This window comes from Pinus tabuliformis, chromosome 4_2, assembly GCF_031772625.1.
Source record: "Pinus tabuliformis cultivar Carrire ecotype Pingquan chromosome 4_2, CPIR1, whole genome shotgun sequence".
NCBI classification, from domain to species: domain Eukaryota; kingdom Viridiplantae; phylum Streptophyta; class Pinopsida; order Pinales; family Pinaceae; genus Pinus; species Pinus tabuliformis.
The window spans coordinates 245,966,587-246,038,675 of record NC_142304.1 but is presented as its reverse complement, the minus strand read 5'-3'; the positions used below and the strand labels follow the sequence as shown (position 1 = coordinate 246,038,675).

Sequence of the window (72,089 nt, the reverse complement as noted above, 5' to 3'; positions counted from 1 at the left end):
TAGGAATTTTTTGAGAGAATATCTCAAACTCCATATCTATATTTGGAATTAATTACACTAAGACCAAATATATAATTATGATGTAATTGAATCAATGGTGTAGTAAAAAAATATAAGTTTATGTATTTTTAAGCACTATGTCTTCAAATTTCAATTTGTTTGTGAAACTAATATCAGTTATCTTTCCACTATATTGAAGAAATAAAAAAAAAACATATGGTCTCAATATCTAACACAAACGATGGTTGTACTTTAATAGTTCTAAATTTTGGGAATTTTGAGGATTGCAATTAATTTTGATAGATATTTGAAATAATCTATTAAAATTAGAAATTTGAGTTGTGTGATTTGTATAATCCTGATTCTTCAAAGTTAAGGTGTTGAATCTATTTATACAATTTAGAATGCATGTTAAACAACCTAAAATCTGACTCACAATTATATAACCAAATTTCCAAAATCCAAAAAATAAACCCAAACCTAAAATAATTAGACAACACCAAAAAAAATTACTTATATTACTGATAGAGGGATGAATTTCTGTAAATTTATGGGAAATCATCTCTAAACCAAATTTCCAATGTGACGGAGGTTACTTCCAACATCTATGTAGTTGGGTTGTAACTAAGTAATTTTTGGTACACTTTCCATTGCCTCCCAGTAGTCCTCAGGTGCTTGGGACTGGTGACCAAGAGGTCCCACGTAGATCAGTTTTCCTCGTTTCATCATCTCCACAAAAAAAATATAATTAACATTTTAATTTTTTGATGCCACATGAAAAAAATGCGTAGACTTTATATAAATCTTTTTAAAATTTTGAATAAAAAATTTAAAAAGTTGTGTTGTTTCCCTCATCTTGCTAGTATCATTAAAAAACCTCATCGAAGGCCTCGAATTTGTCAATGTTAGGATAATGAATGGTGCAAACAATAGTATAAACAATATTTTGAACAGTTCTCATAATGAAAGCCGTAGCCCTTGCATCCAGTCCGGATGTTGGTTTTTCCATGAAAATGGTTAAAGAATTTGCTACTAGCTCAACTGTTATTGCCAATCTCTTTCTTTGTAGAAAACCTATTTACTCTTGAGAATCTCACCAGAGCACCACTTAAACTATTCAACTCTACAAATCCCAACACTTTATTCACAAACATCTACCTATACAGAAATATCATTTATAATCAGAAAAAAACTAATAGTTCAAATAATTCACCCAAACTTATATGGAATTGATACATATTTAGCAGAAGGCTTCCCATTTCACCCTCAGGTCAATGAACCCATGTTGACTTTTTAACGAAGGTTCGGGATTTGTTATTCCTCCGAATGTGCTTCGTCTGAAAGAAATCAACGATTGCGCTTTCTCCTTTTGTGCACTACGATCTGTCAGTAAAGGAAGTGGAAGAGCAATTTTGAGACAATGGAGAATCCAGTTTCTACGGGTCATTGGAACTTGATTTGAGAGGATAATGGAAAGCAACGTGGGGAAGGTGTTTTTTAATGTACAATAACTGAGCCCCATGTATTTCTCTTCGTCAGCCACATCTCTTGTAAGGGTTTGTAAGCACGACATGACTCATAAGAATTTTCAACTCATATCTTTGAATTGTTATAGTGATGTCGTTGGACTACAAATATTATAAAATAAAACTATAGTCAAGCAAACAAAACAATAAAAAATAAATTTTATTTAAGTAAACAAATTCGCATAGTTAAGTATACCATTGATTGCGTTAATTTTTTTTATAAAAATTGAAAATGAAATGATAATTTAGCCATATACGCATATATATAAGAGTTACAGACTTCATATTGTTTGTTTCAATCTAAATACAATTTAAATATTTTTATTTTTATTTTCATTAAAATTTAATTTTTTTATTTTTATTTTCATTAAAACTTAATGGTTTGAATTTTGTTGTTACCCAAATTAAAATTAATTAAATATTTAAGAGAAAAAATATAAAATAATTATTTCAAATTTAAATTATTTAAAACATCTTAAATATAAGTCATAAAAAATTTAAAATCTGAACAATTAAAATTAATACACAACCATCTCATGAACTTTTCAATCCTAATGATGAATTTAAAATCTCAACACTTAAAATTAGTACGCTACGGTCTCATGAACTTTTTAATTCTAATGATGACTCGCTTTTAAGTCTATTTTTGAATCTTAAGCACCTTGCATTGTTGTCCATTGTTTTCAAACAATAAAATACTGAGCGCAGCAAAAGACTTTGAATGCCGTGCCGCCGGATATATTTATTATATTAAATTAACCAAAATGTTAGTTATTTGTGGTATAAAATTAGACTTAACCTTCATTCGTTTCCCTAAATAATTTTTTATAATACTATTTCATAAATATATATAAATAGTTTATATTCACTAAGATAAGATTAAATCATAACATGAAATATTTAACAATTTTCAGAAAAATCCAAATAAATTTATATATAGTTTTAATTTTATAATTTTTTAAATATTAGTTTTGTTTTAAAAATTTCCTAAAATATGATGGGTAATAATTTGTTTCTTTATTTTTAATGGAATATAGTAGATAATGTTATTCTAACATTATAATTTACTTATCAATAATATATTATTATTTTTTTTAATTTTATATGATTCTATTATATTTTTATACTATTTAATTTTATATTATTTATAGTTTATATGGAAAATTAATTATTTCATATATACCTATGTAATTTAACCATATTATAGAATATTTTAGATTTCAATTATTTAAACATAAGGGTAAATGGGAAAAGAAAAAGAGTTAATCAATGTAGGATGGTAATCAACTAAAATGAGATTGAAATTTGTTCATTCTCTTTGATGTAAATAGTTGTCTTCCTTACATAAATATAAACTAACACAACCACATTAATAAAATAATTACCAAATTTGATAGAACTTTAAAAATTAAGCATACTTAAAAATTTAAAAATTAAATAAGACATATCTATAATAACTTCATAATTAAAATAATTACATAAATTAATAAAAAAATCAAAATAACCACCTAAATTATAACTACTTAAATTAATTATAAATTAAAAAACAACTAAAATTAATAATAATAATAAAATCCATCTAAAATAATAAAAATGTTTAATAATTTAAAAATTAAAAATAACTACACCACCCAAAAAAAATTAATATTTCATAACTTGAATATATATATATATATATAGGGTTTAATATTAGAGTTCCTTGGTTTTACTTATTAGGGTTTTTAATAATAAGTATAGAATCTAAAATTTAATAATAATAATAAGAAGTTGTTAATACATTAATAAAATTACTGATATTAATAATACAATATTATTATTATTTTATTAATATAATTTTAAAGTTAGTAATATTATTTAAACTTTAGTAAATTTATAATGCTATAATAATAGCTATAGATTATTATATTGGCCAATAAATTTACACATTAATAATATATTAATTTAAATACTAACACATGATAATCATGATCAATTTGGTCAAAGAGAGTGAACATGAAGGTCATGTTGAACAATGATAATCGATATGAATTATGTTTAACATGCTTACACTTAGGCATATACCCAACTCTAGAGTCATCATGATGACATAGACAAAGATATGTAACCTTTGTAGTCAACCTTTGCAATCAATGTATAAATATTCAACCATGGTTAATGTTAATAAACTGTATCTTTACCATACTCATTGATAGTCAACATTCTTCACTCATAGACATCATTAGTCAAACATGGTCAACAATCAACATTCTTCACTCATAGACATCATTAGTCAAACATGGTCAAGCATGTTTTGTCATCATATTTTGACAAAGATTGCGTGGATATGAAAATTAACCATGGTAAAACATATTTTATAAAATCGATCATGGTCAATCATGGTTAATGATGGTCAACCATTGTCCATTGTCGCATTGTGACAAAGATTATCTCAATATGAAAAACAATCATTGTCTCAACCATGGTCAAATGTTGTATTATGAAAAAGATTATATCAATATGATAATCATGGTCAATCATGGTCAACCTTACTCAACCATGTTCAACCATGTTTTATAAAATCAAATATGGTAATCCATAGCGAATCATGGTCAATCATGGCCACACTTGCTCAACCATGTTCGACCATGTTTTATAAAACCAAACATGGTCATCCATGCTCAATCATGGTCAACCATGGTCCAACAATGCATTGTCAAAAATATTTACTTGATCTAAAAATCTACCACGGTTAAACATGGTCACGTTTGGTCAACCATGGTCCAATGTGGCATTGTAACAAGGATTTTCTCAATATGGAAATCAACCATGGTCAACATTGTTTATTTTAGTGTTTATAATATTTTCCTTAGGGTTTATATTCCTTGGATTTATAATATTAGTCCCTTGGATTTAATATTATTCCCTTTGATTCATAATCACTTAGGGTTTTAGTATTAATCCGTTGGGTTTATTATTCCTTTGGGTTTATAATATCAACCATGGCCAATCATAGCGAGCCATGGTCAAATTTACCATTGTGATAATTATTGTCTCAATATGAAAATAAACCATATTCAACCATGGGCCAACGTCGCACGGTGACAAAGATTGTCTCAATATGAAAATAAATCATGGTAAAGCATGGTCAACCATGGTGAAAAGTTGCAATGTGACCAGGATGATCTCAATATGGAAATCCACCATGGTCAAGTATGTTTATTTTAGAGTTTATAATATTTAGGTTAGTGTTTATATACCTTGGGTTTATAATTTTTATCTCTTAGGTTTATAATATCAATCCCATGGGTTTATTAATCTAAGGGTTCATATTCCCAAGATTTAATATTATTCCCTTACGTTTTGCAATCCCTTCGGTTTTTAGTATTCATACATAAGGTTTATTGTTCCATTGGGTTTATAATGTCAATCATGGTCAACCATGGTTTATAAATTGAATCATGGTCAACCATCGTCAACCATATTTAATAAAATCAATAGTGGTCAACCATGTTTAATCATGGTCAACCATAGTCGAATGTCACACTATGACAATGATTGTCTCAATATGAATGTGATACCCCTCCATTTCTATGTAAATATTTGTTGTTGTTAGATTGACTTAAGTTTAGTTGTGATGGCCATAAGGCCATGATGAACTAGACTTGAAATAAACAATAAATTATTATGATGTAATATATGAATTTTATTAATAAAAATGAAAACTAGAAATTACTTGGGAAAGAAACACTTGAGTTAAGGAGATTATTGCCAAGGTCGAGAAACCAATGTTGGTTGATGAGATCAAACTAATTTTTCCTAAATAACTCTTCAAAATACCTACTAGTTGATTAGCACGATTTAATATGATAGGAGAGAAAATCTATTGAATCACTCAGTTGCATAAAAACACTTAGAAAATGGTGAATAAAGTGTCACAGGATAAAAACACTACATTTAAATAAAAAAAGAAAAAATACCCTTTTCAAAAAAAATAATAATATATATATATAGACATTCTTATGCTATTGTGTTGGGAGACCCTGAAAAGCGGAACGTCGCTAAAGACAATTTTGTTACGGAAATACAACAAAAAAATACTTTTTCTAGAGCAACAGAGGTTTTTGATTCCGAGGGCAAGGACATATCGGCAAGGACATATCCGCTGACGGGAAAATGGAGGTCGGTTCATGGTTGGGACGGTGGTGTTTTCCCAAGTCACTTTTTAGCTGATATCTAGTTAGAAATTCTATGTTTTTATATTTAATTACAGGCTTTGTACATGGATAACCAGATTAATTGCTTGCATGAATGAATTGTCCGTTATAGAACAGACGAATTATGAGTGATATTAATTATTGATTTGACCATTGTCATTTATGAATGTTGGATATGTATATTGACTGAAATTTAGCTTAGGAATGTACGTTGGGGAGAATTAATATCTATACATATGGATTTGGATATTAATTTAAGGGGTAACTTAGAGTTTGAAAAGAAAGAAAAAAATAGCACGTTGCCTCAGCAGTCGAGTCGTGTTTTGAAAGTCATGGACTATTAAGATTGGGAAATCTTAATTGCAAAAAGATTTATCCAAAAAATCATATAAGCAATTTAAACCGAAGAGTTGAAGTGAGTGAGGTTTGGAACGAGGAACTAGTTAAATGGGTGAATATAAATGTGTTTTCCCTATACAATTTACAGTGTGAAAAGTAAAGATGAATTAAATAAAAAATAGCTTACATAAAACAACCAGAACCTATCACGTTACTAGGTTGAACCTACGGGTCGTATGGGAAAATAAGCGAGTCTAACAGAGATGAAATTTGGTAACTGCTCAGAGTATAAACCATAGACTTTTAAAGATAATGGATGGCGACATACGTGGAGTCCCTTTGTTACTGAACAGAAAATGGAAGAAAAAATCTTAGATGACCAGAAGTAATCATTCCGCAAATATGAACACATATTATAAGAAATTTATGTTATACTTGGCGACTATATTAATATCGACGATTCCAAAAGATTTATCACTAATTGGAAAATATAATCACCCACTTGAAAAAAAAGTACATGAACTGATATTAAGAGTGACCAAATTTGACCCTGTTTTTCTTTTAGTGACTATACTCTGATATCATAAATGGAGAAACACCTCAGAAAGGACCTCTTATATAGTCATAGAACACATAAAACATTCCGGAGAAAACCAACAGGAAAATTTAGGATCTTATTATTCATTTAAAAGGAAGTATTCATTCATAAAATTAAATCATCTAGTTGGATGTTATACATCAAGGAACGGCACTGGCAAGATATAAGTTGTTACACAAGCCTGTCAAGACTTATAGATAGATGAGGTTCTAATAGAAAAAGAAAGTATATCTATCACAACTAATACATAGATATAACTTACATCTCAAATGCCTTGTTGTTAGGAGCCCGGGGAGTGTATTGTCTAATTCCCTAGCATGTGCGAGAAGGGCAACGAAATAATTAAGCGAAGCTTATGAGCCATAGGCATCGAAGGCACAATCAGTGTTGAAAACAAAATTCCATAGGGACCAACCTGTTGAGTTGCGAGATTGAGTTAGAAAGTGTAAATGTTGTGGGCGGAGAGCACTAGATTAATCGAGCTTTCACATACCTGCCACCAAATCGTCGGAGACAATGAGTAAGTTGACAAAAGGGAAGTGCAATAAACAAAAATTAGGACTGAGTAGAAGCAAAGGCAGAAGGAAGATATGTTATTAGATCTCTTGTAGTTGTCTTTGTTGCTCCTCCTGCAACCAAAATTGCAGAATACTTATTAGGAGATGTATAAGGGTTTAGTTATCTATAGAAGATGCAGAGGAAGAATAGTGTGAAAACTAGTAGCTACCTCTAAGAAATTTTAAACTCAAAGTATGGAAAATAATTCTAGGTTTCTATTGAAGACAGTCGCATTGTTCCCGAATCAAGTTGAAAACCCCGATAAAAAAATAAATTTCAATTTCTAAAAAAATAATTTCCAATGGGAGGAAAGAATAAAATCCCTCGGAATACATTTCAGTCCAAGAATCTATATTTGACGAAACAAAAAAATAAGGGAAATCTTACCAAAAGGGCGAGGGCTTGAACTGAGGACTGAATAGATGCCTGGGGTGAAATGAATCCTGTAAAACGAGAGGCGTCCATTTCGGTGTCTAGGATAAAGGGCCAACGAGCGTGGCCACCTTGTTACATGTAGGGGTTTTAAATTCGTAAAGAAACCCACATCAAAACACAGCCCTTCACATTTCCCTACAACATAACCCTGCAAATAAGGAAAAAAGTGTTGGTGAATCATCTCTTGGATGGAAAAATAAAGAAATTAAAGAGAAGCGAAAACCCATTAAATATTGAGACTCACTTTGCTTGGGCCATGGTAGACGAACCTGAGATAGGAAGCCACAAAAGTTCAGAGGTCAACATCTCTAACCGCCACCACAGTGAAGGAAGAACCAGGCATGTAAACACCTAACCTAAAGCAATGTTACAGGTGCTAACAGTTGCAGGGGTTTCAACGTGGTGTTAGTGAAGCCTCGACATACCTCCAGCCGAAGGGAGGGCAATCCATAGAGTTACAAATGAAAGGAATTCGAGAATGAATACTGAAACACATCAGGGTTTACGAAACTGAGGAAGGCTTTCATGGTTGGATCAACGAAAGGAATCTACACTATTCATTACACCACTAGTACAAGCTACCAGATGATAATCATGTGATATTCATGGCGGAGAGGGCTACGTGGCCAACATTGAGTTATGGGGGCAGAGCAAGAGTTTCCACGCACGAGTATGCTACAACACAGAAAATATGGCAAGCGTATCTCCATTAAATAACTGAGTAAACATTTAAATTCGACTTGTTATGATCTGTGGGAGGGTATCAGTTGGGTAACCCAAAATATAAATATGGCTTAGGCTTATAGGAGTAATATAAGCACTAGGAATTCTGAGTAACAAAAACTTAAAGTGTTATTATCTAGAAGCCAATGGATATAACAAAAAGTGAAACCCAAACTTAAGGGAATCAAAATCAAATTAAACCCGTAATCATAGCATCTGTAGCAAGGTGTGATAATCTAGGGGCGGGAAACATTGGTTCAAGTATATAGAGAAACGTACCATCACGTAAAAAAAAAGAAAAAAAAACATGTTCTTTTAGATGCTTGGTAAGCTTAGCATTAATTGAGATTAAATCCTACAACATAAACTTTAATAATTCCATTACTCAAATAAACAAATTGTAATGCTAGTGAAATGGGTGTCTGACAATGAAAATCAATTATTGTTTCAACCATGGTCCAACGTCGCATTATGACAAAGATTATTTTAATATGATAATCATGGTATACCATGATCAATCATGATCAATCATGGTAAAGCTTGGTAAACCGTGTTGAACCATGTTTTATAATGTCAAGCATGGTAATCCATAGTCAATCATGGTCAACCATGGTCGAACATCACATTGTGACAAAGATTGTCTTGATATGAAAATCAACCACAGTTAAGCATGGTCAACCATTTAATCATGGTATACCATGATCAATCATGGTAAAACTTGGTAAACCGTGTTGAACCATGTTTTACGAAGTCAAGCATGGTAATCCATGGTCAATCATGGTCAACCATTGTCCAACAACCAATCCCCTAGGTATACTATTCCCTTGGGTTTATAATATCAACCATCATCAACCATGGTCGAATTTCACATTGCGACAATGATTGTCTCAATATGAAAATAAATCATTGTCCCAACCATGGTCCAACATTGCATTATGAAAAATATTATTTGAATATGATAATTGTGGTCAACCATGATCACCCATGGTGATTCATGGTCAACCTTGGTAAACCATGTTCAACCATGGTTTATAGAATAAAACATTGTCATCCATGGTCAATTTTGGTCCACCATGGTCGAACATCACATTGTGATCAAGATTGTCGTGACATGAAAATTAATGATGGTTAATCATGGTCAATCATGGTCCAGCATTGCATTCTGACAAGGATTGTCTCAATAAGAAAATAAACCATGGTTAACCATATTTATTTTAATGTTTATAACATTTATATTAGGGTTTATATACCTTGGGGTTTATAATATTATTGCCTTGGGTTTAATATTATTCCATTGGGTTCATAATCTCTTGGGCTTTTAGTATTAATCCCTTGGGTTTATAATATCAATCACTTGAGTTTATTATTCTCTTGTGTTTACAATATCAATCATCATCAACCATGGCCAAATTTCACATTGTGACAATGATTGTCTCAATATGAAAATCAACCATGGTCAATCATGTTCCAACGTCTTATTTTCACGAGGATTGTATCGATTTCAAAATCAATCATGGTCAACCATGGTCAACCATGGTATAACTTTACATTGTGACAAGGATTGTCTCAATATGGAAATAAAGCATGGTCAACAATGTTTATTATAGGGTATATAATATTTATCTTAGGGTCTAAATACCTCGTTTATAATTTTTACCCCTTGGGCTTATTATTCCCTTGGGTTTATAATATTAGTCCCTTTGGTTTAATATTATTCCCTTTAGTTCATAATTCCTTGCCGTTTTACGATTAATCCATTGGGTTTATTATTCCTTTGGGTTTATAATATCAATCTCTTGGGTTTAATGTTCCCTTGGGTTTATAATATCAATCATGGTCAACCATGGTCAAACATCTCCAATCATAGTCAACCATGGTCGAATGTCGCATTGTGACAATGGTTGTCTCAATATACAAATCAATCATGGTCAACCATTGTCCAACACCACATTGTGACAAAGATTGTCTCGATAGGAAAATTAATCATAGTAACGCATGGCCAACCATGGTCCAACATTGCATTATGAAAAGGATTGTCTCAATATCGAAGTCAACCATGGTCAACCATGTTTATTTTAAGGTTTATAATATTTATCTTAGGCTTTATATACCTTGAATTTACTATTCTTATCCCTTGGGCTTATAATATCAATCCCTTGGGCTATGAATCTATTGGTTTGTATTCCTAGGGATAAATATTATTCCCTTATGTTTATAATCCCTTGGGTTTTTAGTATTAATCCCTAGGTTTTATTATTCCTTTGGGTTTATAATATTGATCATGGTCAACCATGATTTATAATTTCAATCATGGTCAACCATCGTCTAACGACACATTATAACAAATATTGTTTCAATATGCGAATCAACCAAATTGTCACAAAGATTCTGTCGATTTGAAAATAAATCACGGTCTATCATGTTCGACCATGGTCCAGTGTAACATTGTGACAAGGATTGTCTCAATATGAAAATTGACCATGATCAACCATGGTCAACCATGTTTATTTTAGTGTTTATAATATTTACCTTAGGGTTTATATACCTTGGGTTTAAAATATAATTAGCCCATTGGGTTTAATATTAATCAACCATGGTGAACCATGTTTTATAAAGTCAATCGTGGTCAACTATGGTTAATCATGGTCAACCATGGTCCAACGTCGCATTGTGATAAAGATTGTCTCAATATAAAAATCAATTATTGTCTCAATCATGGTCCAATGTTAGAGTATGTCAAATATTGTCTCCATATGATAAACATCGTCAACCATGCTCAAACATGGTCAATCATTGTCAACCTCAGTTTATAAAATCAAACATGATCATCCATGATCAACTATAGTCGAAGTGATTGTGTTGATATGAAACTCAACCAAAGTTAACCATGGTCAACCATGGTTTATAATTACCCAAGATTAATAAATAATTATTATTAAATAATTATGGTTATGAATTAATAATTAATTAATAATAATAATTATATGAATTTATAATTAATAATTTAATAATTAATGATTTAATAATGTACTAATATTAAATAATTAATAATTACATATAATTATAATCATTTTAAAATTATCATTATTAATACTAAATAATTATTTTTATTAAGATTGTTATTATTTATTAATATTACTATTATTATCAAATTAATATTTTATTAATTATTGATAATTATAATGACAATACTGTAATAGCTTTTTTAATATTATTTCTATTATTATATATTTATTAATGGTGGATACAAATGAATTTTTTTTGTGTATATCAACCACACTAATATTTTTTTGTCTACTACAAATTTTTGCATTTCTTGTTCTTATCTATTTCTAACTTTTCTTCAGCAGCTAAAAAAATTCATTATCTACAAAAACAAATGTAATATATATTGTTGTTTTTTCTTGTTTCATGATTGTCTACTAGAAATTTTTGCATTTCTTGTTCTTGTCTATTTTTAAATTTTCTTTAGTAGCTAAACAATCTCATTATCTACCAAAACAAGTGTAATATATATTGTTGTTTTTTCTTGTTTCATGATCCACATCCCCATTAAGACTAAGCCAAGGAGAGTAACCAGTTGCATGAAGAATGTTAACAGGTGATTAGTTTTCATAAGGACACTTTGTCAACAATCAAATTAATTCCCCATTAAGACTAAGCCAAGGACAGTAACAAGTTGCATGAAGAATGTTAACAGATGATTAGTTTTCATAAGGATGCTTTGTCAACAATCAAATTAATTTGTCTACTAGAAATTTATGCACTTCTTGTTCTTATCTATTTCCAACTTTTCTTTAGTAGCTAAATAATTTCATTATCTACAAAAACAAGTGTAATATATATGGTTGTTTCTTAGTACCGATCTCATATGTCAAAAAAATTTAATTAGTTTTAGATATATATATGTGTGTGTTTTATATAATTTTAAATTAATAAAATATTTAAAATTAATATAAAATTTAACATAATAAAAACTTCTAATATGGTAACTAGATTAAGAATTTTTATATATCAAATTTATATTGTATTTATGTTTAAATATATAAATTTTATTAAAAAAAAACTAAGTGCTTATTAAAATATTATAAAACAAAATTAAAATGAAAGATTTTTTTATTTTGAAATTACTTATGGTTTTTTGACTCAGAAGTATTAATTAGTGTCATAGTATTGATAAGCAATCGTATTGGCCTATTGTAAGAAATTTTATTTACAAGTTAATAATATCCAAGGTAAAATGGGGTAAATATCCATGGATAATAAGTATTAAGTTTTAACTTAAAAAATGTGATAAAATTAAATTAAAATAAAATATTTATTAAATATTTTGATTTTGAAATGAGTTATGGTTTTTGGGCATATGGTATTTATAAATCATGATATCCTAACAAAATCTAAAAGGTGAATACAAACTTAAAAAAAAAATCATTTTTTAATGCAATTTTTATACCTAACATTTCAATTTAAAACCAAAAAATATTCATCAACCAAATAGAAAAATAAACAATTTACATTTCAAAATATCCAATTTAATATTTTTTTTTTCATAATTTTGATAAATTTGGGCCTTGTTATAAAGTATGATGTAAAACAATGAAATAAAAATGAAAAAATAATTTCCTAAAATAAATTACTTAAGCATATTACTTGTTTGCTATTTATATATAAATATAACTCATAATATAATTTCATAATTCACATATTAATATCTAAATTAAGCACATTTCGAAACATTAAAACTTAAATAATATTCGGAAAGATTCAACAAAATAAACAACATTTATAATTCAATAACTGGACATTATTTCATTTTTAAACAATTATAGAATTAGTTTCATTTATTGAATTTTAATTTAGAAATAAAAATTCAATAATGTTAGAATTACACATATAATCTCATATATATTTTACAATTATACCTTTGACACCTTTGCCTCGGCTCGTGCTCCAATTGACCTCGATCTACTTTAAACTGCGTGCTTCAAGTTCCTTGTCCAACGCGCTTCCCGAGAGACCAAACATCCAACGCATTTCCCGAGACCCTATGCGAGTGTTGAGCCGGTTGCATAAGTTCAACGCAGTTGCGCCGCCGACCATGACTGCGTTGCACACAGTTTTTTTCCTTTTTTATTTGTTGACAACAAACAATCCCGGCCTTAGATGAGGTAACGACCTGTTTCTTCCAGCAAGTTTCTTCGTCCACTCTGGTCGATCTGTCTTGACTCTTCTGATTATGAAAAGCTCATTTTTTTTTTTTCTTGAATTAAAAATTTCCAATCACACGTATTGAAGAGCCATTTTTTTTAAACGTCATTTGACTCTTCTAATTATGATAAGCTCATTATTTTTATTTCTTAACTAAAAAATTCCAATCTCACGTGTTCGCGAGCCATTTTTTTGAAGTCATTTGACTCTTCTAATTATCAAAAATCTCTAAGTATTGGAGAGCCATTTTTATTAAAGGTCATTTGACTCTTCTAATTATCAAAGTCTCATTATTTTTATTTTCTTAATTAAAAAATTCCAGTCTCACGTATTGGAGAGCCATTTTGTTTAAAAGTCATTTGACTCTTCTAATTATCAAAAGCTCATTATTTTTATTTTCTTGAGAGGTGAAGTATTTTAGAAGGGATTTTTTTGATGAATTTTGGTATTATTTTGAAGTGCTTCGTTGATGGTTTAAATAAATAAAATTGAAATTGTTTTTAAAAAGGGGTACTTTATCAAAAGTTTTTTTTAATTGTAGTTTTATTATTGAAACAAAACAAAGGTTTTATTGAAGTTTGTTTTAAAGAAAGGGTGTTGTATTTTTTTAGATTTTTTTTTTTAAATGAGATTTACAAAAAAGGTATTGTTCCAACGTATTGTGTTTTTTTGGTGAAAATGTTGTTCTTTGTGAAAATTTGTAGACTCTTTTGTTGTGTTTATTTTGTGAAAATGTCGCTCTTTGTGAAAATTTGTAGACTCTTTTGTTTGTGGAAGTCAAGAAACCGAGACATTTTTTATTGAAATTAGCTATGATGTCTACAGTTTGTTTTGCTTATTGAGTCATAGTGAGCCAACACACAACAAATAGATAAAGCCAAGAGTTTTCCCCTAATTTCAGAAGCAAAGTCGTGGGATACCCTTGAGAGGTGTTTTGGTGTAAGGGGAGCATTGAATTTGAAGATGTAGGAGGATATATAGCATCAAATCTACATTGATATGACAAGTTAGTTAAATCCCACTATGCACAGTTACAAGTGGGTGAATATTTAGTGAATCTAGCGACAAAGCTTCTTGATGGCAATTTGATGAATTTAGGAACATATGTTCATAACAGTGACACTAGAAAGTCAATTTGATGATGCAAAGTTTGATGAAGACTTGCTACTTAATGATGAGTGTTTGCAGATGATGCAAACAAAAGCATCATATCGACATGATGTTTTCTTGTGAGATAATCACACTTGAATTTGAAAAAAAAAGCTGAAAATACAAAGATAGAGACAGACACAAAAAATGAAGTCCACAAAGAGAAAATAGAGATAAAAGAAGAGGCAGAGAAGGAAACACAATAAGAGAAAGCTCTCATTGTAGAGTAGAAGGAAAAAAACCAATGTGGTTCTGCAAATATTTTTAATTCTAACAATGATTTTGAGTGTGTAGGTACACAAAAAGATTATGAAGAAGAGTTAAATTTCCTTTCAAAGCAACACCATGTCTAGATGAGATCTACATAGGAGCTACAAAAATGAATGTTGAAGAGAGCATGCATGATGTACAGATCAATGGAATTTTCAGGTATTGGAGTTTTGAAGATTTAAAATTTTATTCTCATCTTATTTTGCAGCATATTGATGATTAAAAGAGCACTAGAAAAGATAATATGTGGCAGTAGGCTACATACAAGTCATTTCTTGGAGAAGTCTAGGACATGCTTAGAAAACTTGAAACAATGGAAGACATGGACCAACAAATGAAGAAACTGAAATTTGAAACCGACAACAAAAAGAAAATGATGAAACAATTTAGAGGCTATAAGATCTGGAAGAAGAGAAGAAGAAAATTAAATCTAGTTGAAGTCAATCTTTTACATTGTAAGCTTAGCTTAGACATAGACTAGTGGACATTTTAATTAAATTTTTATGTGGTGGTAATTAGGGGGGAACTTTGGAGAATCTAATTCCAACCACATGCTAGGTGTCAAAATCATCCATCCAAGTGTCCTAGTTTAGTTTCAATTAGTCCAGTTTAGTTCAGTATCACTTCAATCATTTATTGTTGATGTTCCGAATGTGATCTTATTTAATTGATTTGTAATATTGAGACGAGCAATCATCTCCTCCACAATCTTCATTTCTCGTCAACAACAACACATAAAAAACTTTAACATATCTTGGCTCCAAAATTTCCACTTTTTCACACTGAATTAGAACAACTCCACATGCACCAGCTCTATCACAACACACATCTCAGTCTCACACATCTCCAAAAATTATTGACATGGTTCACACATAGTGTACCTTCTCACACAACTCAATATTACATGCAAGCGAATTAAAATATGCATAAGCACTATTTTTCAAGTGGTGACATGACATATCCATTTTTTTTTCATAGCCCACAATTTGAATACATTAGCTTCAATTTTCATGGACTATTTTGTGAAACTAGCTCAAAAAAATAGAAAAGATAGATCAACGCCTGAGAAATAAGCCTCTTCGAGGGCAAAGCCTCCTTTACATTACACAGATGAACAATTCCTTGATGATTCAAATGACAAGACCTACTTTCTATATAGGAGTCTAAGGGGTCATAATATAATCATAGCCGACATAACAATAATAATGTAAGGGCACAATAATAACAATAGTGGTCTTCTATGGGGCACAATAATAACAATATGGGGACTACATGGGTACAAAAATATAATAAGGGGGTTATACTAATAAGAATAAGGGGTTACACTAGTAGTATAGGGGCCTAACATGCCCCTCTCCTTCAAAAAGTTTTGTCCTCAATGCTTGAGTAGTTCTTGATGCTTCTGTATAAAATTCTTGTCCTCCCATGTGGAATCTTCGGCGAGTAAGTTCTTCCACTCAATGAGATACTCTGAAATTGATCGATTTCGTAGCTGTCAGGTTCTTGTTTCTGTGACTGCTCCAGGTTCCAATATGATTTTTCCTTCCTCTTCAAGTTCTGTCAATATTGTTTGAATTGGGATATTCTACAACTTTTGAATGAATGACACACTTCTTTGTCCTTCTTCCATTCATCCCTTGCTTCGTTTATCCAATATCATTGGATAATAGGAATAACACAAAATAATGCTTCCACATCCTCATCCTCTCTTGAGAGTGCATTTGCAACAAAAATTTTCTTCCCTTTTCTATAGATGATGTCAAAGTCATAACTAAACATATTTGTGATCCATTTTTTATGTTCTTTTAAAGATAATATTTGTTCTAAAAAGTATTTAAGACTATCATGATCCATTTTTATCTTGAAGTGTATTCCCATTAGGTAGGGTCTCTATTTCTTAAGTGCATGTAGTATTGCCAACATTTCCTTCTCATAAAGAGCTTTGTGTAAACACTTTCCTTTGGTTGGATGAATTTCGAAAGCAATGGGTCTTTCTTCTTGCATTAAAACAACACCAATTCCATTTCTTGAGGCACCACATCCCACAATAAAGGTTTTTGTGAAGTCTGGTGTAGCTAAGACTAGTGCTTGACACATTGCCTCTTTAAGATGTTCAAAGGCCTTTGTTGATTCTGGAGTCCATGAAAATGCATCTTTCTTCAATAATGTTGTTAGAGGTGCTCCTATTCTCCCATAATTCTTAAAAGCATGCGATAATACCCTATCAACCCGAGAAATCCTTGTAGATGCTTTATGGATGTGGGGATTTTCCATTCCTTAATGGTTTTAATTTTGGTAGGGTCTACCTTAACACCTTTGTGAGATACAATATGACCCAGATATTCCACCTCTTGTACTCCAAAGAAACATTTGGAAAATTTTGCATATAATTGTTTCTCCTCCAATAGTTTGAGCACCATGTCAACATGTTGGGCATGATCCTTCCAAGACTTGCTGTAGATTAGTATATCATCAAAAAATACTAACACAAATTTTCGTACAAATGGTTTGAAAATGGAATTCATCAAACCTTGAAATGTAGAAGCTATGTTAGTAAGGCCAAAAGGCATGGCCCAAAATTCATAATGACTCTCATGAGTTCTAAATGTTGTTTTTGGAATGTCTTCAGTCCTCATTCTGATTTGATGATATCCTAAATGAAGATCCAATTTGGTGAAGTAAATTGGTCCATGCAATTCATCCAATAATTCATTAATGACAGCAATGTGAAATTTATCTTTAATAGTGAGCTTGTTGAGCTCCCTATAATCTAGAAACTTGCGCCATGATCCATCCTTCTTGTAAACTAATAATACTGGAGCAGAGAAAGAACTTTGACTAGGTTGAATTATACCAGCCTCTAACATTTCTGCAACCATACATTCAATTTCACTCCTTTGGACATAGGGATATCTGTAAGGCCTGATGTTTGGAGGAAAACTTCCTGGAATTAAATTAATAGTATGATCATGATTACGAATAGGTGGGAGGCCCTTGGGAGTCTCAAATACCTTGGAATAATTGTCCAAGACTTTTTGAAGATCTGGAGAGATGTCTGATTCGACGTGGGAACCTCTAGTGAACATAATTATGCACTTATGCCTCATTGTTCTTTCATTAGAATATTTTTCATTCTATTAGAGCTAATTATCTTTCTTGGTTTCCCTGCGATACCCCTTAATTCAACGTCCTTTCCTTCTGAAGAGAATTTCATGAAAAGTTCTTGAAAGTTAAAAGCTATTGTACTCAAGGATTGTAGCCATTAGACTCCTAGTATGACATCAACACCACCCATTGGAATGGAAAGCATTGGGCTATTCAATACATATTCTCCCATGGATAGCTTTATATTATGGCACTTTCGTCAACAATTTATGGTTCCTCCACTTGCGACCATATCTTGACAATCTAGTGCTAGATATAGGAAGAAATTTAATTCCTTGGCTATCTTACAATGAATAAAATTATGGGTACTTCTTGAATCAATCAACCGTATTACCTTTTTCTTCTTGATATGCCCTTCTATGTTGATAGTTTGAAGAGTGGTAACTCCAGCCAATGCATTACAAGATATGGTCAGATTCATTTCTTCTTTTTCTAAGGTTTATTCCTGGTGTATATCCTCTTCTTTTGAGGTTTCTTGTTCCTTTTCTTTCTTCTCTTCACAATCTATGTAAAATAATTTCTTCTCGGCACACTTATGACCTTTAATGTAATTGCTATCATAACTGTAACAAAGCCCTTTTGCTCTTTTTTCTTCCAATTGTTTTGGTGTCAACCTTGTAGGTTGTGGATGGCTAAGGGAAGTAACACTTCCATCTTTATTATTGTGAGTGGTAGGCTTCCTTGTTTCCATAATTTTTCTTTCCATTTTTCTTGCCAACCTGAATGCCTTCTCCAATGAATCTGGTTCCCAAAGGTGAACCTCATGTTGGCTGTTATCTTTTAAAGTCCCTATGAAAACATCAATCCTATGCTCCTAGGCTAAAATTACGAAATTCAAAATGGTTGAAATTGCAGTTTGAATAAAATGACGAAATTCAAAATGGTTGAAATCGCAGATTGAATAAATTTCGACTGCAGCAAATTCACCGAATTTTGGAGGAGGTCGCTGAGACAGTGAAACCACATGGTCATGTGAACCAAAATATTCGCTCTTCTGGTTGTCGAAGTGTGCTGCAGAGTGTCTAGAATACCATTGAAAATATGGGGATGGTCCCTCACATCACATCAATAATGGAGGTAATGGAGGTTTTCCTTGTGGGCCATCAAAATCCACAAGGCCTTCAGTCAATGAAATGGCATATCACGTGTATTTATTTAATTTGATTACATATTGGAAAATACTTTTAAAAGCCACATTATTTAACCCCCTACCAATATAAACCCAACACCACTTCCAAATTTAAAAACCCATAATTTCACTAAAAATTCTAGGTATCCATTTTTTCATTAACATTTTTTATACCTCTTTATATTTTTTCATTGACTTTATGCTTAATTTTTTATAATTGCTAATATAAAAACTCTCTACCTCTATATATCCCCCAATATATTATGCCAATTTATCATCAATAAATATCGCCAATATATTATGCCAATTTTTCCTAATAAATATCCCCAAATATGAACCCACCTGGTATGGTATTACTCCCAATGTGTTGTAACAGAAGTCTGTCGCCAATATATTATGCCAATTTTTCCTAATAAATATCCCCAAATATGAACCCACCTGGTATGGTATTACTCCCAATGTGTTGTAACAGAAGTCTGGGAGTCTGCCAAAATAGCTAGCTGCTCATTTATCATGGTCTTGTCCCATTTGTAGGTCATGATTATTCAGAAAATTGCAGGAGGAAATGGGAAGCAGCGTATTGGGCTCTTGCAGATCAAATATGTTTGGAGTAGCAATCGATTCCCCAGTCTATCATCGAGCTCAATAGCGCATAGATGGGCAACCATAGAGAGGCTCCCCACATGCGAACGTCTCATAGCTTCCATATGGAAGGACTTTGTAAATAATCAGAGATACCTCAAAAGTAATTATAACCCTTTTTGTCATAGATTTAATTAAAAAATGTTATAAAATTAAATTAAGACATGGTATTGACCCATAGTATTGTAACAATTAAAAGCCTAGATGCATAAAATAATAATCAAAAGTCTATTTGGACTGATAAACCATGGTAGTGGCCCATGGTATTATAATTTTCTTCCCTCCTCCTCTCTCTCTATCTTTCTCTTGTGAGTATTGGTCCATGGTATTGTAAAAAAACCTACTTAGAAGTCAATAATATCCATGGTAAATATTCATGATTAACAATCTTGTCATATTGTAAATATTGAGCTTTTATCCACTTATTAATTAAATTTATAAGTGGAATACATCTATATTAATTGTAAATATTGAGCTTTTATCCACTTATAATTAAATTTATAGGTGGAATACATCTATATTAATTTTTAGAAATATATTGATTAGGTAAACCCTGATTACGGTATTGCAGAAATCACACAACAGAAAACTTGAAGGCCACGAAATATAAATTTAGGGTTGCAGAAATCACACAACCGAAAACTTGAAGGCCACTAAATATAAATTTAGGGTTATTATTATTACAGAAATCACACAACAAAAAACCTAATTGCCACTAAATTGACCTTTACAGGACAAATGCCACAAAATTAACCTGGTTATTATTACACCACACAGTAGAGATACATGCACAAAAAACCTAATTGCCACTAAATTGACCTTTACAGGACAAATGCCACAAAAGTAACTTGGTTATTATTACACCACATAGTAGAGATACATGCATGCAAGATAAACTTGAAGGCCAAGAAATATAAATTTAGGGTTATTATTATTACAGAAATCACACAACAAAAAACGTAATTGCCACTAAATTGACCTTTACGCTACAAATGCCACAAAATTAACCTGGTTATTATTACACCACACAGTAGAGATACATGCATGCAAGATGATCGGAGAAGTTTATAGATAAAACACATCTATATTAATTGTTAGAAGTATATTGATTACATAAACCCTAAATTTACTTGATTATTATTATTACAGTTATTGCAAAAATCACACAACCAAAAACATGAATGCCATGAAATATAAATTTAGGGTTATTATTATTACTCACCATGCCACCAAGTTAACCTGGTTATTATTACAAGACACAGTAGAGATAAATGTGTGCAGGATGATCTGAGAAGAAAGAAAAGGCATCATCTCAATCTTTTTGGTGTAGTCCTTGATAAATGGATATAGTGAATTAGCATCGTATTATAATTTCATGTAAAAAGTAAAATTAAACAGATATCACCTAATCAAAAATCTGTGCCCAATTAAATATAAATTTGCCTCATTATTATTATTACACAAATCACAACCTAAAACCTAAACACCACTAAATTTCCCTAGTTATTATTATAGGATATGGTTTTTTGTTATTTAATGAATAAGCTAATCAATATCTTTTTAAATTGTATATATATCATTTTCAAAATTAAGTTTGTTATTATTACAGGATATGTTTCTTTGTTATCCAATGAATAAGGCAATCTATCTCTCATTTTCAAAATTGAGTTTGTTAATTTTATTCTACACATTTTTTATTTTATTTTATTTATTTTAAAGTAACCTTACACATATTTTGAGCATATATAATATATATTAGTATAGTATTGTTACACATATCTTCAGCATATACAATATATATTAGTCGACACATATACAGTAATTTTATACATATCTTCTAGACGACACATATCTTTTTTAATATTTTTTTTAACGTTACGTTAAGTGTCAACCTCTCTTTCATATTTTAAACGTAACATCTCTTTCATATTTTAAATTCTAGAGCACCTCTCGACGCCAAAAAAGACTATTTACCATTTACTCAATTTTCATTAATAAAATTACATCACATTTATTCAATACCAAGTTATCATCTTTAAAACATGCCCACTGGACCATTCCATTCCAGATTATTTTAAAAATAAGGAGTTTAATTGTTATAATTTTGATCCTATAGAATAAGAATTATAATTTGAAAAAGATTCATCAAATCAAGTTTTAAATTTTATATAATTTTAATTTTAATTAAAAAAAAATCAATAAAAAATATTTTTTCATATTCAAAATGAAAACATTCCTAATCCTAAACGCCTCTGAACTATTTATTGAATATTATTAGGTTACATTATATTTATTCAATGCACAAGAAGAAGAAATTGAATTGTCAACTAACCATGCTATAGAATCTTCCTGTAACATCGATAATTACATCATCTGATAAGTCACACCAATTGTTAATTGTGTGTTGTCACTTTCCCTCGAGGTAAGTTAGGTACGCAAGCGCGATGGTGAGCGACGATGGGAGATGTGCATGAATGTGCCAGTAGGTTAAAATGCTGTGGCAACGATGTCAACGATGGTGTCGTAGGAGAATGTGACATTCTCCGCCTTAAAAAGGTAAGAGATGTATATAGTATAGTAAACTGGCAATCTCTGAGAATGAAACATTGATTGCAGCTGTCTGTGAAATAGAAATTGGTCCCATTTGTAGGTCATGATTATTCAGAGAATTGCAGGAGGAAATGGAAAGCAGCATATTGGGCTCTGGCAGATCAAATATGTTTGGGGGCAGCGATCGATTCCCCAGTCTGTCATCGAGCTCAATAGCGCGCAGATGCGAGGAGGAGGAGCTGGCATGGGCAGCCATAGAGAGGCTCCCCACATACGAACGTCTCAGAACTTCCATACTGAACGACCTCCTAAGCAATCACTCCATCGGCTCTGGTCACCAGCCGATAGATGTCACAAATATCCCACCTGAAGCTCGGAAGCAACTCATTGAGAGACTCTTGGGAGTTTCGGAGGAGGATAATCAACGCTTTCTGCTCAAACTTCGTCACAGACTCGACAGGTTCTCAACATTTTACACTCTCTGCTTTTCCTTTTCTTCTATCGAATTTGCTTCAGTTTGTTGTACCCGTATTTATGTGTAATGCCATCATCTTGTGCTTGTGGTACTCAGAGTGGGAATTACCTTACCAGAGATTGAGATCCGTTTCCAGGATTTGAATATTTCCGCTGATGTTTACGTTGGCAGTCAGGCCTTGCCAACCTTAATTAACTGGACAGTCAATATGGTCGAGGTAATATGTTCAGATACAGAATACAGAATATATAGGTTTTTACAGTAGAAAATCATTTTGTTGATCAACTGTCCTTTTAGAAATAATTGTAAAGCGTAGGGAAAGTTATCGATGCTTTAGATATTATCAGGGACAAGTAAAGCTTTCACAACGCATAGAATATGTAGTTTTTCACTATTGGAAATCATAGTGTTATTCGTCTTTCATCATTTTTACAAATAACCGTAAAGAGTCTAGAAAACGAATTGATGCTTAATCACCATTACAGATGAACAAAATTTTCGAAATGTCTACCCAAAACTTATGACATTTCCTACACTGTACATAACTATTACCTACACTACATATTTATTTTTCATTTCCTACGCTCTACATATTTATTTTTCATTTCCTACACTACATAATTATTTCTCGTTTCCTACACTACATAAATATTTCCACACTGCATATTTATTAAGAAACTTCAAACATTTCTATTTGATGCTTTGAGGCATCATCAGGGACAAACAAAGCCAAGCTTTTAGAATGTTCACTTGAAACTTGGGAAGTTTCTTATATCACAATTATTTCTAAAAGATTTCTACACTCTTTATAGTTATTTTCCAAAAATAATTGATTAACCATCATGATCTATGAAAATTCAACATGATCTGAAAATTCAGAAGGAAAAAGTATTTGCTAATTGTTTAGTTTAAAAAATAATAAAAAAGACGAGAAACTAAAAAATAAAAGTAAAAAAATTGTTGATTTATATTTTTTTATTTATTTCAAAAAAAAAAAATACAGGGAAATCCGTGTTAGTTGATTTCAATGTTTTTATTTACCTCAAAGATGTCTCATTTCTAGTTTAAAAAACACCATATATATCTCAACAATGCCTATTTCTGGTCAAATTACATTTTAAATATAAAATATAGACCATACTAGTTAGAAAAAAAAAATGATTTAATTCAAAAATGCCTCATTTCATATATATATATAAAAGATGTCTTTGTAACTTAGTACCATAAAATTTTGTATTATAAATCAAATAATTTGTAGTTATTTGTTTGTAAAATATTTATATTGGACGGATCACATATTTTATACTGTTTTTTCTGAAATCTATAATAGTATGAATCATTATAGAAATCTCCAATTAGTCATATTATTTTTTTTAAAATATTTATAATTTATCAAAATTAATCTCTTTGATATATATATATACTTAAAAATTATTTTGATTATATGAATGCAGCTTCATTTTTCTATAAGATCTTTAAAAAAATGCTATAATTTTTTATTTTTAATCCATTTTATCTTTTCGCAATGTCATTTTTATTTTGAAATGCAAACTTATTTTGTACTCAACCATTCTTGTCTGTGTGTATAATTGACAAGTGTTAACATTGTTATTATTATGTAAACAAATCTTTGCAAAATACATTATTTTATATATTTATATTTATTATAATAATAACGACCGGGTTGCAAAGCCGCGTTGTGTCTTATTTTTTAACATAAATGTGTGGAATGTTTATCGTAGGATGCTTTAGTAGCTCTTCGGTTCCGAAAGACAAAGAAAAAAACTCTAACAATTCTTCACAATATCAGCGGTATCGTTAAACCCAGCAGGTAAATATCTATCTTGAAATTTATTCCGATGCTCGAAGCTCTGGGTTGATCTGTGGCTTATAAAATTAAAATCGTGAAGATTGACGCTGCTTCTTGGACCTCCTGCCTCGGGCAAGACTACTCTACTCTTGGCACTTGCCGGAAAGCTTCAAAGCACACTAAAAGTAAGTATGCTTCCAAATCTCAAGTTCATTGGGCTATTTTGAATGAAGGAGATTAAATGTATTTTGTATGAGGTTTTTCGTTCAGGTTGAAGGAGGAGTTACGTATAATGGACATGCCCTCAACGAATTCGTACCAGAGAGGACTTCTACTTACATCAGTCAGCATGACACCCATATGGGAGAAATGACTGTTAGAGAAACTCTCAACTTTTCGGCTCGTTGCCAAGGCGTTGGTTCAAGATATGGTATTTTTCTATTACAGGCGCTTAAATTCTCCTTATCCGCATTTACATTGTTGAATATGGTTATTATACTGTTGAATCTGTTGTGTTTTTTTCCTTCTTTTTAATTTTGGGTTTTTTTAATGGTAGGTGGGTTACTTAGTGGGTTACTGATCTTAGAGATTAGTGACCACTATTTTTATGGATATTTGTATAGGGATTATAGATTTCAGAATATTCTAGATATCAGTGTTGTTTTTCTTTTCTTTTTTTTTCTATTTTTTAATTGTAATTTAGGATGCAGAGATAGGCAAATCCACTCAAAGCTCAATCTACTATTTTTATGGGTATTTGTATTTTAGATATCAGTATTGTTTTTTTTATTATGTTTTAATTTTTTAAATGTAGTTTAGGGATCTCAGAGATCTGTGATGGCAGATTCACTAAAAGCTGAACTTTTTATTTTTATGGATATGTGTATTAGGATGGTAGATTTTAGAATATTTCAGATATTATTGTTGTTTTTATTTTATTTCTATTTTTTTAATAATAGTTTAGGGATTGAACATTTATGACTGTTAGATTTACTCAAAGCTCAACCCGATTGTAGATTTTAGAATATTTTAGATATCAGTGTTGCTTTTCCTTTTTATTTTATTTTTTATTTTCTATTTTTTTAATTGTAGTTTAGGGATCCCAGACATGGGTGACCGGATCCACTCAAACCTCAAAGACAGAGAGTGATCCATAGAGTATTGAGAGTGACCAATAAAGTATTGAGATATTTGTATTTTAGATACCAGTCTTGTTTTAATTTTAATTATAGTTTAGGGATCCCAGAGATCTGTGATGGTAGATCCACTCAAAGCTCAACTCATTATTTTCATGGATATTTGTATAGGGACTCTAGATTTTAGAATATTTCAGATATCAGTGTTGCTTTTCTTTTATTTATTTATTTTCTATTTTTTTAATAATAGTTTAGGGACCCCAGACATTTACCGTAGTTCTTTTATTTATTTATTTTTCTTTTTTTTAATAGTAGTTTAGGGATCCGAATCAAACCTCAACCCAATTGTAGATTTTAGAATATTTTAGATATCAGTGTTGTTTTTTTTTTTTTTTTTTCTATTTTTTTAATTGTAGTTTAGGGATCCCAGACATACGTGATTAATCCACTCAAAGGGAGAGTGACCCACAGAGTATTGAGATAATTGAGAGTGACCAATAAAGTCTTGAGAAAATTGAATATGTGATTTTTCAATAATAAAAGTGCTTTAAAAACTCACTCAATCAATTAAGCTAATTCTCAAACTTAAATATCAACATTATTCAAGTTGTCTTTAGTGCGATTTTTTTGAAGCTTTTTTCGTGAATTTTTCTGGTCTAATTCTCTATAATCCAGAAAGAATTCATTGAAATCATAATTTTGATGGGTTCTCTATAATCCTGAAAGAATTCATTGAAGAAAGAATTCAATGAAATCACAAGTTTGATGGGTTCTCTATAATCCTGAAAGAATTCATTGAAATCACAAGTTTGATGGGTTCTCTATAATCCTAAAAAAATTCATTGAAATCACAAGTTTGATGCGTAAGTCCTGCATAATAAAAGTGTCCTAAAGTTTTTCAGGGTGCTGAATCCATATATACAGTAAAAAATTTAGTTTAAATAACATAAATTAAGATTTCACGGCAATCTTTTCCACATTAAAAATTCCAAAAAATCACAAAAACAACTCCAAAATTATTTACTTAAGCATTATAAAATAGTCTAATAACATTAACCTCAGTCGCTCCAATTCGTAATATTTTAGAGAAATATAACGCATTATTGATATATCATTATAGAGTTGCTTATAAAATCCAGAATATTTAGAGAAATATAACCCATTATTGATATATCATTATAGAGTTGCTTATAAAATCCAGAATATTTAAGAATCTATAATAGATATAAAGGGATCCATTGTTGAGATACATTATGAAATTATTTTTTAATAAAAATCTACACTAAAACTTCACTAAGTTATTAAAGATATGTGTTTGTGTAAATAAATAGAAAATCTCTATATCTATATGAAAATATCTATATCTGTTTTCATATAAGCTTCCAGATTTTAATTCCTTATCATTAGCATGGATCTATACTGAATAACCGGTCTTGGCTGCAGATGTGTTGACTGAGCTTTCCAGAAGAGAGAAACAACTAGGAGTGAAACCAGATGCCGATATTGATGTTTTCATGAAGGTATCGACTTTAAAAATGGTGCAGTTTTCCATTAGTTAATAGTTTTTAATGAAAAATGGTGGAGCTGAAAGAAATATCATGAACTGTTGAATATATATATGCAGGCAACAGCAATAGAGGGACAAGAAACCAGTGTTATGACGGACTATGTTTTGAAGGTGACTTCTTTTCACTTGACTGTAATTTGTTTGTAAATCTCATAGTAATTTTCACAACTTTAATGTATATCATTAATTTGTTATGCTTTTAAAATATTTCCAAATCTACTGTATGTATTTTATTTTTTTCAAATAGAAAATGAAATCTTGAAATTCATTGTAGCAATCAACATGTTTTTGTGAATGATGGCGCAAAGCATAATATGTAAATACTTGTTCCAGATATTGGGGTTAGACATATGCGCGGATACGATGGTAGGAGATAGTATGCGGCGGGGCATTTCTGGAGGTCAGAAGAAGAGAGTCACAACGGGGGAGATGATGGTGGGCGGTGCCAAAGTTTTTCTGATGGATGAAATTTCAACGGGGTTGGACAGTTCTACCACATATCAAATTGTCCGATGCTTCTCCCAGCTCGTTCGTATAATGAAGGAAACAATGGTCATTTCTCTTCTGCAACCTGCCCCTGAAACCTACGACCTCTTCGACGATGTAATTCTGCTGTCAGAAGGTTATATTGTGTACCAAGGACCTCGCGAATTTGTTCTGGAATTCTTCGAGAGCATGGGATTTAAATGCCCCGAGAGGAAAGGCGTTGCAGATTTCTTGCAAGAGGTAGGTGTTTTCTAACGTTCCCACTATGAATAAAATGGAGTAGAGTATCAATTTTACCTGGTCGTCTTTAATCAAATATCTTTAATATATGTATTTATTTCTTTCGACCAGCAAACACCCTTTTCTTTCTTAAATATTTTTTTCAAACCATTGCTTTTGACTTCCTTCCTCGCATTTAACCTATCTTCATGTCGATTTATGTTTACAAATTCAACGTATCGTTTTATCCTTTCACACCGCTTTCTCAATTGCTGCTCTGGATTGTTTCTTGCTTATAAAACAATTATAATTTTTATTATTTTCAACAACTTAGATTTTTTTTCTTTCGTTATATATACACGATATGCTCAATTTCTTTGTTCAGGACTTCAATATCTTTTTAATAATTTTTTGTTAGCATGCTAAATAGATTTTAGTTAAATACTCTTAAGTTCGCATTGAATCATTTTTTTTAAATAATTTGTTTGTATTCTTATTAAATATGGAAGGATAATTATGTGTATTTTTGTTAAACAAAAAGTAGTTAATCATGTATGAAAATTTTAGCTTTTTATTTTTGAATTTTTATAGTGTTAAATTATGTTAGATTTGAGATTTGTGATCCATATTGTAAATGAAAGTCTTGTCGATCAATTACATCATTAGGATTGCGTCTACGTTTCGAATCAATTAATGTGGTTCATCCTCACCACAAGGTGAACAAAAAATCATGCAATCTTTGAGAATAAATACCAGGGATGCATCATAACCCAGTGATCCATTGGAAAACTAGTTGTTGAAAACTAATTATTAATATTTTAGTTCTGGTAAATTAGTAATAAGTTCTCAAGATAAAATAAGTTGTCAAGATAAAATAAGTTCTTAATAAAAAGAGGATGGGAGATTATATAACAATAAGATAAAGATATTTGTTATATATTAATTAATAATCAGATTACAAGGTTAAGAGAAAGATTCAAATATGCTACAAGGGATGGGAATTATTTATTATAAATTTTAGTTATAAATAAGTAATATTTATTATTTATTATTATAAATTTACTTATAAAGTAGTATTGTTAAGAATACTCCACATTAATAAGATGCTTAAGGATAACCTATAAATATTACTAGTCATATTTATTAGGAAATTATAAGAATATTAAATATTAGAGAGGTATAGATCTAAATTATTATATACTATAAAGAGAAGGTAAAGAGGATTTATGATAATGAAAAAAAGAAGAGTTAAGAGAAAGGTTCAAATTATTATATGCTAAGATCTTAATTGTTAAAATAGGGTTAGAATATGCATAAAGGTATGTTATCAATATACACAGAAAGGGAGAGGAGGGAATTTATTTAAAAAAGAGTCCTTAGGAGCTTGAGAATTATAAGATAAAATATATCAAGAAAGAAAGAAGGTGGGGAGGGATAATAATAATAGAGAGGACACAGAGAAGAGGATTATAAGGAGAGGATTGGAATCCAACATTTACTTAATTTCCAACCATCGTCTCTATTGAGATATCTAGCAAGCCTTTCAATTTCGATCACCTCCATAAGCTTCCTATGGTGGAATTGAACAACCCTAGTAATGTCTCTGGAATCCTTAATACACACACGTGTTTTGTGCTCAGCAAGAGCCGAGGAGCGAGAACGATTGTGACTTATGTCTGCAGTGTGCTCATGGATCCTCTAGTTAAATGATTGACCCGTTTCTCCAATATAAGGAATACCTGAGGAGTATGGAACTAGGTAAATTTCCTTCATGTCCTTCAGGTCAATAGGGTCCTTAATCGTACCAAGAGAATTTCTAATGGTTCTCAGAGGTTTGAAAGAAGAGGAAACATTATTCCTTCTAAGGATATGGGCAATCTTATATGAGGTCCCTTAAATTAATGGGAGATGAACCTTTGAGACACGATCAACACGAGTAGATTTAACTCTAGGTCCTTTACTAGCTCTTTGAAAGGTCTTAAGGCTCTATGAGATTGTTGTACCCATTATTTTTAAAAACTTCAAGGAGATGAGATTTCTCCTACTCTAGGTTGTTTTCATTAGAGATCCTGATAGCCCGAGTAGCCAAGGTGCTGAAAACACCAAATTTTTTAGCAGGAAAATGATGAGAGCTGGCATGAAGATATTGTTCCATGTGATTTCTTTTTCGAAAAACTTGGTAAGAAACAGAACCATAATTCATTTTATAGAGGAGAATGTCAAGGAAATGAAGGCATCCATCCACCTCAACTTCAATCGTGAACTTGATGGATTCAGATTGGGAATTAAGGTGGTTTAGAAGCAGATCGAACTTCTCATGGCCATGGGGCCAGATGACGCAAGTGTCATCGACAAACCTCTTCCATTTCTTAGGGCAGAATTAAGCTGAGGCTAAGGCCTTGGACTCAAAATATTCCATAAATAAGCTGACAACAATAGGGGAAAGAGAGGAACCTCACCTTGGAAACCGAAGAAAGTTGGAAGTTAAGTAGAAGTTGGATTCCATCACTCTCCTTATAATCCTATTGTCTCTGTCGTGTTCTTTTTATACCTCCTCGCCCCATTTTCCCTTGTATATTTTTAGTCCTCACCCCTGTCCCTCCTTTCTTTCTTGATATATTTTATCTTATAATTCGAAAGATCCTAAGGACTCTTTTTTAAATAAATTCCCTCCTCTCCCTTTCAGTATATACTGATAACATATCTTTATGCATAATCTAACCCTATTTTAACAATTAAGCTCTTAGCATATAATACTTTGAATATTTCTCTTAACTCTTATTTTCTTCATTATCATAAATCCTCTTTACCTTTTTCTTTATAGTATATAATAATTTAGATCTATACCTCTCTAGTATTTAATATTCTTATAATTTCCTAATAACTATCGCTAGTAATATATATTATTTATTCTTAACCATCTTATTAATGTGGAGTATTCTTAACAATACTAATTTATAACTAAATTTATAATAATAAATAATAAATATTTATTTATTTATAACTAAAATATATAACAAATAATTGCTATCCCTCGTAGCATATTTGATTTATTATTACTAATTTACCATAACTAAAATAGTTATAATTCATAACTAAATTTATAACTAGAATTAGAATATCAAAGAATACCATTTTTTGAATTTGGATTTACCTGATCTCCAACGGCCCTGGGCTATGATGCATCCCTGCTATTTACTCTCAAAACTGTATGATTTTTTTTTCACCTTGTCCATATTAGTTGATTCGGAACGTAGACCAAATCCTAATAATATGATTAATACTGAAAAAATTCATTTACACTATTAAATTATATTATAAATTATATATATTTTAAATTTTATATTATATTAAATTTATTAAATAACAAATTTAAAATAAAATCTAAAATTATTTTTCCCTTGTTAAAATTTATTGCTTATTAATACAAAGTAACATGTCCAAAAACATATAGGAATTATTTTCTTTTACCATCGTTCAAATAAAATGGTTTCATAAAAATATTTTCTAATAACATTGCAATAAATAAGTAATCATGCTAATAGCATGTTTTAATCTATTTAAATAATCTACTTCTATTTTAAATATGTTATATTTCATTTGAATAATGTGTGATAACAAGTTTTATAATATTTTTGAGAAGAGTTTTTTGCCCGAAATCACATTATAATTTATTTGTCCACGCATTTAGAACCAACAAGTGTGGTTTACTTGTAGTGATGATGGAACATACTTGTTGGTTCAAAACACGTCTACAAGTGAATTATATTAGGCGAAAAATCTTCTATAAAATGTTGATATAGATCACAGAAGCCTAAATTCAACAAGTTTTATAATATTTTACAAACAGATATTTTAAATTATTGAAATGATTTTTTAGAATATTTATTTTTTGTGTATGCTTTTTTATATGTGTTATGGGTAAAAGAACACATGTGCATAAGAGTTCTCAAAACTATAATTTTGGATTTGAATGTGGGTAATCTTGAAAGCATATCTTAATAGTACTACTATTCTTATATTTAATGACTAGATGAAACTACTGGAAAAACCTCATCCACTTGTAATGATTGATTTGTTGAAGCTTAATCTTGGCTTAGAAATATTATAGTGACTAGCAATAAATGTGGACAATGGTTTCCTTTTCAATTAGACAATGCTTTCATTTCTTGAAAGCTTGAACCAAGGCTAGAGTTCCTTAAGAAATGTAGGGTAGTTTAGGACTCCCCATGTTACAACCTCATATGTACGGTAGTTTAAGACTGCCCATGCTACAACTTAATTTCCCACCTTACTTGTTAGCTTGAGAGACATGTTCACCTAATAGGTCTAGACACTATTTCTCTACCTTGGAAGAGAAAAACTAGGAACTTCTTCGCCCATTGCACACTGACAAACAACAATGCATGGCCTCAAGGGCCATGATCACATGATGCCCCTTAACACAAAACAAGGACTACCTCTCTAGAATTTGTATTGGACTCTATATTCTCTATGACATAGGGGTCTAGATTCATTGTCTCATGTTTTTCATCAAGTTCATATAATGAATCCAATCCTAAGGAAAATATGGAGAGAAAAAAATGTAACAAAATGCATTAGTAATCTATCTTTTATCAATAAATTTATGTATATTATTTCATTGTATTCAATTTATATATAAATTTATTTATCATAATAAATAATCATTTTAGAATTTATTTTAATCATATATTATAAATTAAGTAATAAAAAATATATATTTTTTAATTTATTATTTCAATAATAAATTTTCCCTTCCATTTATTTATCTCATTTTATTAAATTATATTACATCACATTCTTAAAATGATAATTAATATCTAAAATATATATTTTTAAATAAAATATTTAACCCATTTCTAATATTGAATGAATATCACTTATTAATCAATCCTACTAAACTTGCAAAAACATCCCATGATGAAAACTTTGTTTCATATCATTAAAAACCTATTACCCCTGTGAAATACCATCATCACTAAAAAATATATTAAAAGCCACCTTTAAATCATATAATTTCTTTAAATGTCTTATAAGTATATATATAAAATAAAACTTTAAAATCCATTTCAATATTTTTTCAACTAAATCTACAGTTTAAAAATTTCAAAATTTTTATAAATATAATCATTTTTAATTTTCAAATTTTTTATAAATATAATCATTTTTAATTTTCAAATTTTTTATAAATATAATCATTTTTAATATTCAACTTATTTGAAGAATAATATTATACATAAACAAAAATATAAAATAAATTATTATTATGAAAATAAGAGTTAACTTTTATGATTTTTATAATACAAATGTATATGGATAAATTACACTAAAATAATTAAAAATAAAAAACACTTTTCTTATATTATCCATTTTATACTCACATTAAATTTAATTTTCAATATATTTACTAAATAACAATGTATGACTTTTTTTATTAAACCCTTACCTTCCGCAGGTTGACTTCTTAAAATGCAATAAACCCTACACATTTTAGTAAACGTTAATCATCATTATCACCATGTAATCAATAAACTTAATTTTAAGTTAATTATTTATAAATGGGTAATTGCCTAAGCGTGCGTTTCAACATATGTTGATTTACATCGATTTCTTTCAATAAAATAATTTTTTGGGATATGTTATCGATACGTTTATTTTGCTGTGGAATCGATGTCTGCATAGATATTCGTAAAGCAGTTGAGCACTCTTGCAACCTATACAATCTGGTAAAATAATATTTTCCTTTTCCGGCATAGGTGACTTCGCGGAAAGACCAAGAACAGTGTTGGAGCAGGACACAGGCATTACACTACGTTTCGGTGAAAGATTTTGCACATGCATTTCAATCTTTTCACGTGGGAGCCAATCTGAATGCAGAATTGTCAGTTCCATACGATAAACGTGACTGCCATCCAGCGGCTCTTTCTACAGAAAAATACGGTTTAAGCAGATCAGAACTTTTTAAAGCATGCTTTGATAGACAAGTTTTACTTATGAAAAGGAATGCCTTCGTACATATATTCAAATTCTGTCAGGTGGGTAAAAATGGCACGGGAAAATACGTAATGTTCTTGGAGCTGAAATACAATACATTTTCAGTCTATATTTCTTAATTCTGAAAGGATTTGTTCGCTTGTTTTGCCAGATCACTGCTGTCGCTCTGCTGGCTATGAGCATTTATTTTCGTACAAATATGCATCACCGAAATCTGGACGATGGGAGCATTTACTTTGGGGCTCTATTTTTGGGTCTCGTCATGAATATGTTCAATGGAATTGCAGGAATGGCGTTGACGATTGAAAAACTTCCCGTGTTTTACAAGCAAAGAGATTTCATGTTCTACCCTGCATGGGCATACTCGCTTCCAATATGGATATCTGAAGTTCCTTCTTCGTTAATAGAATCTGCAGTGTGGGTAGCTCTTACGTACTATACCGTTAATTTTGCCCCGAATCCAAATAGGTAAAAAATTCCTAAAACTGTTACTATTTTCAGCAAATTCAAATTTTGTAACTTTTTTATACCTTCGTTTTTTATTTGAATTTAACTGCATTCTGGATTTTAGAAATATTTCAAAATTTAATGTTTCAACCTATCTAAGTATCCACAAAAACTCTTAAGTATTCCAAAAATATACCAAGAAATATATTCCAAGAATACACCATCGAGATAAAAATGCCTACGATCTTTTTAGAGTGTTTTTTTGAGTTAAACATGTCTAATCCAATTTATATGTTTTGTGGAAGTTTTTTGTTTGTCTTAAATTTTGTCACAAATTTTATAAAAAACATCTTATTAATGAAAATCGAATTTAACGAGTTGTTATACAGGTTTCTTCGACAGTTTGTACTGTACGTTGTCCTCCACCAAACAGGTTTAGGACTCTTTCGCTTCATAGCTGCTTTGGCACGGAATCTTATAGTCGCGAACTCCGTGGGTGTATTCGCGCTATTGTTGACGTTCGTCTTTGGCGGATACACTATATCGAGAGGCATATATTTTCAAAAACTAAAAGAATATACGTGCAGCGCATGGATGCTACTGGTGTTGAACTTTACGAGATTCAGAAGATGCATGAAATAAAGTACAGGACAAGATCAAACAAATATGTTTGTAAAGTTTTATTATAATATTGTTTTGGTACAGCTAGTCCATTCACAATCTCTCAAATCCAGTTAAAAAATTAAGATACTGATAAGAACTAAAATAGTTAAAACGGTGTAAGTATTTTTTCCTCATTTGTTAAAGATTTTTTTTGTAAGTTTGATATGATTATATCTTCATCAAGTCTAATTTCTCACTCTGATGGGGATATCACAATATTTGAATGGTAGACTTTAAATTCTATGAAACTTCATTTTCACTGCCATTGCCCATTGATCTAATCGAAGCTGACTCAAGATTCTTGTTTTGAAATACTCTTTTCTTTTAGATTCTAAACCCAATGTTAAAAAAATAGCATATATAAATGTCCTTTTGATTAATCACATTCTTAGGATCTGGTCAACCTTTAGAACGAACGAATGTGGTTTATTCTCAAGACAAGGTTGAAAAAATCATACAATCTTCATGGCATCATTGTCTAGGTCTCCAAAGGCTAGTTCTCAATGGCTAATCTTCAACAGCTTGTTTTCATCCCCTAATTTTCAGCTCCACAATGATGCATCCTTACTATTTATTCATGAATATTGTATGATCTTTTCCACTTTGTCCTGAGGATGAACCACATTAGTTGGTTCCAAACATCAACCAAATCCTCAAAATGTAATTAATCTGAAAGACATTTATCTACATTATGGATCACAAAAGTCTTAGATTTAACAAAAATAGCATAGTTTGATGTGATATTTTCCCTTGAAAACGATGGAATTTCCTTTAATATTTTGATAATGATGGTGAATCTATTTCCACCATGAAAAAAAATTCAAACCCCATAGTCAACACAAAAATAAAAAAAAAAGCAAATTACTAAAAAAATAAAAATAACCCAAAAAATTCAACATTTTGAAGATTAATGATTCTAACAAGATAGTAATTTTTTTTTAACCTTTTAAATATAATTAAAACAAAATTCAGATGTAATAAATATATCCAATAATTTTTTCAACTTCAAAATCATGAATAACCATTTTATAACAGTATGATAAAATTAATCAAAATTCAAAATAGATTTTTACTTCTTATAAATCCAATCTAATGCATTCATTTATTCTTATAAATCCAATCTAATGCATTCATAACCTAATTATAAAATTAATAAATACATACTTAAACGAACAATCATCTTTTTTTTAACCTTTTAAATATTGTTAAAACCCAATTCAGATGTAATAAATATATCCCATAGGTTTTTCAACTTCAATACCCTGAATAACCATTTTATAACCATATGATAAAATTAATCAAAAATCAAAATAAAATTTTACTTCTTATACATCTAATATAATCTATTCATAACTTAATAATAAAAATAATAAATACATACTTAAACTAACAATCATCTTCTAATCCCAGCTGTTAAAACTTTTACACTTGTTAAAATCTCACTTTCTATCCTTTTACACTAAAATTTTCTCCCTCAGCCAGCGAAATCCAAACCTTTCTAATGTTCTTTTGCATTTACAAGTTGAAACTATAATAATAAATTCAATTTGTGCCAAACAGAGGATATTAAAGGGTGGTGGATATGGGCTTATTGGTCGTCCCCTCTTTCCTACGCTCAAATTGCTGTTTCAGTGAACGAGTTCCTGGCAACAAGTGTTGAAATCATAATTTCAACGCTGACTACGTACGCAGCCCAAAACCACCGAACGAAACCATAAAACCGCCAAGGGATATCGCATCGCCATCCAACGAAAAGCAGTTTCCGTATATTGACCTCCGATGCGTTTTGGTGCAGGCACGTGGCTCTCGCCTGACGTAAGCAACTCTGACATATCGGGAGCTATCGTTCACTCAAGTGAGGGCTTCCGATATCTTTGTCCACCGTCCGATTTGATTGAATGTTTTCCGCCGTTGATCGTTTGAAACCTGCACACGGGCCTGCGTCAATTCAAGTTTTGCGTGGAGTAAAAATTTATACGTTGACCGCCGTAGGAGGAATTAAATGGAGTTTAATGTTTGTCGTAGTTTTGGTGGCGGCCTTTATTGAGAGGATGGGGATACATCCCATATTTATTATATGTTTTAATTTTGGTTATGGGCGTATGTCCCATATGACATACACATTTTTTTATATTTTTTTTATAAACATGTTGTCATACGTTAAAACATAAAATAGGTCTACGTGCTGTAATAGTTTAAGAGTAGTTCCTTTTTTTTTGTGGTGAAGTGGTGGCTACGCACGATAGTGTGTTTTGCTTTTGTAATTTGCACAGCAGTGCGTTATAGAAACGGAAATGTAATGCTTTGATTTCAGGTATTGAAGAATAGAGAGCTGTTTTGTAATATCCACAGCAGTGGAAAATTTGTGACTACAACAGAGTTTATTTTGTGAATCCCTCTTTGCACAGAGGATGGAATTTGTATCAGTCTTTCAGTTTTAAATTAATAGAAATGTGTTGTGACTGTGTAATGGACTGTGTTCTGAGTTAATTTTTTTTAAAGAGGTTCTCTGCAAAAGATCTTGGACAGAGGAAACAAAGCATTGTCTCTGTGGTGGTTATTTTGTTGGTTTCGGTATTTCTCCATTTAAAAATGCCCAACAGTGGTATCAGAGCAGGCTTAGGCTCTTTAAAGAAGTTAAAGAAGCTGAAGGGAGAAGGTTTGTAGCTGCAGCAAAACTTCTCAGGCAGACAGAAGACTCAGACATCAAAGGATTCAGGTATTTCAAAAGTTTTTTTTGTGTTGCTGAAGAATCAGTCAGTTGTTTTTAAACATACACAGTCAAGGAATGGCTAGCACAAGCACTGGTATGGGTATGTTTAACACCCAGCTCCCACAGTTTAATGGGAAGAACTATGACTACTGGTCAATAACTATGAGAGCCCTGTTTGCCTCTCAAGATTTATGGGAAATAGTTGAAGATGGTTTTGAAGAACCAGCAGATGAAACTGAGTTCAATGCATTAACTCAGGGAGAGAGAGATCTCCTGAAGAGCAATAGGAAGAAGGATGCAAAGGCCATTTTATTGTTGCATCTAGCAGTAGACCAGAGTATATTTCCAAGGATAGCAGTAGCTAAAACATCAAATGAAGCATGGCAAACCCTCAAGACAGCCTATCAAGGCATGGAGAGAGTGAAGACAGCAAAACTACAATTGCTGAGAAAGGATTTTGAAAACTTGAACATGAGGGAGTCAGACAACATTGAATCATTCTTCACTCATGTGATTGGTGTAATCACACAAATGAGAACTCATGGAGAAACAATTGAAGATAGAAGAATAGTGGAGAAAATATTGCGGGTCTTACCCTCAAGGTTTGATGCCATAGTCACCACCATTGAAGAGACAAAGGATCTCTCAAACTATTTAGTTGATGAGCTACATGCATCACTGATAACACATGAGCAGAGGTTGAGTAGGAATGAAAACTCATCTCTTGAGCAAGCCTTCAAGACCCAGATGTCCTTTGGAAGAGGAAGAGGTCAAGGAAGAGGAAACAAAAGAGGTAGAGGCAGAAGCCAGAACAGAGGTGGAAGGAACAACCCATCAAATGCACAAGGAAGAGGCAGCAATACAAATCAGAACCAAGGTCAGGGCAACAACCAACAAAGAGATCAGTATCAGGCTCAAGGACAAAGGTATGATAAATCTAATGTTCAATGCTATTATTGCAAAAAGTATGGACATTATGCAAGTGATTGTAGAAAGAAACAACATGATATGAACAACAGACAAAATGCAATTGTTACAAGAGAAAAAAACAGTCAAGAAAATGTCCTGTTAGCTTGTAACATGGCTGAAACACATAGTGAAGACATATGGTTTTTAGACTCAGGTTGCAGCAACCATATGACAGGGAATATAGCCCTCTTTTCAGCCTTAAATCAGAATTTGAAATCAGAGGTCACACTAGGAACTGATTGTAAAGTGTCTGTTATGGGAAAAGGGGAGATAAAAATATTTACAAAACAAGGAGAAAGGAAAACCATAGTAGATGTCTACTATGTCCCCGGAATGAGATGTAACCTATTGAGTGTTGGACAGCTTATCCAAAAGGGTTACAATGTTTACTTTGTAAATGATGTGTGCACCATCATGGACATACCACCCAGCAAAAGATGCATTGCTGAAGTGAAGATGACAAGGAACAGGATGTTCCCTGTCCGGATCAGGGCAGACTTGAAGAACAAGAAGGAAATGGCAGCAGTCACCCAAGAGGCCTTCCAAAGCGTGCCAAAGGATGAGAACTGGTTATGGCACTTGAGATTCGGGCATCTAAATTTTGGAGGCCTAAACTTATTGAGCAGAAAAGGAATGGTAAAGGGATTACCATTGATAGAGAAACCGGACAGCCTATGTGAAGGCTGCATTTTGGGAAAACAACACAGAGAAAATTTTCCATCAGGGAAGAGCATAAGGGCAAAGGCACCCTTAGAGATTATCCACTCAGATTTGTGTGGACCAATGCAAGCTCCATCATTAGCTGGCAGCCTATATTTCTTGACATTCATTGATGATTTTACAAGAAAGACTTGGATATATTTCCTCAAGAACAAAAGTGAAGTCTTTGAGAAATTCCAAAATTTCAAAGCATTTGTGGAGAACCAAAGCGGGCTGCACATAAAAGTATTGAGAACTGATAGAGGAGGTGAGTATATCTCAAATGAATTCCTAAAGTTTTCTAGAGAAAATGGAATACATAAACAGTTCACAACTCGGTACACTCCGCAGCAAAATGGAGTTGCTGAAAGAAAAAACAGGACCATCATGGAAATGGCAAGGAGCATGTTGAAGGCAAAGCATTTGCCAAATGAGTATTGGGCTGAAGCTGTACATTGTGCAGTTTATATATTGAACAGGTGTCCTACAAAAGCAGTCTTGAACAAAGTGCCAGAAGAGGCATGGAGTGGGAGAAAGCAAGGAGTCACCCACATGAGAGTTTTTGGGTGTGTGGCCTATGCACACATACCAGATCAGCTAAGGAGGAAGTTGGACAGCAAAGGGGAGAAATGCATCTTCATTGGATACAGTGATGAATCCAAAGCCTACAGGCTGTACATTCCATCTACCAAGAAGTTCTTTGTCAGCAGGGATGTTCAATTCATTGAAGAGGAAGCTTGTGATGGAAGCATAGAGAAAACAGTGAATGTGAAGAACTATTTGTCTCATGATGAAGATGAAGAGCAGGTGGCTGAAATGCATCCCCAAACAGCAGCACCAACACAAGAACAGCAAGGTACACCATTGAGGATAAATGAAAGTGCTTCTCCAAGCACACCACAAGGAGGAAATTCAAGTGCATCTTCAAGCACTTGCACACCAAGTGAACGAGGTAAGAAGTTTAGAAATCTAAGTGATATTTATGATGAAGGAATGAATTCCTTATTTTCCTTGTATTGTCATGTTGATGATCCTATTCATTTCGAAGATGCAATTAAAGATAGGAAATGGATAGAAGCTATGGATGAGGAGATGAATGCCATAGAGAGAAACAAAACATGGGATTTGGTTGAGTTACCAAAAGGCAAAGAAGTCATTGGAGTTAAATGGGTCTACAAGACCAAGAGCAATGCTGAAGGCAAGATAGAAAGGCACAAGGCAAGGCTGGTTGTCAAAGGGTACAAGCAGCAGTATGGGAGAGATTATGAGGAGACTTTCGCTCCGGTTGCAAGAATGGAAATAGTGAGAGCAGTGATGTCCATAGTAGCACAAAACAAATGGAAAGTCTACCAAATGGATGTGAAATCAGCATTCCTAAATGGAGTGTTAATGGAAGAGGTTTATGTGGAACAGCCTCTCGGATATGAGAAGAAAGGTGAAGAACACAAAGTGTGCAAATTGAAGAAAGCTCTTTATGGGCTGAAGCAAGCACCAAGAGCATGGTACAGCAGGATAGATTCATATCTCTTGGATAATGAATTTGACAAATGTGAAGGAGAACCCACAGTCTACATCAAGGAAAAGGATGGTAAAATTTTAATTGTTGTTTTGTATGTAGATGATGTTATTTTCACTGGAAATGATATTTATCTTATTGAGAATTTTAAATCAGTCATGAAGGATGAATTTGAAATGACTGACATGGGTTTGTTGAGATACTTCTTAGGCATAGAAGTAGATCAAAATGAAAAAGGAATTTTAATATCTCAAGCAAGATATGTAAATCAAGTTTTGGGCAGATTTAAGATGGAAGAATGCAAGGCAGCCATCACTCCCACAGTGATGGGATTAAAGCTCAGCAGAGAGGACAGCAGCAAGGATTTTGATCCTAGTTTGTATAAAAGCATTGTGGGCAGTCTTATGTATTTAACAGCAAGTAGGCCTGATTTAATGTATGCTGTTAGTTTAATTTCCAGGTTCATGGAGAGGCCGAAGGAGGCACATTGGCAGGCAACAAAGAGAATTTTGAGGTATGTCAAAGGCACCAAAATGTTTGGAATTTTATATCATGCCTCAGAACATTCAGATTTGGTTGGATACACTGACAGTGATTGGGCTGGAAGTGTAGATGATCGGAAGAGCACTTCCGGTTATGGTTTTAATATGGGTTCAGGAGCCATTTCATGGGCTTCTAAGAAGCAGTCCATTGTAGCATTGTCTACAGCAGAGGCTGAATATGTGGCAGCTACAGCAGCAATATGTCAAGCAGTGTGGATGAGGAGAATGTTGAGAAGCTTAGGCCAAGAGCAGGCAAAAGCGACAGTCATCTTTTGTGACAATAGCTCAGCTATTGCATTGTCAAAGAATTCAGTGTTTCATAAGAGAACGAAACACATTGATACAAGGTTTCACTACATCAGAGAATTGGTGAACAATGGAGAAATTGTCTTGGAACATTGCAGGACTCAAGAACAGGTTGCGGACATCTTGACAAAGCCACTGGATCAGAAAAGCTTTGAATTTTTGAGGAAGTGTCTCGGTATGACCGAATGCCCAGCTGTTGAAATTAAAGGGGAGTGTTGAAATCATAATTTCAACGCTGCCTACGTACGCAGCCCAAAACCACCGAACGAAACCATAAAACCGCCAAGGGATATCGCACCGCCATCCAACGAAAAGTAGTTTCCGTATATTGGCCTCCGATGCGTTTTGGTGCAGGCACGTGGCTCTCGCCTGACGTAAGCAACTCTGACATATCGGGAGCTATCGTTCACTCAAGTGAGGGCTTCCGATATCTTTGTCCACCGTCCGATTTGATTGAATGTTTTCCGTCGTTGATCATTTGAAACCTGCACACGGGCCTGCGTCAATTCAAGTTTTGCGTGGAGTAAAAATTTATACGTTGACTGCCGTAGGAGGAATTAAATGGAGTTTAATGTTTGTCGTACTTTTGGTGGCGGCCTTTATTGAGAGGATGGGGATACGTCCCATATTTATTATATGTTTTAATTTTGGTTATGGGCGTATGTCCCATATGACATACACATTTTTTTATATTTTTTTTTATAAACATGTTGTCATACGTTAAAACATAAAATAGGTCTACGTGCTGTAATAGTTTAAGAGTAGTTCCTTTTTTTTGTGGTGAAGTGGTGGCTACGCACGATAGTGTGTTTTGCTTTTGTAATTTGCACAGCAGTGCGTTATAGAAACGGAAATGTAATGCTTTGATTTCAGGTATTGAAGAACAGAGAGCTGTTTTGTAATATCCACAGCAGTGGAAAATCTGTGACTGCAACAGAGTTTATTTTGTGAATCCCTCTTTGCACAGAGGATGGAATTTGTATCAGTCTTTCAGTTTTAAATTAATAGAAATGTGTTGTGACTGTGTAATGGACTGTGTTCTGAGTTAATTTTTTTTAAAGAGGTTCTCTGCAAAAGATCCTGGACAGAGGAAACAGAGCATTGTCTCTGTGGTGGTTATTTTGTTGGTTTTGGTATTTCTCCATTTAAAAATGCCCAACAACAAGGTGGCATCAGGTCTGATATTATTTTAATATTTTATGCAACATCTTTAGCAGAAGCAAATCACTTTGCCCAACCAAAATGTTCGTTTAATTTATGTTTTGTTCTGATGTAGCCAAACAACCATATTGGAATGCAATTGTTGCATTCACGCGGACTTTTTACCAATAACTACTGGTATTGGATAGGAACGGCAGTGCTCATTGGGTTCGTCGTTATATTTAATATCATCATCACACTCGCATTGGAGTACCTGAACCGTACGTTATATTCAACTCCCGTCATTCATAATAGAAGTTAAAAAAGGTCTAGCGCTATCAACTTTCATAACCGTTCCAAAAAAAATATAGCCTCTAAATTTAAAACCTTTAATTACCTTCAAAATACAGTCAACTAATCTTTTACATATATTTCTTCGCAGCTATTGGTAATGCGCAGGCAATAGTTACTGAAGACGAGTTAGAAAAAGATGAACGGGAAATGAAAAACCTTCAAGGAAACAGATCATTTTCGTTGTCGACAGAGCGTCGTCATGAAAACCAATCAGCTGGTAACATTGTTCATGAAATCCTAATTATTAATTATAACTATTTTTATTAGTTGGATCTAATACAAAATGTAGGTTTTGGAAATGTTTTAAAATCAGAATGATAAAAGTTAATTCAATGGGAATTTTAAAAATATTTAGAAAATCAGTTCTCTTAAATTACAAAATATTCCTAAAATTTATAATCTCAATAAAAATAGCTTTCCTATTCGTATTATTTTCGGATGAAAATCAAGTTGTCAACAATTTTAAAGCGTTGGCATTGGCAGGTACTGAGGAACAGCGTAATACAGGGCCTACGGTGAAAAGTAGAGGGATGATTTTACCATTCAAACCATTGTCATTGGCATTCCACAACGTCAACTACTATGTAGATATGCCTGCAGTATGTTCTCTTGCCCAACATATTCATAACTTTAAACATAATTTAAAATGGGATTTTCTTTTCATAATTTCATATTAAGCTGAAGTTATATTTACATCATTTATTACATTCACGAGTGTATAATATTATAAAAAGATTATTGACTTTTCTCAATGCAATTATTACTGGTATGAACAATACAGGAAATGAAGAAGCAAGGAGTCACGGAACAAAGACTTCAGTTATTGCGGGACGTGAGCGGATCATTCAGGCCTGGAATACTCACTGCATTAGTCGGTGAAAGTGGCGCCGGGAAAACCACACTGATGGATGTTCTTGCAGGGAGGAAAACTGGAGGATACATAGAAGGATCCATTACAATCTCTGGATATCCTAAGAAACAGGAAACTTTTGCAAGGATTTCTGGTTACTGCGAACAAACTGATATTCATTCACCATATGTTACAGTTCATGAATCCCTTGTTTACTCTGCTTGGCTTCGTCTTGGCGAGGAGGTAGATTCTGATACAAGAAAGGTATTTTAATATTTATCAATTCCAGATCAGTTTGGGTCAATTAATTGAACTATTAGTTTTTTCATGATTATGAACAATATTTCTGTGTATGCAGATGTTTGTGAATGAAGTAATGGAACTTGTAGAGTTGAATAATTTAAGTGGTGCTCTGGTGGGATTCCCTGGAGTAAATGGTCTGTCTACGGAACAAAGAAAGAGATTGACAATAGCAGTTGAACTGGTAGCAAATCCTTCAATAATTTTCATGGACGAACCAACATCTGGACTGGATGCAAGGGCTGCAGCTATTGTTATGAGAACAGTTCGAAACACTGTTGATACTGGACGAACTGTGGTTTGTACCATTCATCAGCCCAGCATTGATATATTCGGGGCATTCGATGAGGTATTTTTATGATATTAGCAAGAGGAGGGACACGGCACAACCTTTTAATTCAAATTTTAAAAGGGATTTTAACATGTTAATTATATTTTTTTCCTGTGGAAATGCAGCTGGTGTTGATGAAACGAGGACAGATGATCTTTGTTGGACCCCTTGGTCACCAATCCCAAACACTTGTGGACTACTTGGAGGCAATTGAAGGTATACCGAAAATTACAGCTGGTTGCAACCCTGCTACATGGATGTTGGAAGTAACCTCTGTCACTTAATCAACTCGGCTTGGAGTTGATTTTGCTGAAATCTATAAAAATTCATCCCTCTATCAGTAAGTCATTGCTATAGTGTTATCTAAGTAAGTCATTGCTATAGTGTTATTTTAAGTTTTGGTTTCTTTTGAATTGGGATAAGAGGATTACACTGGTAATTGTGATTTTTGTTATTTAAAATGTGGTTTCAATTATATAAATAAATTATAAATTTAATACTTTTTAAAATATTTAAATCTTAACACATATTTATAAAATAATAAACAAATTAATCAAAAAAGACCTTTAAACACCGTACCTATTACACGAACTTCCGAAAAAAGCAAACCCTAAAATGCTCAAAACGAAGAATAAAATAGTTAGACTACGGCCATTGTTCGTTCTACATATGTTGACGTTATATGTTTTTTCATCTTAATGGTTCAATAACGCGGAAAGATAATCGAATTAGTTTCTGTGCAGACGTAATGAAGCTCTAATTCAGGAAATTAGCAAACCTGTTCCTGGCTCCAACGATTTGAGCTTCGAAAGACAATTCGCTCAACCCTTTGCAGTTCAAACCATGGCTTGTCTATGGAAGCAGCATTGGTCTTATTGGCGAAATCCTCAGTACAACAACGTCCGATTCTTCTTCACCCTTGCCTGTGGTTTGCTTTTTGGCACCGCTTTCTGGAGAATGGGCCGGAAAACGTAAGTATCAATTTCAGCTCCCAAGATATAAATTATAATAATATCTATTGTGATCAATTCAATTTAAACTAAATTCGGTTGTGATGTATGGGGTGGTTGTAAATTTTTCCAGGCACAGGCAACAAGATATATTGAATGCAATGGGATCCATGTTCGCCGCAATTCTCTTCCTAGGCTTCAGCAATGTTGTGTCTGTACTACCAGTGGTCGATGTCGAAAGAACAGTCTTCTATAGAGAAAAGGCAGCAGGAATGTACTCCGCTCTGCCCTATGCCCTTGCTCAGGTAAATATTGTTTCTTGTACTTTGTTATTATTGGAATTTGATATTTACATAGCTAAATATTACTTGAATTTGATAAACATAGAAAAACATTTCCACCGGCGTTAAATATTGAATATGCTTGATGAGGATTATAAAGATAATTGAATATAGTTTGATTTGTGAATTCTGGAATTTATAGATATGAATTTGTCTATTAAATTTTAAAATTCTAAAATTTCAGCTATGATATTAGCCAACATAAACTATAAAGTTCAGCACCTTGTTTTTCTCTTTTATCTTATGGAAAAGATGATTTATGATGTTGAAATTATGTTTGTGTGGGTCAGCTTTTGATCGAAGTACCGTACGTATTTGTGCAAGCACTAGTGTATGGTCTGCTCGTTTATGCATTGATCGACTTCCAGTGGACAGCGGCCAAATTCTTTTGGTATTTTTTTATGATGTTCTTCACGCTCCTTTACACAACATATTATGGGATGTTGACTGTGGGTCTCACTCCCAATTCAAGCATAGCTTCAGTTCTCTCCACCGGTTTCATTGCAATCTGGATGGTCTTCTGCGGCTTCTTAATTCCACGTCCGGTGAGATTTTCCGTAAATTTATATTGATTGTAGATTTAGAAATTTAGATGGTAGATTTCTCGATATAGAGATTTTAAATTTAAAGTCGGCAATTAAATTAAAGTAACTACACAATACCTTCAGATAATTGTTGGGTATTTTTGCAATGGGAAATACCAAAACCAAACAAACATTAACACCACAGAGCCAATGCTCTGTTTCCTTTGTTCCAGGACAGCCAATGCTCTGTTTCATTTCTTCCAGGACCTTTGCACAACGAAGCTAATAAAACCAAATGACTCATAACAGTCCATTACACAGCATAAAAATATTTCTATTGCTTAAAATATAAAGCCTCACACAAACATTCATCCTCTTTGCTGAGAGGAATTCACCAAAAAAAATAATATTAAACAAAAACTCTGTTTTCACCCTGAGAAATTACTGAGCTGGGTTTACTGCTGTAAATCCCCTTTTACATTCACTGCAGTGAAAAACACTTTACTGCTGTAAAATAAAATTTACATATGCATACAAATGCGCTCCACCATTTTCTTTATGCACTTCTGTGCAAAACCACACATGGTTTTTCTTACACCTCTGTTTCACAAAAATGCCACACAAAACATTACAACCCTATTCTTGTCTTTTTACACACTGCTGTGTGTTTCACCTTTTACTGCACCATCATTTTACAATGCTCCACAAAAAGATTCAACCCACGAGCTCTTTTCATTTGGCTCACACTATTCTCTTTCGTTGCTGCGCTCTTACATATCTCCCATGTGTAACTACACCTATGACAATTTATTAATAACAGGTATGGTCAACCCAAAACTTGACTTTTACTTCACGCAACAAGTTTGATTTGATGCAGGCGGGGAGCAGCTTCATTGATGAACGGCGGAGGACGGTCAGGCTGATCGGACGGCGGTGGTTGATATCGGAAGGCACTTAACTGCTGAGCTTTACCACCCGATATGTCAGAGTTGCTTACGTCAGGCGAGAGCCACGTGCCTGCACCAAAACGCATCGGAGGTTGATATACGGAAACTGCTTTTCGTTTGATAGCGGTGCGATATCCCTTGGCGGTTTTGTGGTTTTGTTCGGAGGTTTTGGGGATATGCACACAGCTGCTCCACGGGAAACTCAGCCCGTTGTTGAAATTACGTTTTCAACACTCCCCTTTAATTTCAACTGTCGGTCATTCGGTCATACCCAGACACTTCCTCACATAGAGGGATTCACCAGTACTGCTGTTACAAAGATATCTTCCTCACATAGAGGGATTCACCAACTGCTTCTAATGCAGTTCCACAAACAATCAAAGTTGTCTTCCTCTTAATAGAGGGATTAACCTGAAACTGTGCTTAAGAGCACCTTCCTCATGACAGAGGGATTCACCATAACAATGTGCTGAAGAGCACCTTCCTCTTGACAGAGGGATTTACCAAACAATGCTAAAAAGCATCTTCCTCTCAACAGAGGGATTCACCAAATGACTGCTTCAAATGCAGTTCCAAAACAAACAATCATTGCACTGCTGTGTGTGCAAACTCATTACATTGTTCTTTTATGCTGCTGCATATTCTCTGCTGCACTGTTGTGCCATCTTCTTTGCTACGTCTACCCCACACTACTGTGTCTGCACTTGCTGTTGTGTTGCTGCACTTCACTTACATTTCTTTGCAAACTCTGCATTGCTGTGCATTCTTCAAAGACCAAATACTCTGTCTTTCTTGGAACAATTACGCTGTCCCAATTTACAAATTTACACTGCTGTGTGTAAACATTTCTTGCACTCACTGCTGTTGCATATATTGCATATCAATTCAATGAACAACAAATTCATTACATTTACCTTTACTGCTGTAAGGAAAATTTCTTTTGCAATTGCTGCTATTCAAAACTTCTTGCTGCTGCATTTTTCATGTTCACTGCTGTCCATACCCATAACCATAGACTGTCATCCCTGGGTTTTTATTTGCTGCTGCGTTGCCTCTGCAATTTGCATTATGGCTGCCTTTTGTTTCATCATACTGCTGTGTGCCCATACTCTTGGCACTTCATTCTCCACAAAAAAAATTAACACAGGCTGCTGCCTTTTCTCATGCACCCTTGCTTCACACAATCTTAGTCTTCATTTTTTTAATTACACAATGCACTACTGTGCAATTCCTTTGGCTTTCTGCTGCCACACACATTCTTATACATCCAGTGTGCATTAAAAATCTGCTGTCCTTGTTTTTCTTTATGCATTTCTTTGCATGCTGCATTGCATAAAAAAAATTACATTTTTTTTACTGCTGTGTGAAAGAATTTCATTGCATTCTCAGCCACTGGGCATTTACGCTCTGCTGCGTTTTGCCTTCTTCTCATTTTCTTCTCACTGCTTTGCATTTTCATTCCCAATACAAAACATTTCATCTGCTGTGCATTACACTCATTCTGCTGTGAGTATATTCTCTCACATTACATAGAAGGAAACTACCTTCCATTGCTATGCAAAAATTCAAAACTACTGTTCATTCTAATCCATGTGCTCCACAAAAAAAATTTCCAAACTGCTGTTTTGTGTTCTATCTTCCCACTGCTGTGAGGGTCTCCATGCTTTGCATTTTTCTCTTATCTCACTGCTGCTCTTTACATTTCAGCGCTGCCATCTTTTCTTCTTTATGCATTTCTGTGCATATTGCATAAACACAAAGCAAAAACATTGTTGATTTCATCACTGCTGCATATTACCTTTTAGAGGGATTAACAAAGATTTCATTTGCAACTGCTGCGCTGCAATACATCCTCCATCAACAAATGACTGTTAATACAGTTCAGCAAATAAAAATTACAAGCTCCCCTTTAATGTGTGCTTGTCTTCTTTTGGCAGACTCTTCTCAAAACAAATTTAGATCCACTGGGGAGTTCAAGGGGTTTTCAGATTGTCTTTCCTTCCTTCTCCATACTTGTGTAACTTTCTTCTTTTGCATGGGTCCAGCTTGTGTAAGAGCCCATGTCAAGTTACAATTTCGTGCCATATGCCCAATGTTATGACACTTGAAACATTCAACATTTTTCATGAATGACATTTCATGATTTCTTCTTGTGAAATTATTTCTTGGAGATTGTCGAGGACCACAACATTTATCTTTATGAAATGCTCTACAGTCTTTTGCCATATGACCAAAGTTTGAGCAAGCATAACAATAACCATAAAATGAACTTTCGTACCTGGGAGATGGAGGTTTCCTTGATGTACTTCTGAAGCCTTGCTGCCTTGAGATTCTTTGATGATCACCATTGCCTCTTGCCTCTTTGACATCAGCTACATTTCTTCTTGGATCTGGTTTTCTACTTGGTGGAGGATTTCTTCTATTGCAGCCTTCATTTTTCTCCTTGCCTTTGCTGGAACTAGGAGCATCACCATCTATTTCTGGCTTCTTCACATCTCCTTTGCTTAAAGCATCCTCATCCTTGTTTGAGGGTTCACCTACATACCCAAGTCCTGATTTATCAGATGGAGATCTGTGATAGCTGAGCATGTCATCCAGAGCTTGAGAGCTCTTCATGATCTTGTTCATCCCTTCAACCTTCTTCCTGAGGAGGACAATCTCTTCTTCCAACTGTTCACATACATTGTTTTTCTTTGCTAGTTGTCCCTCAATTTCTTCCTTGCTACGAGTAGCTTCAGCTGCTACTATTTTGAAGGAGATAATCTCTGTCTTCATTTTGGAGATTTCTTCATCTTTTGCTTGACTGCTCTTCATTTTCTTTTCAGCTCCTTGTGCCTCCTTCCTGGATTCTTGTAGTTCTGACTTAAGGGAGGAGACCTCTACCTTGTACTGTCCAATCTCTTCTACAAGTTTGTTCACTCTCTTGTGTCTTTGTTCAAGTTCACTTGTCAAGACATCTTCTTGCTTCTTTGCACTATTCAGCTGATTTGTCATGGATATGACTTCTTCATGATGTTTCTTCTTGCATTGGTCAAGCTCCTTCTTAAGCTTGGCAAGCTCTTCATCCCTTTCTCTTACTTGAAGCTTGATGAGGTCAAGCTTTTTATTCTCAGCTTCTATGATGGGTTCTTCTTGACTCATTGTCATGGTCAGTGCTCCCTTTGCATGAAGGTCATGCAGTCTGTCCCATATATCCTTTGCTGATGTATATTTTCCAAGATTCTTCTTCACAGAATCAGGCAGTCCATCCAAGATTAATTTTGCTGCTTGTGCATCATACTCCATGGATTCTTTATCCATCTTGCTGTCATCAATCACTGACTCCCAGACTTCAATCCCCTCAAACATTAGGAAAGCCCTCATCCTTATTTCCCATACATCAAAGTTTCCATCAAACTTTGGGGTTTCAAATAGAATGTATTCTAATGGATTGCCTTCTAGTTTAGTAGAGGGGGGAGACACATTTTTAACAGCCCTGGAGGCTTTCTTCTTTGACCTTGCCATTCTTATCTAGGCTTTAAATACTTGACTGTGTTTTTTTTTAAAACAACTGATTGTCTTCAGCAGTAACACAAAGAAAAACTTTGAGAAATACCTGAAACCTTCGTTGTCTGAGTCTTCTGTCTGCCTGAGAGGTTTTGTTGCAGCAACAACCTTCTCCCTTCAGCTTCTTTAACTTCTTTAAAGAGCCTGGACTAGCTTTGATACCACTGTTGGGTATTTTTGCAATGGGAAATACCAAAACCAAATAAACATTAACACCACAGAGCCAATGCTCTGTTTCCTTTGTTCCAGGACAGCCAATGCTCTGTTTCATTTCTTCCAGGACCTTTGCACAACGAAGCTAATAAAACCAAATGACTCATAACAGTCCATTACACAGCATAAAAATATTTCTATTGCTTAAAATATAAAGCCTCACACAAACATTCATCCTCTTTGCTGAGAGGAATTCACCAAAAAAAATAATATTAAACAAAAACTCTGTTTTCACCCTGAGAAATTACTGAGCTGGGTTTACTGCTGTAAATCCCCTTTTACATTCACTGCAGTGAAAAACACTTTACTGCTGTAAAATAAAATTTACATATGCATACAAATGCGCTCCACCATTTTCTTTATGCACTTCTGTGCAAAACCACACATGGTTTTTCTTACACCTCTGTTTCACAAAAATGCCACACAAAACATTACAACCCTGTTCTTGTCTTTTTACACACTGCTGTGTGTTTCACCTTTTACTGCACCATTATTTTACATTGCTCCACAAAAAGATTCAACCCACGAGCTCTTTTCATTTGGCTCACACTATTCTCTTTCGCTGCTGCGCTCTTACATATCTCCCATGTGTAACTACACCTATGACAATTTATTAATAACAGGTATGGTCAACCCAAAACTTGACTTTTACTTCACGCAACAAGTTTGATTTGATGCAGGCGGGGAGCAGCTTCATTGATGAACGGCGGAGGACGGTCAGGCTGATCGGACGGGGGTGGTTGATATCGGAAGGCACTTAACTGCTGAGCTTTGCCACCCGATATGTCAGAGTTGCTTACGTCAGGCGAGAGCCACGTGCCTGCACCAAAACGCATCGGAGGTCGATATACGGAAACTGCTTTTGTTTGATAGTGGTGCGATATCCCTTGGCGGTTTTGTGGTTTTGTTCGGAGGTTTTGGGGATATGCGCACAGCTGCTCCACGGGAAACTCAGGCCGTTGTTGAAATTACGTTTTCAACAATAATCAAAATCTACAATTGGGTTAAACTCAAGTCTCCACTCTCTGATATTCACGTGGATGGTTTTGTTTCGTGACTGACGTTGCAGCGGCTTCCTGTGTGGTGGAGATGGTATTATTGGGTTTCCCCCTTTGCATGGACTCTATATGGACTGACAGCGTCTCAGTTCGGGGATAACTCAGATGAAATGGTGATGAACAATGGCACAAAACAACAAGTGAACAAATTCCTGAGGAGCTACTTTGGATATAGGCACGATTTTATGGGACCAGTAGCGGTTGCCACAATGTCATTCGCAGTTTTGTTTGGACTGATCTTTGCCATCAGCGTTAAGATTCTCAATTTCCAAACGAGATAGAATAGCATTATATAGAAAAACAAAAAAAAACATCATATTTTGTTTTGCGGTATTCGGACTATTATTTTGCATGATTCTTTTGACCTCCGCTAGATGGCAAAACATTATATTATGTCTTTGTCACAAAAAGGGTTCACCAGTGTTGTAGATAACCGACGGATCAGGGTTTCTATTTTGTTTTAATTGTCTTTTTTTGCCAATTTCAGGCAGAAGTATGAACTCGTTTTTAAAAGAAGCCATAATTATGAACTCTCTGTGCATAGCAGTTAACTATCGAGCTTAGTAATGATGTATAAAATAATTGTTGTGGCAGACGCATGAACTCTCTCTATGTATTGCCCTTAACGTAATGGTGGACAACTATCTCTGTTGACGGATCTTAGAAAATCCGTGTGGAATGCAATCACGATGCAGGCTTCCATTTATTCTTAGTTGTGCAATGTAAGCTATTTGGAATTAATGAATTAATCAATGACCTTGATAATTTGGAAATGCATTCGTGTGCTTACATAAGCTATTTGAGAATACGATTGAACTCTATTATGTGTTACATGTTATTGAAACACATGTTATTGAAATGGGTTGCATAGCACAAAGAACCCTTTGAATTGTCCATGTGTCGAAGTAGTTTGTGAATTAGGGAATATGCGCGTCATAGTATCTAAATATATTTCAATGTAAGTTCGTCACGGATTTTGCATATAGAAAATTAAATAATTGGTTTTAGTGTATGTGAAAGAGAAAAATATGAAAACAATTGAGATTTGATCTTTTCATGTCATGTTAAAGATAAATGGTTCAGCAAGGTATATTAATTTTCAAGTTTAAAAGATTATTCAGTTTATTTATATGGGTAAATTTTATTAACGACAGAACAAATAAACAAATAAAGATAAGATTTACCTAGTAGATTACAAAAAGTTATCATCCAATTTCTTATAGGGGAGACTGGACTATAGCAAAAAACATACACTCCTTAGAAAGAAGAGATGCATCTAAGAGCTAAATGATATCCAAGTAACTAAACGAATATTGAGGCTCTTGTCTTCTTGGCCTTCAACAAAAGTAGTTGTAAATCTAATCACAAAACAAAATCATATCATCATCAAGCCGAGGGGTGAAAAATCAAAGGCTTATACTAGGATAGGAACACTTGGATATGCTAGAGGTTTTCTTGTTTTTGGAGGAACGTCAAGGTGCTTCTCCTTCCTCTCCATCTATTTCTTAAGATTCCTCAAGTGCTTGTGTAGGTGATTCCTCCTTTTGGAGGAATGTCAAGGTGTTGCTCCTTCCTCTCCATCTATTTGTTAAGATCCCTCAAGTGCTTGTGCAGGTGATCAAGTCATTGAAGGATCTCCATACAAGATTCTTGGTAATCCAACAAAGTTCATCCCAACAACAGTCGTCTGCATTCCTCATATAGCTAGTATAAGGGATCCATTTTTCACACTCAATTATAACTTTAGTGTCTAAAAGGGAGGTTTTGTGGGAAGAGGCTTCCCCTTATAATTTGTTAGGTTCTTCCTGTACATGGTTAAGAGTAAGCTCTTCATAGCTAGGTCCTCAATTCGATGGTGAAAATGAGTGTTTCCTTGATGAGCCTGCTTATGGCAATAAGTGCCCACCCGTGTGACTAGCTGGTTGGCAAAGCATGGAAAGCCAAATTAAAATGTTGTTCCACACTGGCCAAGAGGTTCCCAAAAAAAGCACAATTTCCCCAATATAATACCCCCAACAGTCGGGAAGTGAATGACACAATGATCTCTGAGAATGAAAACTTTGCCAACCATGCACAAAAATAGGGAAGAAGCTAATTTACGTAACCACTACCAAAATTGTCTACACTGAACACCAACCTAACAAGAATTCCACCATGCATAAAAAGAAGATAGAATAATCCCAGTCAGAGAAAAGAAATATGTCAATGCTTGTTCCTAAAAGAGTGTGATTAAATTAATACTAGAGTTACACAGTTTCATCCACTAGGATTTGACCGATAACCTAGACCTAGGCCAACTAATAGAATAGTATAGACCAAGACAATAGAGACTTTGTGAAAACTCAATTACATGACCATAAAGCATAAAATTACCCAAACCCTCTAGCCAAACATCGATTCAAATCCAAGATAGAGAAAAACCTCCCCAACCACCAAAGTTCCACCTAGCGGCTAGCTTTTAAGTGGTGAGCATCCTGACAAAGAAAAAACCAGAAAACACAATAATACCAAATGAAATATTAGAAGAGTCCCAAAGACACTATTTTAGCTAGGAAAACTACAATCACAATTGGAGAAAATAACACAAAATAGCATGAAGATATCACGTGAGAGAGAGGGGGAAAACACCATATTTTAAGCTTCAATGAAGACAAGAATAAAAATCACCTCATCTATTGCACCACATTCGAGCCAAAATATTTTCATATTACCTAGATGAGATGTGGAGTCCCATAAAGAACATGTTAGTGAATTTTCTTTCTTATCTATAGATTCCTCCAAGCTTGAAGAAAATTTCCATTCTTTTGTTGGTAAGCAAGTTGCTCAACAAAAAATGCTTTAGAGTGGCTATTTATCCCATAGTTGTTCTTTCCCCAATTCCATGCATCCCCTTTAGCTCCTCCTACACTGTAATAATAAACTAAATATTATTTTTCCCTACCCACTCTTGATATCATTTTGAATGGACCAAGATTTATCACTACCAAAACCATCATGACCACCTCCCATTCCACATGCACTAGGCTGTCTAATAGATCGCCATGTTGTCTCTTCATCAATAATTCTCCCAACATATTAATGATTCGTATGCCCTCATTTACAATTTCCATGGGTGTTTCGCCATATCCCCCAACTCATTTTCTAGGTGGGGCAGTGGCAACCCCCCACTCCCCCCCCACCAAACCCCTCTTCTCTTGATTGTCACCTGGTTTTGGGTTGGGATTTCTTTTTGATCCAACCACCAACATGGCATTTTCAAGGATGAGTCAGGTAGGTGTTTTTAGGTTGACACCATAGCATGGAAGGTATCAAGGCTTTCATAACAAATCCGCACTTATATTCCCTTTACATTTAATAACTAATGTAATGAGAACTAGGATAAGAAAGATAAGGGTAGAAACTTGTTCTCGCAGTGATTCTAGTCTCCAACTAAATGATACCTTTTGGATTCTAGCCACATTCTCGAGTCTACAAAGCATGTTTATGGTTGCCTGTGAATTCCCATCGAAAGAGAGTTTAGTGTAACCTTTGTTTGGGTGAACTCCAAGCCCATTCATAGGCATGTTAATTTTGCTATGTTTTTATTGTTGATGTCGATTATTATTGAATAAATGTAAATTGGAATTCCTCCATGATCTCTAATTATTCCTCCGCCTTTGGAAGTGTCTTCGAAGTTTAGTTTTAATAAGAAGAGCAATGGAAGAATCTAGTTGACTCAACTATACAAAAAATTAATCAACAATGAAGAATTTGTGATTCTAATCTTGATGCTTTCCAATACTAAGCAGACCAATTGAATGCTAGAATCATTTCCTTTACCTAGCTAACAAAGGAATCCGATATGGAATCCATAGGCATTGCTCAAACTTTGAGAAATTTTCTGTTCCATTCTTTCCAAATTCCCTAAAGAAGAGAGCTAAGGGAAATGTTCCAAATTAGATTGAGAACTAGATTTTTAAAGGCTTGGGAATGCCAACTGGAAAGAGTGTTTATAATAATTACCATATCTATATTCAATCTTAAGAGATATTCATGAAGCGTATTTGATCAACCCCCAAAAAATGTACAAACGTTAAATAAATGCTCCAAAGTCTCATTGTGCAATAGATAAAGTAGGCAATATGAAGGGCCCTAGAAGTTTCTTTTTTCAATTTTCTCCAATGTTAATGTATTATTCTACATCAATAACCATATGACTATGGATACATTTTGCCCCAGGCATTTCTTCCATATTTTAGTCCAAACCTCCTCTAGAGGCTAATCTTGGTATCCTACCTCTAGATGGTAGGCTTCAATGATTGAGAAAGTTCCTTTATATATATACACACACACAGATATATATATATATATATATATATATATATATATATATATATATATATATGTCCATATTAAATTATCATCTTGATTTGATGTTGGGATCTATTTATGTTGTATATTATTCCAGAAATTCCTCTACACATCCCATTTTGGTTTTGGGTTCCATTTGCTCAGTGGAATCCATTAGCGCAATCATTGATTGGCCACCTCCACCACCCAGTAATATTTTATTTTTATTTTTCCTTGGGATACCATTTGTTACCTTAATATTTTATAGTTCTCCTTGATCCTCTATATTAGTAAGTTGTTGCAAGGAGTCATCCAAGAATGAAGTTGTGGTCCTATTTTTATTTCCCATAAACAATTCTTCTTAATCATCCCAATACCATTATTTTCCAAGGTCCAAATTGAGGATCCAAGTGTTAAAATATTCTATCTTAACAATTATTTTTTACGAGTATGAGTGTATGTTTATGTTTCCAAATTATTTTCCGTAGGTCCATTCCCTCTTGTAACCATTCTCCTAGCTTTTGACACCCATAATTGTTGCCATAATGCTTGGGTCCATCAACCCTAGTTCATCTTTGAGCTTTGGTATGCACATATTATCCCATGCCACTAAAGGCTATTTTGGTCTAATATTGAACATCCCCAAGGGAAGGAATGATAGATTGTTCATAGTTCCTAATGAATGGATGATGGTGCCATCATGGATGGGCATAGGTTAATCAGGAGAGCTTGATGGACAACTTTTAGGATTACCATACATCTTGCAATGTTTAGAGATATAAACGCTGAGCTTGAAAATTTACTATGAGAATTTGTGAAAATATCCTCCTATACACTCCATCTGACAGAGTTGTCTACCAAAGGAGTACCCAGATACTTGGATGGAAGCTTGCTTATTTGAATCTCTAGTATTCGATGCACATGTTTCTAAACAGTAACATGAGTATTAAATAAAAACACATGACATTTAGTTTGGTTTATTTCAATTCCCCAGGCCACAAAAAATTGATCTAGGATATGATTGAAAGCATGAGCTCCCTTCACGTGGGGTACCAAGTACCATTGTATCATTAAAAAACTATTAATGGGTTAGAGGCATATATTCTCCATAAATATTGATACATTTTATTTTATGCGTGAATGTTGCAGCCTTAGATGCTTGACCCAATCACTCCACTAGTAAAATGACTAAAAAGGGACATATCATAATACAAGAGCATAGACCCCCTCCCAAATAATATATGATATTGGAAGCTTATAGAATGCACATCGTGGAAAGATGAAATGATTTCCTCAAATTATGTAAATAATAAATAATAAATGGAAGCCTCTAGAAGGTTTGTCATGGAAAGAGTGTGTGATTCCCTCATATTATGTAAAATCATAGGGTTTTTTTTCCCTTGGTACTTATATGCAACCTACAATTAAGTTTGAAAGAACGTGGCAAATATAGTGCAGACACGGTTGGGAGGGAGGCCAACCCTTGAGAGGTCGTGATATGTAACAAAGCTTATTTTTGAATATTTATATCCAGTATGATTTTGAATCTGTATGTGGTTAATGTGTGCATAGAAATATTGTTAACATGATTATTTTCCATGCTTTGTTAGATAGGCTTGAGGAGAGAGAAAGAGAGTTATCGGAATGTGCAATGGAGAGTTATACTGGGAAATTAATTTTGTCGCATCCAGTTGGATAGAGGATGCTACGTCACTACTACATGGGGAGGGACTCAAACATGAGACTCCACGATGGTCAAGAACTCGAGAAGAAAGATATATGTTGATTTAAATCAATAATGTATGTTGATTGTGGACCATCCCCCCACCCGCGGTCCTTGCTGACATCACCCGGGTACACCCCTAGAAATCCATGAGAATCATGGATTTCCCTTAGCAGTCCTATGTTGTTTTATTTTCATTGTGGAACTAATAAAAGACCATGAGTGTGGACCACCCCCCCCAATTGATGTCATAAGGGGAGGCACCCACAATTCACTACGATCGTTGATTTCAATTACATGATCATGGTTGTTGTTCGATACTCATGTAAAGAAATGAGGTATAACAAAAAAAAACGAAGGAACCATGTCTAGTGGGAGAATTCGGTTATCTTCACGATCACCCTAAGGGTGGTTTGCAAGGTCCAAATACCTTTAGTGCTAGAGCTTGGTGACTAGTGGGTTTGAATGAGCAGAGCATAAGGTTGAGCATTGTGACTAGAGAGGTAGTTGTCTTATGTTTTGTTCTAACTAAAGCTTGGAATGCTACAAGCTTGAGGTTTGGAGGTTGTAAGCTCCATTTCCAATGAAAGGAGGAGATATCCAAACTTCCATGGGCCCATAACCCACATGTTAAGTAATTGAAGTAACAAGGGTTCTATTTTATCAAACCCCTATGATCCACCTTCACATAGCATATCTCCTTGAAGGATCACTAGAGATGGTTAAAAAGGATGAAAGGGAGAACCATTGACTAGAATAAAAAATGTGGTAGAGGAGACTAGATTGTAGACCCAAGAAATCCAATAATTTGTGAAACCAAAGGCCCTCAGGATACTAGGTAGATATTCCCAACTTAGTTTATCATAAGATTTTGATAATTCCAATTGAATCATCATTATTAGTTTCATAGTGATTTTCAGGGAATGGATTGCTTCATGTGAATACATTATATCATCTATAATCTATCTTCCTTCTACAAACCTCATTTGTTCTAGTGATATGAAGTTGTAGAGAAACAACTTAAGCCTATTTGTTATAATCTCAATGATGATCTTGTAAATGATGTTGTGGAGTGCAACGAGTTTATATCCATTAGGGTCTTAAACCTTGTCCTTTTTTGCTACCATGGTAATGATGGTGGCATCCATTGCTCTAAGAATAGATCTAGACTTCCTTGATTCCTCCATTTCTTTCTAGACTTCTTCTCCTATTATTTACCAATAATATTGAAAGAATTAAATATTTGTAAAACCATTTGGCCCTAGTTCCTTTTTATGTGGCATCGACTTGATTGTTGATTTGACATCCTTATAGGAAAATTCTCGTAGAAGTGCCTGATTTTGTTCGATTATGATAAGATGGGGAAATATTGAGTTTTTTGTTGTATTTCTCTTGATCTATCCCATATTGGTTTTGTAAGAATCTTATAAAAGAGTTGAACCAACTACTAAGATATGTCTTGAGGGATTTATATTTTTCTTTTGTCCAACCCTTTTGATTAAAATATCCTATTATGGTGCCTATGGTGTAGCATAGATTTATTGAAAAATATGTACATTTCCCCCCGTTCTTAACGAGTAGATGTAAGACTTTTCTTTTGACAAAATTTCTTCTCACTTCATGCACTACTCTAGTTCGTTCAAATTCTCTACCTTCTTCTTAATTAGGTGCTCATATCTACCATATAAGATAACCTCTTGCTGGATCCCAACCACCTTTTGTTCCAGCTTACTTTTTTCTTCTAAGATGTTGCCAGACTTCTCCTATTCCACCCATTTAATCTCCTTTTGATGTGTTATGCTCTTAACCTGCAAAATAATACCCAATTACAGAATATGCGAAGAAAAGATACCCAGAAAACAGAATAGCAATGATTTTATTATTCAGAGAGCAATGTTCACATGCCTCTTCGAGGGGGCAACCTCCAATAGAGCAGAGCTCGATTACAAAAACAAGACACAATGCTCCTCGCAGGGAGTCTCTATCCTTTATATATGACTCATACATGCAATACCATGGGCCAATACCGTGGGCTTTATTAATACCATCTATCTAATACTACGGCCCATTTGCAACTAACTGTGGTCCCGTCATTAATTGCGGGTTAACCACTTAAAAATATTAATATGGGCTTTATTGACTCTTGACTATGACGTGATCCCATGACATAAATAAGGGGGTTAGGGTGGGACCCTAACATTCCCTCCCCCTTAAGACTAGCCTTGTCCTCAAGGCTGAAGCTGCGGAAGCTGCTGAAGAATAGTGGCTGGTTCCCAAGTTGCATCTTCCGGAGAGGTGTCTTTCCATTTGACGAGGACTTCCTTAATCATGCGACCGCGCAGGTGCTTGTCTCGTGTATCTAGAACCTGCTCGGGTTGAAGCCAGATTGACCCTTCTTCGTCCAATTCAGGTAGACTGGTTTGGACTCGGCAATTGTTCCCAATCACTTTCTTGAGGCACGATACATGGAAAACTGGATGGATTTTTGCCGTAGGTGGCAATTCCAACTTGTAAGCCACTTCTCCAATGCGTTGAAGTACTTGGAATGGTTCGTAGAATTTTGGAGAGAGCTTTTGACAACCCTTGTCTTTGAGTGATGTTTGCTTATATGGTTGCAGCCTTAAAAAGACCTGATCCCCTTCTTGAAATTGGCACTCTGAGCGATGTTGGTCGGTCTGTTGCTTCATGCAGTTCTGAGCTTGATGAAGATTCTCTCTAAGATGGGTGAGCATGGTTGCGCGGTGTTGTAGGAGTTGATCCACTGCTTGTACTTTGGAGCACCCCTTGAGATAAGAAGTAGGGGAAGGCAGAAGTTGACCATAGACTGCTTCATAGGGAGTCATTTTGGTGGTGGAATGATAGTTGGTGTTATACCACCATTCTGCCAGAGGTAACCACTGTACCCAAAGGTGTTTCTTTTTTGAAGTGAAACACCTAAGGTAGGTTTCTAGACATTTGTTGACGGCTTCGGTTTGACCATCTGTTTGCAGATGATATGAAGTACTGAGTTTGAGTTGAGTGACTTGTATTCTGAAGAGTTCCTGCCAAAAATTACTGGTGAAGATCGGGTCGCGGTCGGACACAATAGAAGTGGGCATGCCATGCAATTTGAAGATCTGATCCATGAAATATTGAGCAACCAAAGTTGGTTTAAATGAGTGGGGTAGTGCGCAGAAATGAGCATACTTCGACAGTCGGTCCACAACCACCATGATGACTGACTTGTTCCTAGACTTTGGAAGACCTGTAATGAAATCCATAGAAACCTCCATCCAAATTGATGCCGGAATGGGCAATGGTTGTAATGAACCTGGTGTGTTGAAAGTTTCCCCTTTGTGGCGTTGACAGACATCACATTCTGCTACGAAAGTAAGGATGTCCTGTTTCATGCCTATCCAAAAAAATGATCTTCTGGTGCGAGCATACGTCTTCTGAAAGCCTGAATGTCCTGCAATGGGAGATGAGTGCAATTCTGCCAAAATGCGACTTTTGAGGGTGGATGTTGGTGATATTACCACTCTGTCCTTGTAGTGAAGAATATCATTCTGCCACGAGTAGCCCTTGCTGGAATTAGGATCGACCTGCAATTGAGAAATGAGTTGGGAGAGCCTAGGGTGTGAAAACCATTCCCCGCGAGCCTCTTCAATCCAATCTGGAATGGGGAGGGAAATTGCGAGCAGAGTACTTTCCTCCTAAAATTGGCGAGATAATGCATCTGCTACACTGTTGTCTTTCCCTTTCTTGTAAATGATCTCATAATCATATCCCAGCATTTTAGCTAACCATTTATTTTGTTGTGGGGAGGATAGGCGTTGCTCCAAAAAATATTTAAGACTGTGATGATCTGTGCGGATTTGGAAACATCGCACCAATAAGTAAGGTCGCTAGGTCTCGACTGCATGTAAGATGGCCATAATTTCCTTCTCGTAGGTAGATTGGCCCAGATTCCTCCCACTGAGTTGTTGGCTTGTGAAAGCCAATGGTCGCCCTTCCTGCATTAAGACCGCCCCAATACCTGTACCCGAAGCATCACATTCAATGACAAAGGAATTGGTGAAGTCAGGTAGTGCTAAGACTGGAATGGAACACATGGCGTTTTTGAGAGCAGTAAATGCCTGTTGTGCTTCCTCGTTCCAGAAGAAGGAATTTTTCTTGAGGAGTTGAGTGAGGGGCTTCGCTATGCGGCCATAGTTGTGGACAAATTTACGATAATAGCCTGTGAGACCCAAAAATCCTCTCAAGCTCTTCAAGGTCTTAGGTTGAGGCCATTCTTGCATTGCCTGGATCTTTTTGGGGTCCACCTTGTCACCTTCACGCCCCACAATGTGGCCCAAGTACTCAACTTATTCCATGCCAAACAAACACTTAGACATATTGACAAATAATTTATGCTTGCGGAGCAGTTGCAAGAGTAGATCTACATGCTGAAGATGTGCCGCCCAAGTGCCACTATAGATGAGGATATCATCGAAGAAGACAAGGACAAATTTTCTGAGATATGGTTTGAGAATGTGATTCATAAGGCTCTGAAAATTAGAGGGGGCATTACAGAGACCAAATGGCATGACCAGGAACTCATAATGGCCTTCATGAGTTCTGAAAGCCGTCTTGGGAATGTCGACTTCCTTCATGCGAATTTGGTGGTAGCCTGAGCGAAGATCCAACTTAGTGAAGAATTGAGCCCCATTGAGTTCGTCCAGCAAATCGTCAACCTTCGGGATGGGAAATTTATCTTTGACTGTCAACTTATTGACGGCTCTGAAGTCGGGACACATCCACCACTCCCCATCTTTCTTGAGGACCATGACCACTGGGGATGAATAAGGACTAATGCTGGGACGAATGACACTTGCTTCCAACAATTCCTTGATGATTTTTTCTATTTCATTCTTTTGGGTGAACGGATATCTATATGGCCGCACATTTGGGGGTTGGGCCCCTGGAACCAAGGTGATGCTATGATCATGTTCCCCTCGCGAGGGTGGAAGCTCATGAGGCTTGTCAAAGACCGTCCTATGGTTATTTAAAATCTGTTCCATCTCAGGATGAATTGGCAGAGACAGGTTTTCGACTACCTGTATGGCATTAAATTGAGTGACCACTCCATGATGGCTCTTTTTTAACAATTTTCCATCCTATGCGAGCTGATGATTGAGGGGGCTCCCGCCTGGAGTCCACGGAGGGTATGTGTGGAGTTGTTCTGCTTAAAACTCATATATAACTCCTGGAAATCCATTGTGATTGGCCCAAGAGTGCGGAGCCATTCAACGCCTAGGACAATGTTGCAACCCCCCATGTGTATGGCAAACATGTGGGTTTTCAACTGATAATCCCCCATTTGAAGTTTGACATTTTCACAGCGGCCTTCACATTTCATTGTGCCCCCATCTGCAATTTGGACTTGGAAGTTAGAGACTGCCCTTACAAAACAATGCACTGCTTCTGCGATTTTTTGATGGATGAAATTATGGGTACTTCCACTATCAATCAAGACTACTACTGGGCGATGTTTAAGAAAACCCCTGATTTTAAGAGTTTGAGGGGAAGAAATTCATGCCAACGCATTTAGCGAAATAACTGGTTCGTCAGATATAATCTAATTTTGGTTGTCTTCTTCGATCGCCTCTGCTTCCTCAAGTGGTGGATCTTCCTCGATGGAGCTGTAGTCAGTGGCATCTATTTGAAAAAACTTGGGCTCCTTGCATTTATGACCCGGGGAATATTTTTCATCACAGTAGTAACATAGTCCTTGCTTCCTTCTTTCGGCCATTTCCGCAGGTGACACCTTTTGAATCTTAAGTGTCTGAGTCGTGTTGGGAGCCTGTGGGGGACGACCTTTAGCGGGGAAATTGGGGCGGCTGTATTGGGCTGCTAATGCACGTTCCACCTTACGAGCTACCTGGCAAGCCTTTGTCCACGTGGCAGTGTGGTGGAGTAGAACTTGAGCTTTGATGGCTTCTTTAAGACCGCTGATAAAACATTCCGTGTAGAACTCATCTGTGAGACCCTTAGTGTGGAAGGCTAAGGTTTCAAAAGCGGTAATATATTCATCCACTGTACCTGTTTGTCGGAGCTTAGTGAGACGCCCCAAAAAAGAGTCTTCCTTTTCAAAGCGATTTCGAAGAGCTTTAGTAAATTGGTCCCAAGTCTGAAAAGGTCCATTGCAACACTGATGCCATTCCCCCCATTGCCATCGTTCATTATCCAAGTACATGGTCCCCACCATAAGCTCAGTCCAATCATCTAGGATATGATTCAATTTGAAATACTGCTCCATTTGTGCTAGCCATGCTGACGTGTGAGAAGCGTCAAATTTATGCATATCCAACTTGGGAGGTCGCTGACTGGGTGGTGGATGGGTGTACCAGACATGAGGAGAGTGGCTCGACTCACCCTCATGGTATTCATGGTCCTTATACGCCTCCTCGTGGGTTGGTTCCTTGCCCTTCGAGAGTGCTTCCTGTACCTGGAGACTTAGTCTGTTAATATCACGTTGGAGGGAGATCATATTTGCTTCAAGTTTGTCCAGCCTTTCATTGGCCATCGCTTGAGCTCTAGTTTCTACCATACACCAACTGGATGAAAAATTTGGGACCGCCTAAAATTTTTTTACTAATAAATTGAATGGTACCACCTTGCTTAGCTCGTCATCCTGATGCTATGGGCTAGATCACCAATAAGCGCCTCGAAAGATCTCAGACTTTTTTTTTTTTTTTGTAACTTGATCAATACTGAAGTTGCCAAATCCTAAAAATGTCAATGCTGCCAAAAGTCCTGCGAAAAGTAGACCCCGGTATAGGAACCCTTCACAACAACTGCGATTTGGTGGATCTGAGAGATCTGAATGGTGGAACAACTGCCGCTGCGGATCTGATGGAGCTGCGGGACTGACGTCTGCTGCTGCGGCACGTCTTTGCACACGCGGATCTGGAATAGATGATGTGTGATCCCCCGATAGAAAAGGGAACTATGGTCTAGAGGAGTGTCAGGTGCTACAGATCGCAATATACATAAGGGTCTGACAGTAGTACTCGGCCCAATGTTTCAGGGCTCTAACTAAGGAGGATCAACCATACCATTAGCCGTACAACCCGACTACCCTATCGTACGGGCGAGTAATCTCTCCAAGTGTTGTTCTCGGTGTATTGTAACCACAAGACGGCCGAAGGTTTATCTATGGTGAGGTTTCAAGGGAGCCTAGGGGGCTTCCTATATACCCAGAGGGTACGTGGAAGACAGTCCGTGCGCAGTTCTGTCTAATGCGCTACTACTCGAAGGGGTACCCACAGGGGTTACAAGGGAGTCCAACAGACATGACCACCTCTTGTATTTCCTGCGTGCATGCCTCCCCAAATCCGCAGGTTTATGCGCTTAACGACAGATCCCGTGGTTTAAAGACACCGGAACACGTCTCTAGCCAAAAAAAAAATTGCTAAAAATTGGAGATCCCACCGAGCCCTGGAAAGTGCTCTGATACCACTTGTTATGCTCTTAACCTGCAAAATAATACCCAAATACAGAATATGCGAAGAAAAGATACCCAGAACATAGAATAGCAATGATTTTATTATTCAGAGAGCAATGTTCACATGCCTCTTTGAGGGGGCAACCTCCAATAGAGCAGAGCTTGATTACAAAAACAAGACACAATGCTCTTCGCAGGGAGTCTCTATCCTTTATATATGACTCATACATGCAATACCACGGGCCAATACCATGGGTTTCATTAATACCATCTATCTAATACTACGACCCATTTGCAACTAACTGTGGTCCCATCATTAATTGCGGGTTAACCACTTACAAATATTAATATGGGCTTTATTGACTCTTGACTATGACGTGATCCCATGACATAAATAAGGGGGTTAGGGTGGGACCCTAACATGATGTGTTTCATCTTTTTAAATAAGAAAAACATCATTGATCCATCAATAATCCTTGCTCCACCCACCATTTTTGTATTTAAATGGAAATTAGGATGATAGAGACAATTCTTTTTTAAATATAAAATGATAGTTCAGAGGTCATATCTTTAGATCAATGTTGAGGCATAAATCCAAATGATCCAATCGGTGGCTGGGTAAAAGGCTTCAATAAACAAATCCCAGCCCAATATGTCTTCTAATATTAAGGATCAATCCAAATGTGAGGGCACTTGCTATTGTCCCCCTCCATGGTTGTTCTAGGTAAATGTACTATTTATTGTGTCCACCTTAACTAGGTAGAGGGGAAAATTGGTTCCTAAAACTTCTTTGCATCCGCATCCAACCTTGAAACCCCACCCTTATTATCATTGAGTGACTTGATAATATTAAAGTATCCTTCAATATACAATGGTGAGGGAAGATATTAAGGTTCTAGTTTGAAAAATATAGTGAAGAAATAATGGCTTATCATTTGGTAAATTTCGGCCATAAACATTGGAAAGGTGATCATATTCCCTTGATCCCACAATCTAGAACTAGATTGTTGAAATCCAGAATGTAGAAAACATATTGGCGACTTGAATTTCCTAATTACCCCACATAATAGCTAATCCTCTAGAGTGAACCTCGACATTTTTTGCTGATGTTTGCCATTTTTTCCTCAAATTGTTGGTTATTCTTACCAAGACCTTACTTGAAAAATTATTTTCCTCGATCATCATTATTGTTATTTTTTCTTCAATCCATTTATCTCTTAGAAGGCGTTTCCTTTCTTTGTTTCTAAGGTCGATCATGTTCCATCGCACTATTTCCATGAATGAGACTTGCTGGATCCAAATAGCACTTTTGTGATAACCCTAACTCATCTTAAAGTAACCAATGTGCCTCCCAATTCATCTAATAGTTGTAAAATACTTTGACATCCCTAGGGGCCCATGATTACCATTTTCTGAGTTCCATCTGTTTACTACATTCTTATACTTCAAATACACTTTTCCTAATATAAAAGCTTAATATTCTCATAGAGTAAAGGGATCTTTATCTTTCCACACATTTATAATTTCCAGTAGATTTAATGCATCTAATTTCATGTATTTAGCTTCATTTGGAAGGGATTTGACTCCCTCATGCACTGTGTGAAGCACTATAGGAGGAAATGATGGTTTGACTAAGGATTCGTGGGGAGGAAGAGAAAATGTCACCAGGTTGATTTCCATCCAAATCCAAATTGAAGCTCTCATGAAATCTTCCTTATTACGAAAAAATCACGCAGTCCAAAATCAAAAGTAGAGGCCACCCAGATTGAAAAAAATTTCCATTCTGGAATACCCAGCTCCAATCTTCTAAGCCAGTGATAACTACAATAAAGAAACCTTTCGCTTCCAACTCTAGTTTGATGTGCCCCTTTCAGTCTCCATTTGTTGTAAACTCATTGTGGTAAGGCTTTTTCGAATGGCTAGATGTTAAGTAGTTTTTATGTGAGTGCATGATATCTCATATAATGTATATACTCTCTAATCATGGTAGATTGGGCCTTGAACTTAGGGACGATAACTACTTCAGGCAAGCACCCTCCTGGTCTCTGCTTCCTAACCTAACTAATTATATGTTGTTGGTTCAATTGAATGTCATCTGTATCAAGCTATGAATATTTCAGATTGTAAACTATAAGGTGTTCTGAGGTTTTACCTTTTGATACAATCTTACTGTAGAAGGGTAGACCACTCCCTTTAATAACATTCACCATGAAAATAATAGTTAAAAAGAAAATTATCACCACATTTAAGATTTAAAAAAAATCATATATATATATATTCAATTTTCATTTTTATCTTTTAAAAATGGCTTACGATAATTAAATAAATACATGCATATCTTATTCAAAAAATAGTAATGATTGAGATAATGAAATACAAATCATAATTTTAATGAATGTATGTATATATATATATATATAAATTAATATAATTTTTATTTATTTATTAATATCTAGATAAAAACGGCACATATACATTTTGGAATTTAAAAGATCACATATATTACATATGATTCATTTACTCCAAAAATATTTAGAACCCTAAATCATCGACCTCTTACACAAATTTATTAAAACTCCAAAAGCATCCAGCTACACATTTATATCAAAGTATTATATCATATTTTGAGGATTGAAACACGGGATCGAAAGCATCACATCAAACTTGTTTTTTTAGTAATGTATTCCGAACGTTATCAGAAAAATGCTATTTTAGTTTAATATTAATTGAAAAATGCTAATTCTTTTATTTTTTAAAATGCTATTTTAGTTTAATATTAATTGAAAAATGCTAATTCTTTTATTTTTTTTAAGTAAATGTATTAATAGGGAAATTTAAATGATTTAGATCTACGAGTGTATTTAATTTTATTTGTCTCAAATGAGATGAGAAGAGATGCACTAATGAAGGGTGTGATAAGGCCATTGTGAATATATGCAATAAATGGAAGAGACGTGCCATGCCATCCTTTCGTCCATGTGCTATACATGAACCGCGTCTCTATCGAATAAAACATTATGAATACTCGAACATTGCAGGACGCTTTATTCATGTTTCTTTGTCACCACCCTCTCATGTTTGTATGTTCTCAGATTATTTACAATGATCTACCACTCGTGGTCACGATAGAGATATATTATTTATTTTCACCCTTCTTCTGATGTGATAGAGATATATTATTTATTTTCACCCTTCTTCTGATGTGAGGATATTCTAGATTCCTTTCTCTCCTTTGTGGAGTTCTCTGCAGTTGACAAGAATTGTTTCCTTCTAGTACTTGGCTTAGTTAAATAGCTCCATTCATAGCTTATATAAGATCTAGTTAAAACGTAGCTTTCTTCTCGCCAACCTATATAATCTTTAGTGTTGGAACTTTATGGTTTATGTTATGAAACTAGCTCAAGAAAAGATAGAAAAGATAGATCAATGCCTTAGAATTCAGCCTCTTCGAGGGGGCAACCTCCTTTACATTACATAAATGAACAATTATTGGATGATTCAAATGACAAAACCTCCTTTCTATATATAGTAGTCTAAGGAGTCACAATATAACCCAGCCGATCTAATAATAATAATATAAAGCCACAAAAATAACAATAGAGGGATTCTATGGGGCACAATAATAACAATATGGGGATAATAGGGGCACAACAATATTAATAAGGGATGCAAGTACAATATTAATGTGGTAATCACTAGTATTATAGGGACCTAGCATGCTCCTCTCCTTCAAAGAAGTGTTGTCCTCAATGTTTGAGTAGTTCTGGATGCTTTTGTATAAAATTCTCATCCTCCCTTGTTGAATCTTCAACGGATAAGTTCTTCCACTTGATAAGATACTTTGAAATTGATCGATTTCATAGTTGTCGAGTTCTTGTTTCTGTGATTGCTTCCAGTTCCAATATATTTTTTCCTTCCTTATCAAGTTATGGCAATATTGTTTGAACTGGGAGCTTGTTGCCTATAACCTTGTTTAAAAATGAAACACAGAAAACTGGGTGCAATCGAGAAGCTGCAGGAAGCTCCAATTTGTATGCCATAGTACCAATCTTTTGCAACACCTTATATCGACCATAATACTTTGGTGATAATTTATTATCCTTCTTAGCTTTCTTGAGGGACATTTACTTATATGGTTGTAGCTGTAGGAATAACCAATCACCTACATCAAAACTTCTTTCGCTGCGATGTTGATCTGCCTGTTGTTTGATTCTATTCTATGCCAACAAGAGGTTATCCTTTAAGAGTTGGAGGACTTGTTGTTGATGTTTGATGTGATGTTCCACTGCTTGAACCTTAGAATTTTCTCTTAAATATGATGTGATGGATGGTGGCTGATATCCATAAAGTGCCATAAATGGGGTCATTTTTGTTGCTGTATGGAAGGAAGTGTTACATCACCATTCAACTAGAGGCAACTGTTTGACCCATTGTGTTTGTTTATCAGATACAAAGCAACAAAGATATCCTTCCAAACATTTTCTTACTATCTCAGTTTTCCCATCAGATTGAGGATGATAAGATTAGCTATGAGCTAATTGAGTACCAAGACAAGAAAATAGTTATGTCCAAAAATTTCCAGTGAAAATGGGATCTCTGTCACTTACAATAATCTTTGGGTTTCCATGTAGCTTTTGAATTGTTTCCCTAAATGAAAAAGAAACTGTACTGGCTTTAAATGGATGTGATAATGCACAAAAGTGTGCATACTTGGTAAGTCTATCAGCTACCACCATGATGACAGCCTTTCCCTCAGTCGAAGGCCTTTGTTGCTTCTGAAGTCCATGAAAATGCATCTTACTTCAATAATGTTGTTAGAGGTGCTGCTATTCTCCCATAATCCTTAACAAACTTGCAATAATACGCTATCATCGCGAGAAATCCTCGCAGATGCTTTATGGATGTGCGGATTTTCCATTCCTTAATGGCTTTAATTTTACTAGGGTCTACCTTAACTCCTTCATGAGATACAATATGACCTAGATATTCCACCTCTTGTACTCCAAAGAAACATTTGGATCTTTTTGCATATAATTGTTTCTCCTGCAATAGTTGCAACACCCTGTCAACATGTTCAACATGATCCTTCCAAGAATGCTTGTAGATTAGTATATCATCAAAAAATACTAACACAAACTTTCTTAGGAATGGTTTGAAAATGGAATTCATCAAACCTTGAAATGTTGAAGGTGCATTGGTAAGGCCAAAAGGCATGAACCAAAATTCATAATGACCCTCATGAGTTCTAAATATTGTTTTCAGAATGTCTTTAGTCTTCATTCTGATTTGATGATATCCTGAACGAAGATCCAACTTGGTGAAGTAAATTGATCCATGCAATTCATCTAGTAATTCATCAATGATAGGAATGGGAAAATTATCTTTAATAGTGAGCTTGTTGAGCTCCCTATAATCCGGACACATGCGCCATGATCCATCCTTCTTGGGCACTAATACTACTGGAGCAGAGAAAGAACTTTGACTCGGTTGAATTATACCAACCTCTAGCATTTCTGCAACCATACGTTCAATTTCACTCTTTTGGGCAGAGGGATATCTGTACGGCTTGATGTTTGGAGGAACACTTCCTGGAATCAGATGAATAGCATGATCATGATCACGAATAGGTGGGAGACCTTTGGGAGTCTCAAACAGCTTGGAATTATTGTCTAAGACTTTTTGGAGATTTGGAGAAATAGATGATTCCAATGTGGAAACATCTAGCGAACATAATTGTGCAATTACACCCCTTTGTTCCCTTTCTAGAATCTTTTTCATACCGTTAGAGCTGGTTATCCTTCTCGGTTTCCCTGCAATACCCCTTAATTCAACTTCCTTTCCTTCCATAGAAAATTTCATGATAAGTTCTTGAAAATTAAAAGCTATTGTAACCAAGGATTGTAGTGATTGGACTCCTAGTATAACATCATCACCTCCCATTGGAATGGAAAGCATTGGGCTAGTCAATAC

The 72,089-nt window shown here is 34.4% G+C and overlaps 1 pseudogene across 1 annotated transcript; it reads left to right on the top strand.

The window, feature by feature from the left end:
* Positions 1–22,616: 22,616 nt before the first annotated feature.
* LOC149168948 (ABC transporter G family member 39-like) lies at positions 22,617–52,883 on the top strand (annotated as a pseudogene). Its single transcript, XR_016259187.1, has 23 exons — positions 22,617–22,945; positions 23,057–23,177; positions 24,703–24,791; positions 24,871–24,955; positions 25,041–25,200; positions 27,350–27,426; positions 27,531–27,584; positions 27,807–28,199; positions 33,956–34,234; positions 34,345–34,661; positions 35,030–35,190; positions 36,864–36,956; positions 37,099–37,118; positions 43,325–43,469; positions 43,631–43,735; positions 44,026–44,141; positions 44,324–44,656; positions 44,751–45,041; positions 45,149–45,363; positions 45,767–45,994; positions 46,107–46,278; positions 46,605–46,859; positions 52,614–52,883. The product of XR_016259187.1 is annotated as an ABC transporter G family member 39-like (transcript).
* The last annotated feature ends 19,206 nt before the right edge of the window (positions 52,884–72,089 follow it).